Consider the following 72,089-nt stretch of genomic DNA (forward strand, 5'->3'; position numbering starts at 1 on the left):
GAATGTGGAGTAACACTCCCAATTGCTCTCTTCTCCCTTCTCCGAATCTGATAGAAGTCGAAGCCTTTCTAATAGATACCTTATTACCAGCTCCACCACTACAGAGCAAGGAAAATATAGATGATTCCCTCACTCTAGACTATATTAGGGAAGCCAAGACATTATAGGATCACTATCCCCTTCTGCTATTCCTTGCTTTGAATAAATAGTGTAGTTGAACACCGACATGGAAATAACAGCCTCAAGTTATCAAGTATAGAGCATTGTAAAGCATGATTTGGGATGTGATCACAATTTTATTGACAATAGCACTGGGCTGATGTGCAATGCAGGAATTTAGTGGGAGGAAGAGAGTGGCAGTCTCAAAGCTGATGATGGCAATCAATGAAGGAGTCTTAGGTGTGCTGATTTGGAATATTTCTATCTAACACCACATATCCAGTGGGTTAAACAATGGACAACTAGAAATATATCTGCTAAAACCCAAAGCATTGATCCTTTGGAAATGATTTCAGTGGTAATACCATGTTCACAAGAGGGACAATCCCTGGTCTATTTGGCATTTAAATTGTAATTAATTAATTAGCAATAATTAACAAATAATTAATTGTTTATAAAATAAATTACCTCCCACCCTATTCTCCTATAAACCCCACCACCCATTTCAGAAAACAAGGCACAATTAACATATTTAATTAACAAACTAGCAAATTTTAAATCATTATTAATACATTAATTCCCACAATGAACACTATAAACTAAAAGTAAATACATTTGTTATAAAATATAATAATAAATATATTAAAATTAAATTACTTCCCACCCTACTTCCCTGTCAACCCACAACCTGCTCCTAATAAAATGACACAATTAACATAATTAACAATTAATTAATAATATTCACAACAAATTAATACATACTTAATAATACATTCTTCCCCATAATTAACAGTATAAAATATGACATAAATAAATATTTATTAATAAAAAATAATAATTATGTAATTATACATAAATTACTTCCCATCCTATTCCCCTATAAACCCACAACCTGCGCCTAAAAAATGACACAATAAACATATTTACCAATTAATTAATTAATAAAAATGAGCAGCCAATTTTTAATTGATTAATAATAAATTAATTCCCACAATTAACACTATAAAATCTAAATTAAATAAATACTAATAAATATAAATTAATATTTAATTTATTTTAATTAAATTACTACCCACCCTATTCCCCTATAAACCCACAACCTGCAACGGAACTAAAACGCTAAATTAATTTAAAATAAAATTAATAACTACTAAAAAACAATGACATATATTAATAAACAAAAGCAATACTTAGACTAAAAAATAGAGCACATACATTAAAAATACATACTAAAATACATAAAACTCAATAAAAAAACGATATTTTTAAAAACTATATTTTTTCAAATGATATTAATGACTTCGACATTTTAAAAAACAATATTTCTTACCTTAAACTGGATATTCTTGACCACGATATTCTTGCTGTCGATATTTCTGTCTCAATATTTCAAAGTTGATATTAGTGCAAGTCGACATTTCCAACTCGATATTCTGACTCTATACCAGAGGTCTTCAAACTGTGGGGCCCGACCCCCAGGGGGCTCCTGGAGTCCTTGGAAGGGGGTCGCAGATTCCCCAGCTTCACTTGTCCCTGTAAAAAGACAACCGTCTGCCATCCCGCTAATTGAGATTCTTATCAGCTGTTTGCCTGAATGAAAGCCAAATGCACTTGTGATCTGCAAGTGTAAAGGATGCTTAGGAGCAGTTCTGGCTCTTTGTGAAGGCAAAGATGTGTGTTTTTTTTGTTGAAGTGCAAAGAGTTAACTACTGGGCTGGGAAGTTCTTTCTTTTAATTTTAACTGAATTTACACCGCCCTTTGTGCCACTAAAGAGGTGTTGAAGGGACAGTTATGTAAAAAAAAAAAAAAGAAAACTGCATTACATATGGTCTGGTATTATTAAAACCTACATTTTGAAAGCACCATTTTATTGTAAAACTATTCACACATTTTGCAGCATTGTATCTTACCCTGTGTGTAATGCAAGTATAAAAAATTGACTTGCATATTCACAGTGCTTTCTGTCACAGGCTGTGACTTTGTAGCACTAAAAATACACATCACTATTCTCCACTGCACCAATCAAGATTTAATTCTGTGGGTCTCTGGTTACACACAGACCTCTGCAGTGCATTAACTAATACATGTTTCATAATCTACTACAGTGCATTTCCCACTGAGCAATAACTTATTTTATTTATTTTTCATTTACACTGCCCATTATTTTATATGTAGATACCTAAAGGTGAAATACTTAAAAAACGTAAGAATATTTTAGACTTATTTATGAGAGGCTTGCATCGCCAGAGCATCACTTTTTTTGATGCTCTGGTGGCGCAACCATCTCAACCATACCTATGAGGCAGTGCAAAGTCACCCTGCATGGCTTTGCATTGCCTCATATGGAGTAATCATTAAGACGTAGCAGCACAAGTCACTGCGTTGCTTTACTCTGCGTCAAGGAGGTATTGCATGGGCTTTGCGTGGGTTTCCCACGCAAATCCCATGGATTTTGATGCTGGCCCATATTTACAAAATCATGCAAACCTGGGGCAGCTCCAAAAACTGACGCCTCTCCAGTGGAGGCGCAACGAGGAAAATTTTTCTCATTTCTCCTCGTTTTTACCTCTGTCCATGTGTGCTGCATTCCGCAGCTCTCATAGAAATAGGAAAACGCCCCTCAGGATTGTTTTGGTGAAGGAAGGTGCCTCTTCCCGTACAAAAACAATTCTGCCTACGTTAGTGCTAGGCAGCAATTTGTGAAGGGAAAAGAACTGGAATGCACCGTATTTCATAATTACAGTTTATTCCTGCCCTTTCACATTGGCATTGGGCAGCACCGCAAGAAGACTTGCAGTGTTGTCCTTCGCAAAATCCTCAAAAATAAGGCTTTTTGTTTTCAGCTACACCTTTAGCTACACCCCTATGCTCAATGACCTTTGGTTTGGATATGCTCATATAATGTTATAAGTAAACTCCCATTCTATCCTATGGGACAGATAGCCTTTCCATAGTGAAAAATGAAACACACTGTTATTCACTACCAGAACATGTCACACACAGCAGTACATGGCTTACCTATAACATACACAGCACCCTTCCCACAGGGGTACCTTGGGTCTACCTTAGGGGTGACTTCCATGTAAGAAAAGTAAATATTAGGGCTTGGCAAGTGGGTGCACTTGCCAGGTCGACATGGCAGTTACAAACTTCACGCAGACACTGCAGTGGCAGGTATGATAACCCTTTTAAGGGCTGCTTGGGTGAGTGGCACAATCAGTACTGCAGGACCACCAGCACCATTTGATTTACAGGTTCTGGTACCCTCAGTGCACTTTACTAGGGACTTATCAGTAAGTCAAACATGCCAATCATGGAAACACCAATCCATAATACAATTTATAATAGGAGCACTTGCGCTTTAATACTGAACAGCAATAAGGAAGTGCGCACAGACACTGAACCAGCAAAACTAGGTCAGAAAGGAAAAAAAACAGGAGAAACATGCCAAAAAGATGGCAGGTATAACAGGGGAATTTATAGTTATCGATATATGTTGATGACGAGAAGAATCAGTTTCTAGAACATTTTGTCAAAAGGGGGTCCTTACGCCTAAAAAGGTTTGACAAGGTGGTCTTGGCATCAAAAAGTTTGAAGACCACTGCTCTATACCTTTATATGTACATACCTGAAGATGAACGACCCAAAAAAGTTATAGAATGTTATGTTTTTTAGCCACCCCTTTAGACGCACCCCACCTTTGTACTCGTCCCGCCTCATTCTACACAGCATCACAGTTCCCTTACTTTTTAATGCACTTCAGCCATTGCCTAGGAAGCAGGTGCTGGAATGCAGCTGCTATCAGGGAACCGAAACCCAAGGAAACTCTCAAATAATCAGCAGACTAGAATTCCAAGAATACATATATGGCAAAGTAAGGAGGGCAACAGATGAAATATAAAAATGAGTTTATTTACATGTCAATAAAGATATAATGATAAATACCACAAGAACAAAACACAATCTTGTAATTTCACTTCCACACTACATTCGCAACTACAATCACACTAATCCCATCCAACCTCTAAAAGCAAAGTAGACAGAGGAACAATTATTTACAGAGTGCACCATAAGGTGGGGAGCTTCTGGGCACAGTATTGATTGAAGATAAACATTTGTTAAGCCACACATTATTTTCCTCAACGGAATATCATTGTATCAAAAGCCCAGAAGCTCCACACCTTATGGTACACACTGCCAAATAAATGTTTCTCTGTTTACCTTGCTTTTAGAGGTTGGATCTGAGTTTAATCCATTGTTTTTTTGCTCACTATGCCACCCCAGTTTGGACTTAGCTTCATGCAAATCAGTCTTGACCCTGCTCCTCATGGAAACAGTCCAGCCCGAACTGTCCACACTGTCACATTTGTAGGAGTGTGATGTTTAGTAGGGAGCTTTTATACTGGCTTGTGACAGTGATGTCAGTTCACACTTAAAAGATATTGGTCCATGTCCATCAATGAGATTGGTTGCAGCACAGTGCCGGCAGAGTGCGTACTGAGGTATTCAAGCACTCAATGCACATGGTTTGTTCCCGGAATGTGTACCCAACATGGTAGAGAATGGAAGAGAGAGGTGGAGACAAAGAGAGATTCTGTGCAGCGGTGGCCGGCACAGGTAAATGTGATGGGGTGGGGGCAGGGCGAGGTTTGAGGGGGGAAGTTGACAGACGACGGAATAGGTATATTTAAATAAATAAATAATGCCTATTCGTTCATCTGTCGAGTCTCCCCCGCAAAGCCCTGCCTCATCCACTGCACTTTCCTGTGCCAGCTGCCACTGTTTGTGTGGGTGTATTTAATTCCACTAGTACTGAGTGAGTACAAGAGACTGAGTACTCTCCACCATGCAGAAGAGATAGAGGTAGCAATGGGAAAATGTTCCAAACGTAACCAGCTGTGACCTTGCAATGCTATATGCCCATGGAGGTAGCAGCAACACATTCATGCATCTGCTTGTAAATCCCAAGGTAAGATCCACACATCTTTGTCCGGTGCAAAAGGTAGCCAGAAGGCTAGAGTCCGGAATTGCAAGAAGGGACTGTACACGAGTACTTTATAGTCACAGGAGCAGCTATAGGACTCTGACAACATAATTACCTGTCACAGCAGAAGAATATTGAAATACATTTTGTTTTGGTTTTATATGAAGAGTAATAAGCATTTTCAGGACATTAGAAATGTATGCCACTTTTCTTTACTAAAAAATAATGCACTCTCAATGTGAGAATACTCTAGCAAGCCTTCAAATGACATATTCTAAAAGTAAAATTGGTGGTTTCTCATGCAGAGTTTAATGGCTGAGTACAACAGCCCAATATAGTAATCTACATGGAAAACATTGCCATATGCCAATTCACTTTACTGGAAATACTTACGCGTTGAAGACATTTTTGTTCCTTCCTGAAAAAAGATATTTATTTTGTGAATTGAAAGTTTTTTAGTTCATTATATCCTAATTGAACGTCTCCAATGGATCGGTTTAAAATGTTCTAGGGTATTTTTCCAGTAATATTATGCCTCCTCCTTTCTCCGTTTACGGGATTCAGAACAGTATGTTATAGGATAATAAAGGAAATGAGGGTTGTTTACCCACTTTGACTTTGGGTTATTTAGGTATCATTGAAAACATGTGCCTATTAAGCACTTCACACCACTGAGATTTAGGGCCAAGCATAGTGGCATACTTATGAGATAATGGCTTAGCGCGGTGATGCAAGCCATCTTGCTGCGCCGACTCGCGTCATTAGGAAAGTCAGGGATGCATTGTATTTTAAACAATAGGACGCATCCCTGTATTTCCCCTTCACTGTTGCACAATAGACTGCCTAGCACCAATGTAGGCACTCTTGCAACATTGCAAACACAAGGAAATGATGGACGGAGCACTGAAACTTTTCAGACATTCACCCCAGACACAGATCTGAGTTAAATCCATCATCGTTCTTTAGCTCACTTCACCATCCTAGGTCAGACCCAGTCATATGCAAATCAGTCTTTTTTTTTTTGCCCTCATATCCACCATGGTATAAGAAAGCCATATAGAACAAACCATAAATCAGCTGCCTCAGTATTATAACTGGAAGGGATCAATCGTGATAGGGGGACCAAGCATCCCTCAGCTGTCTTTGGTTGGTCGCAATCTTGGCTACCATTGGGGGGGCCTATAGCGAGGCCAGGGCCGGGCTATGACCGGATATCTGCTGTGCACGTCAAAAAATAGGCACCATAGTAGTGTAATCATCGGACCCGGGGAAGAAAAAAACAAAAACAGATTTTTATTGTGCTCAAACAAGCATGTGCCAAAAAGCTCTTTTATTTGGATTCCCCGGCCTAGCAAGGTCAATTTGTTCCATCTGCAGACAAGAAGCCAGCCAGCCTCCATGGGAAGGGGGTAAGAAGGGGTCCTTCCACCTCCTGCATATCTCCCTCCTTGCCAAGAGGACCGTATAAAACACTAAGCTTCTAGCTGCATTCTGTGATCCTATTAGGATCCCAAAAATCACTAAAGATAAATCATTAGTGACAGGGTAGCCCAATGACACTCTAAGAGTATTACCAATAGCTTCCCAAAATGTAGCAACCCGAGGACATTCAAAAAACATATGAATGTCTGATGCTGCCTGCAGCCCACACCTTACACATGCCACTGAATTACCTATGACAAATTTAGATAGTCTCTGGGGAGAGTAATACGCCCTATGGAGGGTATAGAGGTGGTTCCTTCGAAGCCATGAAGGCTTTACTATACTTTTTACGAGCTCACATGAAATGGACCAAAGCTCTTGCACGTCCTGGTCAGTTATTAATGCACCCCACAACTGGGCAGGTAACTTGAACTCCCCATCCGATTCCTCAAGTAAAAGTTTATACCATTTTGAGATCTCGCTAAATTCGTAATTAATTGGCTATACCCTCCAAGGGGGAACCTGTTTCTTTTGGAAGGTGGAATTTTATAGGTCTGCGATCCAGCTACTCATTTGTAGGTATTTAAACTTCGAATTAGTTGGACCTATCCTATTCTGGAGGTGCTCCTAAGAAAGCAGGTCCCCTTCATAAAAGAGGTCTCCCCATACTTCAAGGCCCGCCTCTTTTAAAGGCATAGCTAGGATGTCTTCTAGCCAGGCTGGGCTTTCAGGTAACCCCCAAAGCGGTGTTTTATCGCAAAAGTACCCCTGCTTGATTGAGTTTGTTACCTCACACCACATTTTAGCCAGTCCATAAAGGACCTTCAGTTTGATTTTTTTTATTTCGGGTTGCCAAATTTAAATAGATAACCCGACTGACAGAGACCTTCCCCCTCCAACATGGCAGAAAACATTAAGCCTACCCCATAGTCCGTAGGCCTTTTTAATAGCATTCGAGTATGAGACAGCTGAAACGCCCAAGCATATAATTTCAAGTCTGGGGCAGCTAAGCCCCCCTTCTCCCATCGCCTCCTCAGCTTCTTCCAAGCTATTCTAGGTAATTGTTTGTTCCAAATAAAAGAAGTGATTTCTGACTGTAATTTAGATATATATGTCTGGTCAAAATAAAGGGGAATAGTGTTGAAAAGAAATGAAATTTTAGGCAAGATCAACATTTTAATCAAGTTTACTCTCCCAATCAAGGACAATTGAAGGTGAAACCATGACTGCATTAACCTCCTACATTATTTAGCAACTGCTGTAAAGTTTACTGTAGCAAGTTTATTAAGATCCTTTATTATGTTCAGGCCCAGATAGCGCATTGATTCACCCACCTGTACTTCCAATGCACTCACATCATCGTTCCAATCCAACATCTCTGTCTTTGATGTGTTAATCTGGTAGCCTGATATCCGGCCAACCCCCCGAGCCATTTCGAATATTACAGGGAGAGCGGTAGTTACGTCTGATGTGAGGATGAGCAGGTCATCGGCATAAAGGGCCACCTTCTGCTCCCACCTTCTGTGACAAAAAGGTCTGATGGCAATCTCCCTCCTCAGTTGTTGCGCGAGAGGTTCGATATAAAAGTCAAACAGTAGGGGGGAGAGCGGGCACCCCTGCCGTGTCCCTCTAGTTATTGAAAAGGGGTCTGATAGCTCCCCATTTATCAACAGGCTCGCCACTGGGCTACCATACAGCAGCCGAACTGCCCGGCAAAATCCCGCACCCACACCAAACTTGTCCAAGGCCCCCGACAGGTATACCCAATTGACACTGTTGAAGGCCTTAGTTGCGTCTAGCGTGAGAGCGGTCAAGGGCAAGTTTTGTGCCACTGCCACTGCTATATCAATTGCGCCTATTAAGTCATACGTCAATTCGTATATCTGTCGCCCCTTTACAAACCCTTTTTGATCTGCATGAAGGACCGATGGGGCTACCAGGGCCAACCTAGAGGCCAATACTGTGGTAAAGATCTTATAGTTCACATTTAGAATTGATATTGGCCTATAGGATTCACAAGCAACCTTAGGCTTCCCAGGTTTCAGAATGAGCGTTATTGATGCACTATCCCATGATGAAGGAGGGGTATAACCTTCCAGGAGAATCTGATTAAAAAGCTTGGTGAGAAAGGGGACTATCTCAGCCTCTAAGATTCTATAGATTTCTCCAGGTAGCCCATCGTGCCCTGCAGCCTTCCCCTTCTTGCATTTTTTTAGAGCGGCCCTAACCTCTTCTTCGGTGATGGTGCTATCCAAGAATTGGGACTGTTCATACGTAAGACAGGGTAAATCCACTTGCCTTAACCACTCCTCGACCTCCTCTGGCCGAGTACCAATGTCCTCCTTATAGATGGATTTAAAGAATTCCCTGAAGGCCTTCCTGATTTCAACATCTGATGAGAAGGAGTTATTAACCACGTTGATAAGGTCTATGTTGTTCCGGACCTGATCTACTTTGGTCTTCCAGGCAAGTAATTTGCCTGCACCCTCGCTATACTCAAAATGAGCCAATTTGCTTGCCTCCCATCTCTGCTGTAATCTGAGATTCAGTACTTAACCTAAACTGGCTTTCAGAGTCGCCATTTCCTTTCGTTGACTGTCTATGATGGACTCATCCGCCCAAGTACCAGTATCGATAAGACTTTGGAGATTGATTATCCTTTTTTCGATGGTAGAGATTTGCTCCTTATACTGCTTCCTTTTATAGGATACTTTCCCTGTTATAAGACCTCTCAGAAATGCTTTAAACGAATCCCAGATGATCCGCGTAGTTGCTGAATCGTTGTTAATCAAGAAAAAGTTATGTGTCTTTAAATTGAGGTAAGCCGTATCGTCTGGAGAAGACAGAAGTGATCGGTCAAAGGACCATCTAGCGAGCAATCTCTCCGTACCTTGAGCTAGTTCCATTACTACTGCCGAATGGTCAGAAAGATGTATTGGTAGATATTCAATGGATCTAACATGCTCAGCCAGCCTCAGACTAATTAAAATAAAATCAATCCTTGACTGGTGCTTATATTTGTAGTTCCGGAAAGACACCCCTTGCTGATGACCCGACCTTTCTCTCCATATGTCCAGGTAGCTGTATGTTTTCATTGCAGAATGTAGCACGGACCTAGATTTAGATGAAACTAAAGATCGACTATTAGGAGATTTGTCCAACACAGGGTCCAACACAATGTTAAAGTCGCCAGCGATGATGGTTGGCTCTGGAAAGGTTAGCAGATGAGAAAACATAGCCTCCAATGTAGCCGGATCATCCTGATTAGGGCCGTAATAACCCAAGACTGTAATTTGAGAACCTGCTATTACCACCGATGCGATGGCCCATCTGCCACCTGGGTCCACCACTTGAGATTTCAGCCTGGCTTTAGCCCCTTTTATGAAGATTATAGAGACACCTCTGGTGTTAGTGGTCTGGGTAGTTGAAACTGCGAAAACTATCCATCTATTTCTTTTAATCAAGTCAAGCATTTCTATTTGCGTTAAGTGAGTCTCCTGGAGTATAATGACCAGCGCCTCCATATCTCGCAAGTATTGCATAATTGTATTTACCCTTGGTTTTGTGCGCAGGCCATTAACATTCCAGGAGAAGTATTTTATATTACCCATCTTTGTCATTGAAAACCCACTGAGGAGAGGAACAAACAAATAAGGCAAATCCAACCCATTGTTCCCCAAATTTCTTTCCAAAAAACTGCAAATTCCCTTCCTTCCTAACATATCTTGGTTTACCGAGGACTTTTTTCCTTTTTTCCCACCCCCCACCACCTGTCCCACCTAAGTGACCCCCCAAACCCTCCACACAACCCCTGGAAAACCCTTGCGATATCTAACCGGAACGATGTCCAGTTGATAGCGCCCCTCCGCGAACTCCCGGAGAAATATGCCCACCATTAAACGTGAAAAAAGATTAATCAAATAGTAATATTGAATCATTATATTTCCCTTCCTAAAGGCTTTGCAATAACAGTACTCTAAATACACATATCACCAGGGATCACCAGGGAAAGGGAGAAGGCCGCGAAGCACTAGGGCATTATCACTAAACCTAAGTATTTGAAAGAGTTAAGCAACTCTCTAATCAGCTATCTAAGCTAGATTTCATACTTTATTTTTACTGCCCATCTGCAACAAAAGTTCATCTGCTGCCTGTACTGACCTGATGTTAGTCATCTTGTTGTTATACATAATTTTCATGGCAGCTGGGAACATTAGTTGGGCTGTGGCCCCCAACACCCTGAAGGCTTCCAGACGCCTCCCAAATTCCCATTGTTTCTCTAAAGTTATTCTGGAGAGGTCCGACCTTAAGAGAGCAAGAGCAAGAGATTTCTGCTTAAGCGCCAGATTGAGAATTTGCTCTTTCAAAACATATGTGTGAAAGTTAACTAGTATTTTGCGAGGCTTTGATCTCTGGGGGCTTCGTTTAAAGGGATCCCTATGTACTCTTTGGATATCCAATGCTAAATCTTCCAATGACTGCTCAAGCCTCAGGGACTCCTTCAACAAGACTGTTATAAATTGCTTTATGTCAGAACCCTCTGAACCTTCTGGTACATTCAAAATACAAAGATTCCCCCCACTTGCAGTGTTTTCTAATGTTTCCATTCTTTCACTCAATGCTTGCTCCTCTCTAGAGAGCTTCTGGATGTCAATTTTTGCCTGGTCCAAATAAGTTGATAGTGATGCTGTTGTCTCTTCAAGGACCCCAGTTCTAATGGAGAGCCCATCGATTTTATTATCAAGGGACGCACAATACGCTCTTATTTCGGCTTGATTCGCAGAAGACTCTGCAAAACCCCTTCTTATTTCCACCGTTAGAGCAGAAAACATGGCCACTGTAGAAGCCGGAGTTATGTCATCCTTAGCCTCGGATTCGGTCTGATCCGTGGAACGTTCAGTGGGGCACTCAGCCTGGCCCGCAAGGCCCCCCCAACAGTGCTTACTCCTCCTTTAGCACCACTAGCTGCGGTGACAGTAAGATCCATTACCACTAGATCTCCTGAAGGGGTGGCCGGTAACGTTCCCAGCTCTAACTCCACCTGAGCCCGAGAAGACAGTGATCCCAGACCCTTTTCCTTGCTCGGCTGACACTTTTGTGGAGGCTGGGCTTCCCCCCCACCTCCAAGAACCACCATACAGGCCTCATGCTCTATAACCTTTATTTCTGCTCCTTCTTGCTCAACAACACCATGCCCAGGTAGAGGAGAGACTATGTCCAATGCCGCTGTTGGGGGGGAGGCCTCCAACACAGAAGCCATAGCTTGATCCTCTGTGAGATGTAGTATCTGAGGAACAACTTTGAAATACAATCGTAAGGAGGGAGTAATTTTAGAACCTTTCGCTAGTGCAGTAATGGGTGTTTTTGATTTTGACTTAGTTTTCAAAGTGTGTTTAGTACCTCTGCATTTAACCTCTGTATTTAAATAGGAAGAGGATTATTTTGTATTTATCACCTCCGCGGTACGGTCAACCTCCCCACTAGATAGACCTGGTTCCCCTCCATTCCCCTCTAGCAAGACAGCTTTCTTCTTCCGTCCTCTCTTGCCGTGACCCTTACTCGGGGTGGGTGGCCCCTTTCCAGATATGTCAGGAGCAACTGCCGTCTCTGATGTCCCCTCTTGCCCTGACAGTATAACAAAGAGAGGGTCTAATGTATCCAGAACCGCCTTACCACTCTTTCCAGGTGATACTCCTTCCACTGTATCCGCCTCTGATATTAATAAATTGGAGTGATCTTGTCTTACCTGAGGGCTTGCATCCCCTGGGGTGCCGCGCAAGTTTATTTCAGAGGAACCAATGTGAAAAGGCTGCCCCAGGCTCCGCAATACCCTCCCTCTCCTCCGCTCCAGCGCGGCTAACCGGAAACATAGCTGCGGTGTTTCCCTCTTCTTCTCTGCTGGATCCTGTGAAGATCTCTGTAGGTTACGGTCAATGTGGTAATCGGGGATCCTCTGTGGGAAGCAATGCAAGCCTTCCTCTTCTTTAACCTTAATCCCGCCAGGGCTGACCAGACCGTACACGCCCTCCTCAGGGATTGCATCCGATAGTGCCTCCTCGCATAATGGTGCCCGCAGCAAGCGTGAGGGATGAAACAGAGACCCCTGCAAATCAGTCTTGATCTTGTTCCTCATGGGAACATTCCAGCCCAAACTGTCAAGCCAGATCTTCCCTGGACCAAAAACAAGCATCCTGGGACCAGTTTCAGGGTAACACCCCTCATCAGCCAGGCTAGCTTGAATCCAGTGGCAAAGTGAGCAAGGGGCCCACGTCTGGGCATACCCTGCCAACTTAGTCGAACAAAGCAAACACAAAATGATGGATAGAGTGCTGAAACTTTTCAGAGACACTCGCCTCCAGTCACAGACCTGGGTTAAATCCATCATCGTTATTTAGTTCACTTCGCCACCAGAGGTCAGACCAAGCCATATGCAAATCAGTCTTGACCTTGCTCCTCATGGGAACAGTCCAGCCCAAACTGCCAAGCCAGGTCTTCCCTGAACCGAAAATAAGCATCCTGGGACTGCTTTAAGGGTAACACCCTCATCAGCCAGGCTAGCTTGAATACAATGGCAGAATGCAGCACATAAAGAAGGAGGAAAAAAAAAACCTTCAATGATTGTGCTTTCTATATTTGCTGCACAACGCGGCACACAAGGAAAGAGGGAAAAATTATGAGAAATATAGGTATTTCTACTCGATGCGCCAATTTTATTCCTCCCATGAGGACGTTAGAATCTGACGCATTCCCACGTTTACTAAACCTTGTAAATTTGGGAGTGTGTCAGAATCCATGGTTGTTGCGTAGGAACACCCACAGCAGCACAAAGTTGAACACCCCTTTAATGCAGATTAAAAAGGGGGCCATACTTACAAGCCCATGAAAAGCCATGCAGGGTGGCTTTGCATGGCCATATAAATATGGGCCAGCACAATGCGCCACTAGAGCATCAAAAAAATGAAAACTCTGGTTGCACAAGGCACTTGTAAAAATGCCCCATAGATTCAATAACCCACATGGCAGTCTAACTTTGTTGTTTGAACAGGAAGAACAGCATATAAAAACGTAGCCCTCAGATGAGCTTCTAGCAGCAACATAGTAAAAACATCAGCCCTCGGCGGGATAAGCTCACATGGAGTTCATGAAAATGAGTATTGAAGTGAGCATCTCACCTTGATCAACCTTTCAAGGGTCATTGTGGCCGCCATGTTAAGAAGGTAATTGTCAAGTCAGAGGGCAGACTGATTGAAGCGTGCTTTGTCTGGTCCACCAGGAATAATTCTCTAACAATCTAGTCAAAAGTGGCGGCTGAACTCAATCAATTCTGCTGCATGCGACTGGTTGTACAAGGAATCAAAGGACACTGAAATTAAGCATTTCTCGACTATCTAAAGAACAGGGAACTCATTTTATTTTATTGATATCTTGCGAAAAAAGTGGTACTTCATTAAAGAAACTGTAATGATAACTCAAATAAATCACAGAGACAAACATTTTGAAATTGCTTCAGAAATCCTCCAAGAAATCATTCACGCACCTTATGGAATGGGATTCGACAACTATGGCATCTCTGACGAGCATTCAACGACCTCCTGGTACTCACGCCTGATCTCATTCATCAACTGCTGTTTTAAAAAGTTCCTTAAAATATTGTTTAGAGATTTGTATGTACACAGATGTTACTTGCTGCTGACTCTGCAGAGTGATACTGAGCTACGCCGTGACCTACTTCCGCCGGGCATTTCTGAGAAACTGCTATCTAGCAAACCAGAGTTATAAATACCGAATTATTGCATTACTCGTTACAGTTTGCAGAGATGTTCTGACTTGAGCTAGGTTCCGCAGCCCAGCTCGATGAACATACCCCAGTACAACTACCTTTAGCCTCTGAAAAAATGCGGATGCAGGCCATGCCCGAGGGAGAAACAGCCTGGTGCTGCTTTTCCTTTCTTCATACTGTCAGGGTTGACAGTGGCATATATTTAAGGATCACCTCAATTAATATTGGATGTCCTATGAGGAAATTCATTCATTAATAGATTGCAGAGATCATCAACTTCTGGTCTGGAATCAATTTAGTGCAGTTTGGGAGTGTGTCAGAATCCATGGTTGTTGCGTAGGAACACCCACAGCAGCACAAAGTTGAACACCCCTTTAATGCAGAGTATGAGAGGCCACCCCCGCGGCTAGGGGAGGGGGGCCTTTAGTGGGATTCCGTGCCTGGCAGGAGAGTTTCGATTCTCCAGGCTACTACGGAGAGTTTCGATTCTCCAGGCTACTGTCATGGGGAGGGTCTCACAGTAATGTGAGATGCCAGGTGGGCGTCTGGGAGCCCTCCCCTCCCCAAAGTATTAAATATGCAGTGCCCCAGGGAGTAGCCCTCTTTGTCTCTCGCCTTCAGCACAGGGAGGCTAGCCGGAGCAACAGTTGCTGTGCAGCGAAAGGACAGGCCCGGCGGCGCTGGTGCAATCCGAAGGTGAGAGGCCATAGCGTGGCAAACATAGCAGGGCAGCAACAGTGCGGACACGGGGGCGCAGCTCGTTGCTTAGATGTGGGGAGTGGTGTTTATATTTATTTATTTATTAATTTATGCATTTTTATATAGCGCGGACTTTAGAAGGTGTCAGAGCGCTTCACAAAGGAACAGAACTGATACATGAGAACATTAAAAGTGAGCAAAATACATGCTAGAATAGCAAAATAGATGCTGGTGGCCGTCTGGCATACAAAGAGAGTCTCCGGTCTTCGGGCAGAAAAGAGCAGGGTTCGAGGCCGGCCACTAATGTAATAAAAAAATGTGTGAATGGGTGAGGCGGGTTATTTGTTTAATTTATTACAGGGAAGCGCGGCCCGATTGCACACAGGTGGCGGTGTATCCGAGTTTGTAGCGCAGAGGTTACGGAGGTGTCAGAGCGCGAACCAAAGATGTTGGAGCGCGTGTGCCCGTCTCTGTGTATGTGGGGGGTGGTAGTTGTCTTCGATTCGGCCCGGTTGCACAGCGGTGGCGCTGTTTTATGGCCGTATAGCGGAATGGTGTCAGAGCGCTTTAACGATAGGCACAGCTGTGGGCCCGGACACTGAGGAGGCGCCGTCCTTTATGTTTTATAGCGCGGACGTTACTCAAAGGTGTCTGAGCGCGTTACAATAGGCACAGCTGTGGAGGCGGGGCCGGTCGTGCGAGGTGACTGCCGTCAATTTCAATTTGTCCAAATGTGTCAGAACGCCTCAGAATAGGCACAGCAAGAGAAGCGGGGCTCGGGCACAGCAGTGGCACTTAATTCTATTCTATAGAGTGCGGACTTTACCCACAGGTGTCAGAGTGTGTCACAATAGCCACAGCGTAGGAAGCGCGGTGGGTTGCACAAAGGTGGCGCTGCATGCGATTTATATAGCGCCGATTTTACCGGAAAGTGTCAGAGCGCTTCACATATGGCACAGTAATGATTAAAGAGGAATAAATAGGGTAAAAAGAAAACGTTAAGTTGCAAGATCCAAAAGTGACAATAGGTAGATTTACTGCATAATGCCGCTAGTGAGTCAACATGGAATTCAATTAACAAAAAGACGCTTTATGACAACGAATTATGTCAATAATAGTGGGGGCCTAATGTGGGCATAAATTAAGGAAGGAGCGCGACAATGGTGGATATGTGTTCATGTAGACAATCAAGCATGAAACCAAATTGGATCTGCTGGCATGCCAGAAGGGGATTGATAGGCATGGAAGGTTACGTCATGGTCTGGGGGTGGTGAGCGTGATACCCCTGGGGAACTTAACCAGTAGACGGGGGCACTAGGGCGGTAAGTATCTCTGGTGCACGGTTAAAAGGGGCATGGTCGGCATGGGAAAAAGAGGCGCGCCGGTGCGAGGCCTGTTGAAGGGGCATGGAAGTTTTGACCAGTGAATAATTGTGCTTTCTTTTTCTTAGTAGACGGGATGCCGCCCAAAAGGACACGGGGGGGCAAGGAGGCCCCAGCATCAACAGAGGAATTCCGCTCGTTGGCGGCATTGTGGGAGGTCGCAAAAAAAGGAGGTATCGATTGGGCCCTGAAGACTCTATCTCAGGATGCTGGAACAAGCGGGCAGCAGGAGCCTCCCCTGCCAAAACGCGTACGGCGGACGCCTATTCGCTTTAAAGACTCGCATCAGGAGAAGACCAAGCAGGTCTCGGAACCGCGAGCGACCCTTCCAGGCGAGGCGATGGCAGTGGGCCAGCCCCTGGTGGTCACGGACATTATGCGGGTGACTGATGTGGGCGCGCAAACAGGCTCAGAAGAAGGCGGGTTGTCCCTTATGGGGGGGCCTACAGAGAGTGCGGTAATGACAACAGGGTCAGCCGGGGGGGCTGGTAGCCAGGCAAATACGGGGGTGCAGGGGGAGGGGGGAGCCGCGTCTGATACGGCATCGCGGACTCCGGTGGAAACAATACAAGCCCATGTGGTGGCGACACAAGGTGGAGGGGTGGCTCAGGTGTGGGTCCAGTCGGGGGGAGTGTTGCAATCGCCAATGGTGGTGGCTACCACGGCTCAGGGCCCAGTGAGTAACGCAGGGGGTGTGGGGGCAGGGCTAGTTGCGGTGGCACCACCGCCCCCCCCCCCCCGGCGACGGTGGCATCGGGGCACACTCCTCTACTACATAGCCCGGTGTTATACGGTTCAGCTTCATTGGCAGTGTCACCGTCAGCAAGTATAACTTGGCATGTGCCTGCAGATACAAGGGAGAAGATCTTTAAAGGGGAATATGTGGATGTCTTCGATTTGATTAATGCGGGTGTGGTCCCGGGGAAGTCCAGGTCAGGTAAAGATGGGGAACTGAAACAAAAGAAGGTTTGGGTGGAATGGTCACTGAAGAACTGGGTGACTGGGTTTGCTATTTACGCAGCGATTATGGTCGAGCGGTTCCCTGCATTGGCAGCTCAATTGATAAGCTACATGTCATTGATTCATGGGGCAGCTTCAGAATTTCAGGGGACGGCCTGGTTGCAATATGATACAAAGTTCAGGCAGATGAAAGCAGTGAGGCCTGAAGTAGCATGGGACCAGCGGGAGATTAATATATGGCATGGGGAGTTTTATTCGACGGTGCCAGTTAGCAAACCAACACATCCCTTTCGGGGAGACAGGGGAGCCGGGGACAAGAAGCAAGCATGTTGGCAATTCAACAAGAATGAATGTAATAGAGGAACAGCATGTAAATTCAAGCACATTTGCTCCTTCTGTGGGATGTTCGGGCACCCAGAGATTAAGTGTTTCAAGAAAGGGGGAAAGCCCAAGGAACACCGCCCTCCCACAGCTACCGCTCAACCAAAACCTCGCCCTGCCCAATAAAGATCAGAACTTGCCTACTCCCATACACCTGCCAGTATTAGCACATCTGCTCGCCAGATATGAGAGGGTGGCAGAAGCACAATTTTTTTATGAAGGTTTTAAAACTGGTTTTCACATCCCGTCTGCCGCAGTGCCAAGTGCAGCTCCCCCTCGCAACCAATTGTCAATGATAAGGAACCCAGAAGCGACTTGGGAAAAAATTGAAAAGGAGATTGCGTTGGGGAGGGTGGCGGGTCCTTTCCAGACATTGCCAAGGCAGGACCTGGTCTGTTCACCATTGGGGCTGGTGCAAAAGAAGGAAGTGGGGAAATATCGTCTCATACACAACTTGTCGAGTCCATCGGGCAAGTCAGTCAATGAGGGGCTGGATCCAGATATGTGCACTGTTCGCTACACCACTTTTGACACTGCGATTAAGAAACTGCAGAGATTGGGAGGGGGGCACTGATGGCTAAAGCAGATATTGAGTCAGCCTTTCGCCTCCTGCCGGTGCATCCAGATGACACTAGATTGCTAGGCTTTACATTTGATGGTAATTTCTTTGTGGATTTATGTATGCCTATGGGTTGTTCCATTGCATGCGCAATATTTGAAAACGTTCAGTCGTTTTTTGGAATGGACAGTGAAGGAAGCGGTGGGCACGCAAGAGATCGTGCATTACTTGGATGATTTCCTTTTTATGGGGCGAGCAGGCTCGTCAGACTGTCAAGAGGCATTGGTGGGTTTTCAGCGGATGGCGGAGGCATTGGGGGTGCCGTTGGCGACAGGGAAGGCAGAGGGACCAGCAACACAATTGACTTTCTTGGGCATAGAGATAGACACAGTGGAAGGCGTGTGCAGATTACCGCAGGACAAAATTAAGGCTTTCCAAGGGTCTCTGGACCAATGCTTGAAGGCACGCAAGGTTACACTGCATCAATTGCAGGTGTTGGTGGGTCAACTTAATTTCGCACTGCGAGTTATACCGATGGGCAGGGTCTTTTCAAGGAATATAGCCAGGGCAATGTCAGGTTTGAGGGAAAAACACCACCACACTAGGCTGACAGCGGAAGTGAAGGAGGATTTGGTCACATGGAGGGATTTCTTGGAGCACTTCAATGGTTCAGTGATATGGCAACAACCGGCACAGGACAATAGAGAATTAGAGCTTTATACAGATGCAGCGGGCAGTGTCGGGTTTGGGGCAGTGCTAGGAACAAGGTGGTGTATGCAGCATTGGCAGGAGGATTGGTTCAGGAGAGGGTTGGTCCGCAATATTACATTCCTGGAGCTATTTCCCATTATTGTGGCGCTTCAGATATGGGGTATATTGCTGGCAAATAAACAAATTGTGTTTTGGTCAGACAGTATGTCAGTGGTCCTGGCGGTGAACAACCAAAGGGCAAAATGCCCGTGGGTACTCCGTTTGTTAAAAGTGTTGGTGCGGGGGTGCCTCAGGCGTAATGTGCATTTTACTGCCAAGCATGTGCCACTTGTGGTAAACACAGTGGCTGACTCGCTGTCTCGTTTTAAGTTGACAGAATTCAGAGCGCCACAAGCAGACGGTCAGATGACGGCATTCCCGGAAAGCCTGTGGAAGCTTGGTGCCCCATTGCTTCAGATCTCATAGCGGCATCGGTTGCGCCCAAGACTAAGAGTAGGTATGAAAGGGCTTGGCAGGTTTACATGGCAGTCTTACAGAGCCAAGGGGGCGCAGGGGAGTTTACACCGCTGGGGGTTCTCAGGTTCATAGTTAGCCAGAGAGAGGAGGGAAGGTCCTTGACTCTGGTGCGCAGACAATTGTCGGCAATTGCTTTCTTTGCGGGGATAAAAGGAGTAGCGGATCCCACTAAGGACCTTAGAGTTAGAAGGGCTATGAGAGGTTGGGAACGGCTGGCTCCAAGGGTGAAGGATACCAGGAGACCGATAGATTCCAAGAGGTTGGTGGATATTTTGGGGGTGTTACCACAGGTGTGTTGGTCGCATTATGAGATGCAATTGTTGCGACTAGCCTATTCTTTAGCATTCTTTGGGGCATTCCGGATATCAGAGCTAGTGCCAAGCTCCAAGATGGATAAACAAGGGGGGATGTCCGTGGAGGATGTGGTGGTGGCCGCGGAATTACTGCAGGTGAGAGTGCGGAGGTCAAAAACAGACCCGCTGGGGAAAGGTGTATGGGTGCAACTGAGAGCAGTTCAGGGGGCGGGTTACTGCCCGGTGATGTTGATGGGGAGGTTCCTGCAGATCAGGCCACGATGTGATGATGATAGACTGTTGGTGCACGCAGATGGTACACCTTTGACAAGATTCCAGTTCACACGAATATGTAAGCGGACTCTGGAATTGCTGGGTGAGGACGTAGCTCATTTCACATCACATTCGTTCCGTATTGGGGCGGCCACTACAGCAGCAGAATTGGGACTCTCCTCGAGCGCAATTAAAAAGATGGGCAGGTGGAGTTCATCGTGTTTTGAGCGCTATGTGCGACCACAGCTGGTGTAGGTAGTGTCGGTATTTGCAGCAGATTGGTATTTATGCACCTCTTTCTTTTCTATTCTTTTTTTGGGCCTCGCACGCAGTGGTGGCAAGTCAGAGGACGCAAGTATGCTGGTGTGGAGATTCGGTCATACTCGAAGCAGGGCAATGGTTCGGAGAGTCCGGGGTGGACAAGATGCAAAGGGCCTTGGGGATTGTCCATAATTGGTTAGGGATTGAGGGGCAGCGGGCCGAGGATGTTTCTGCGCATTTGCAGACTGCGCTCAACAAAGGTTTGCCCATTCCTGACGTGCTGGTTATTCACACTGGGGCGGAAAGCATGATCCCTGGGGGCAGGAGGGGAGCCAAGGAAGCCTTGTTCTCTCTACTTACATGGATCAGGAGGGTATTGCCGGGCACTATAATTATTTGGTCGGAGGTGCTCACTCGGAGAGTATGGGGGGGTGATGTTCCATCACCCGCAATGAACACTTCGGTGAAGAAAATGAATAGGGAAGTAGAAAAACTGTTGAGGGGGTCACGGATACATGTTGTCAGACATAGCCTGCTGCAGACATTGACCTCAGATAAGTACCGGACAGTGGGGACACGCCTGTCCAAGGCAGGGTTGGAAGTGTTTGTGCAAACTATTCTGGGGGCCATTGCCTTACACCTTGGAAGAGTAACAGAGCATTAGTGTGGGGGGAGGGCAAGAGCGCCAGAGGGGCTTCTTGCCCTGTGGCGGGGTCCCGGATAAGAGAAAAGGCCGGGGGACTCTTTTTGGCCGGAAAATGGATGCCCCTGAAGCAGGGGAGGCAGTAATGGCGGCTCTGGGCTGGCGGGAGAGGGGGCCGTCCTGCTGATGGTCCTGGATTCTCTGGCCCTACCCTAGTAGCTGGTGCTTGGAAAGGGGGTGGTGTTGTGTCCTGCTGGTACAACACGCCTCTAGAGATGCTGAATTGTAAATACATGTTTAACCTGTGGCGCATATGTATGGAGCACATCATTTATGTGTGAATTTAATAAAAGGTCAATTTAATAAAAGGTCAACGTGGGAGGTTTTACCCACAAGTGAAATGGTGTTTTGGAATAATAATAAAGCTACGCAGTGGACAACAGTCACTTTTAAGTGTTTTACTGGGGTCGGGTGAGCAAAGGGTGGTGAGCAAATGGCACGAGATATCCCCACTATGAGAGGCCACCCCCGCGGCTAGGGGAGGGGGGCCTTTAGTGGTATTCTGTGCCTGGCAGGAGAGTTTCGATTCTCCAGGCTACTACGGAGAGTTTCGATTCTCCAGGCTACTGTCATGGGGAGGGTCTCATAGTAATGTGAGATGCCAGGTGGGCGTCTGGGAGCCCTCCCCTCCCCAAGGTATTAAATATGCAGTGCCCCAGGGAGTAGCCCTCTTTGTCTCTCGCCTTCAGCACAGGGAGGCTAGCCAGAGCAACAGTTGCCCACACACCCATCCCTAAGTTCAATAGTGAGTGGCGGGGTCCCGGATAAGAGAAAAGGCCGGGGGACTCTTTTTGGCCGGAAAATGGATGCCCCTGAAGCAGGGGAGGCAGTTATGGCGGCTCTGGGCTGGCGGGAGAGGGGGCCGTCCTGCTGGTGGTCCTGGACTCTCTGGCCCTACCCTAGTAGCTGGTGCTTGGAAAGGGGGTGGTGTTGTGTCCTGCTGGTACAACACGCCTCTAGAGATGCTGAATTGTAAATACATGTTTAACCTGTGGCGCATATGTATGGAGCGCATCATTTATGTGTGAATTTAATAAAAGGTCAATTTAATAAAAGGTCAACGTGGGAGGTTTTACCCACAAGTGAAATGGTGTTTTGGAATAATAATAAAGCTACGCAGTGGACAACAGTCACTTGTAAGTGTTTTACTGGGGCAGGGTGAGCAAAGGGTGGTGAGCAAATGGCACGAGATATCCCCACTAAAAAGGGGGCCATACTTACAAGCCCATGAAAAGCCATGCAGGGTGGCTTTGCATGGCCATATAAATATGGGCCAGCACAATGCGCCACTAGAGCATCAAAAAAATGAAAACTCTGGTTGCACAAGGCACTTGTAAAAATGCCCCATAGATTCAATAACCCACATGGCAGTCTAACTTTGTTGTTTGAACAGGAAGAACAGCATATAAAAACGTAGCCCTCAGATGAGCTTCTAGCAGCAACATAGTAAAAACATCAGCCCTCGGCGGGATAAGCTCACATGGAGTTCATGAAAATGAGTATTGAAGTGAGCATCTCACCTTGATCAACCTTTCAAGGGTCATTGTGGCCGCCATGTTAAGAAGGTAATTGTCAAGTCAGAGGGCAGACTGATTGAAGCGTGCTCTGTCTGGTCCACCAGGAATAATTCTCTAACAATCTAGTCAAAAGTGGCGGCTGAACTCAATCAATTCTGCTGCATGCGACTGGTTGTACAAGGAATCAAAGGACACTGAAATTAAGCATTTCTCGACTATCTAAAGAACAGGGAACTCATTTTATTTTATTGATATCTTGCGAAAAAAGTGGTACTTCATTAAAGAAACTGTAATGATAACTTAAATAAATCACAGAGACAAACATTTTGAAATTGCTTCAGAAATCCTCCAAGAAATCATTCACGCACCTTATGGAATGGGATTCGACAACTATGGCGTCTCTGACGAGCATTCAACGACCTCCTGGTACTCACGCCTGATCTCATTCATCAACTGCTGTTTTAAAAAGTTCCTTAAAATATTGTTTAGAGATTTGTATGTACACAGATGTTACTTGCTGCTGACTCTGCAGAGTGATACTGAGCTACGCCGTGACCTACTTCCGCCGGGCATTTCTGAGAAACTGCTATCTAGCAAACCAGAGTTATAAATACCGAATTATTGCATTACTCGTTACAGTTTGCAGAGATGTTCTGACTTGAGCTAGGTTCCGCAGCCCAGCTCGATGAACATACCCCAGTACATCTACCTTTAGCCTCTGAAAAAATGCGGATGCAGGCCATGCCCGAGGGAGAAACAGCCTGGTGCTGCTTTTCCTTTCTTCATACTGTCAGGGTTGACAGTGGCATATATTTAAGGATCACCTCAATTAATATTGGATGTCCTATGAGGAAATTCATTCATTAATAGATTGCAGAGATCATCAACTTCTGGTCTGGAATCAATTTAGTGCAGTTTGGGAGTGTGTCAGAATCCATGGTTGTTGCGTAGGAACACCCACAGCAGCACAAAGTTGAACACCCCTTTAATGCAGAGTATGAGAGGCCACCCCCGCGGCTAGGGGAGGGGGGCCTTTAGTGGGATTCCGTGCCTGGCAGGAGAGTTTCGATTCTCCAGGCTACTACGGAGAGTTTCGATTCTCCAGGCTACTGTCATGGGGAGGGTCTCACAGTAATGTGAGATGCCAGGTGGGCGTCTGGGAGCCCTCCCCTCCCCAAAGTATTAAATATGCAGTGCCCCAGGGAGTAGCCCTCTTTGTCTCTCGCCTTCAGCACAGGGAGGCTAGCCGGAGCAACAGTTGCTGTGCAGCGAAAGGACAGGCCCGGCGGCGCTGGTGCAATCCGAAGGTGAGAGGCCATAGCGTGGCAAACATAGCAGGGCAGCAACAGTGCGGACATGGGGGCGCAGCTCGTTGCTTAGATGTGGGGAGTGGTGTTTATATTTATTTATTTATTAATTTATGCATTTTTATATAGCGCGGACTTTAGAAGGTGTCAGAGCGCTTCACAAAGGAACAGAACTGATACATGAGAACATTAAAAGTGAGCAAAATACATGCTAGAATAGCAAAATAGATGCTGGTGGCCGTCTGGCATACAAAGAGAGTCTCCGGTCTTCGGGCAGAAAAGAGCAGGGTTCGAGGCCGGCCACTAATGTAATAAAAAAATGTGTGAATGGGTGAGGCGGGTTATTTGTTTAATCTAATACAGGGAAGCGCGGCCCGATTGCACACAGGTGGCGGTGTATCCGAGTTTGTAGCGCAGAGGTTACGGAGGTGTCAGAGCGCGAACCAAAGATGTTGGAGCGCGTGTGCCCGTCTCTGTGTATGTGGGGGGTGGTAGTTGTCTTCGATTCGGCCCGGTTGCACAGCGGTGGCGCTGTTTTATGGCCGTATAGCGGAATGGTGTCAGAGCGCTTTAACGATAGGTACAGCTGTGGGCCCGGACACTGAGGAGGCGCCGTCCTTTATGTTTTATAGCGCGGACGTAACTCAAAGGTGTCTGAGCGCGTTACAATAGGCACAGCTGTGGAGGCGGGGCCGGTCGTGCGGAGTGACTGCCGTCAATTTCAATTTGTCCAAATGTGTCAGAACGCCTCAGAATAGGCACAGCAAGAGAAGCGGGGCTCGGGCACAGCAGTGGCACTTAATTCTATTCTATAGAGTGCGGACTTTACCCACAGGTGTCAGAGTGTGTCACAATAGCCACAGCGTAGGAAGCGCGGTGGGTTGCACAAAGGTGGCTCTGCATGCGATTTATATAGCGCCGATTTTACCGGAAAGTGTCAGAGCGCTTCACATATGGCACAGTAATGATTAAAGAGGAATAAATAGGGTAAAAAGAAAACGTTAAGTTGCATGAGCCAAAAGTGACAATAGGTAGATTTACTGCATAATGCCGCTAGTGAGTCAACATGGAATTCAATTAACAAAAAGACGCTTTATGACAACGAATTATGTTAATAATAGTGGGGGCATAATGTGGGCATAAATTAAGGAAGGAGCGCGACAATGGTGTCGTGTATTTCTATAGGTTCTGAATCAGTCCCCCTATTCCTGACCCTATTCTGGTTAAACTAACTATCAAGTTAACTAACAGTCAGCCCATGAGGCAAGAAAACCCCCATGATGCAGATACCGTTATCTGACGCAGTCACACTACGGCACAGGAACGTGTTATCTGATTAGGTCATAACGCTTTAGATCTAATTAGACAAGCGACATTCCTCCAGCCCCTGATAAGGCATACGACGTTCTCATAACAAATCAAACCTATGACAACCTGGATAATCCGTGCGGCCATTGTTTTGATTTCACAGAGAACTTTAGTAAAGAATGTGCTAACGAGCAAGTCGTATGACATCTTTATTGACGTATCTATGTCCATCCTTACGTCAATCTCGGCACCTTTAAGGTATAAATATTGCCGACCTTGCCCTATGCAAACACACGCGTGGTGAAAAGACGGAGCAGCCATACTTGCCGAAGCCGAGAGCAGAAGCAGACCCCGCTGGCAGCAGCCCCGCCTTCCTGACGCGCTGAGAGACGCGCTGCTATCTCAAGCCGAGAGACCCAGCACCGGCGTTTCTGGGCAGCCCTCGCAGGCAGCCTGGAATATCGAGAGCAGAGAAAGAGATACCATTCCTCATTCATCCTAAATTCCAGGTACAGAACTGAATAACCCCTCACAGAGAATTCTTTAGTTATTCACTTGGCAAAAACAAACTTAACTTAAACTGTAACTTTCTATTCCCGCCCACGCATTAGACTTAGGTCAGGTACACGGGGTAGGCGTATTTAGAAACACCAGTTGAGCACGTTTAGTCAAATGTATATGTGTATGTAAATATATTTTAATCATTTTAAACATCATATGGCTCAGAAACCATATCAATGTTTTTACAGTATTATTTTATACTATTGCTTTTAATGTATGCACTTTACTTAACTATAAGTATTGCAATAATATCGATCCATTTCTCATGTATGAGAAAAGAGACTGATCAATAAATAACACCTTTTTATTGAACACGCCCGTCTCTTCCTTTTCTCTACATTCTGATGAGACTAAGAATGCACGTACTGACTGAGTAAAATAATTGCCTTGTGCTCACACGACTCTCGAGATTGACTCTTGATTAGGGGAGAGCAAAGTTGTCATGTTCTATGGTTGTCAGAAACTAAATCCCTTCTTGTCTAATCAGGGGAGTTAATTCCTTCCTTGAACATTCGAGAAAGTTTCTAGCGAACTCTGAGCTTAGCTGGCAAACCCAAAAATTAAGTCTAGTATCGACAGTAGTAGACCTAGTTAACGTCTGGACTAGGCCTTTACTGCTGTAGGTACTATTCCAATGCGCAGAGCCTATTGGGAAAATAGGAGCTACACTACATGGCGCCCAACGCGTTTGGAAAGGGCGATAAAACTAACGTAAGACATTTAGAGTAACTCAGTCGTGCTTTCTCACTCAGACCCCTTTTCCCAAATACTCCAAAGACGTCTGGAGTGGGTGAAAGGTTATATCCTCCAAAACCTCGCAGGAGGGAACTCCTATGTATGGTTCTTGGTCAAGTCAACGTTGAAGGATAAACAGTTCCAAAATATTGTGCATCTAATCTTTGTTCCATAAAGAAACCTGATCTGCAAATAGACATAATACCATCCTGTCTGTAAAATGGGAGACAGTGATGAAGAAAGAGAGGCAGTTAGATTAGCTACTGAACTCGCAGATGCTGATGCTACCATGCAAGCAGCAGACCCGAATATAACACTCATTCCGGTCATTAAAAGGAGATCTATAACCTTAAAACTTATAGAAAATGGACTGACACCTAGAGGTGGCACAGTCATATTCGTAATTGAGGCACACGAATATCGGCAGACAGAGGTATACTATTCATGGATACATTTTCCAGCAGCTAATGCTGTAACAAAGTACTTCCACTATTACAAAGTAGAGGAACCTCCTGAAACATACGCTCATTTCGAGGAGATGGAAGTACCACTCAAATTCCAAGAGCATTTGCTCTTATTTGATGGCGCCCTAATACATAACAATCACATTACAAGGCTCGGTCCTTTAGGAAGACCAGGAGCAACGTGGCCGGTCTTAGCCGGATACACACCACATCCAGACATCGATAGAATGCCTGCAGCAGAGCTGTTAATACAGCTAAAACAACTACTAAAAATTCATAGACAATTAGTTCAGTATGTAATGCGGACTTCAACAATTCAGCCAGCGATTAAACTTCCACAGCTGACCCCTCACCAGGGGAACACAAATAAAATCACACCACAGAGCATCCAATCCTGCCTAGGTAAAGTTCCAGCTAAACGGGAACAAATACCATTCTGGTTGGCACAGAAAATAACCCATATAGAGGCGGTGTTTCCTGACACCACCCCGCTGGAAAAACACAGGATTCTGACTATATGTCTCCCAATGGGAATCGCACCACACATTGAGGACTGTGACACTTGGGGTACAGTCTTTGCTTCCATCTATACAAAAACGCACGGTGTTCCATCCATTTCGGTAATACCAGATGTGCTAAAACAAATTCAAGATGAATACGGTCCGGAACCTGCTTTAACTCTTGGTATGAAGTTACTGAAAGACTTCAAGCAGGTCTCGGCTATATTACTAGCCAACATAAAAGGTGAAGCAGCAAACGTGGCGATCCGCCAGAGGTTAAAAGAGACAGATATAGCAGACCAAGCAGCTGAAATTGCCAGAATCATAGAAAAATCCTATGAAGAACTAGGCAGAGATAGTCTAGGTGGAATACCAGTAAAACCGCAACTGACTACAAGTCCAGAAAAAATATTTTTTAATAATAATAATTCACCAAAAAAGAACTGGGATGGAAACAAACAATCCAATCCTAAAGAAAAGAAATTCCAGTCCCGAGGAAGGTCTCCTAGGCGAAGAGAGAAATCTCCAAACCAAAGACAGAGGTCACCGCAGAGTGACCCCTCGGGGAATAGATATAACCTTAGAAATAGGGATAATATTAAAAAACCTGATAGATATCAAGACATTGATACACGTCCCTCTCAATCTTTTCAGAATTCCTCGCAGAAATCAGAAAGAAGAGGACGATCAGAACAAAGAGAAGAGCACGCCAAGTCCAAAGACAAGGAACCTGCTCAACTAAAAAAGAAATTACAATTTCCAAAAAAGAAGGTAGCCAGTATCAAGGTAGTTAACAATGCCGAGAATACTGAGGACACAACTGAAAAACGGAGAGTGGGCTCAGACAATGCTAGACAGCGCAGCAGAGGTGAGCATAGCTCGCAAAGTCCTTATGAATCATCTGGAGACAGTGGACACGAATGAATACCTTCAAGTGGAAACTGCAGACACCAGAGTTAGCAAGCCCCACAAGATATACGAGATAACATTACGCATAGAGGGAGATAAGACTAGGAAAATAAGGGGACTATTTTGGGATAACCTCTCCAAAGGCTATGACATCCTTCTAGCTGAAAAAGACTGGCCACCAGAGTTTGTCAGGGAGTGCCCTCATGGCGAAGAAGTAATTATGCCTGCCTTCTCGAATCAGATCCCGATTCATAAAAAATATACACTTGCTAGAAAGTGGGCAGTGGCCTTAGCACCTGCTTTATATAAAAATCATGTAGGATGGGATGAGGATTCTCCTCCTCACAAAATCCAGTTAAAATCACAACCTACTGCACAAAGGCAGTACCCAATTAAGCAAGAAGCTAAAAAACAGGTAAATGAAATACTAGATCAGCTAGAATACCAGGGGGTGATTGAAACTTGCACCTCACAAATGAACAATCCTTTGTTTCCGGTCTCCAAACCAGACAATTCATATTGTCTAGTTTTGGATTACCGACACCTTAACACATGTTGCAAAACCTTTGCAGTGCAAAACTCACACAGTGCTGCACTAATGAATAACATAGTGCGCAAAAAATACAAAACAACCCTGGACATCTCCAATGGATTCTTTTGTCAAAACATAGCACCGGAGAGCAGATATTTAACTGCATTCTCAGTAAATGGCACTCAAAAACAATTCTGTCGGTTAGCCCAGGGGTACAAGAACAGCCCGGGGGTATTCTCAGCGAGTGTAACAGAATTACTACAACTATATGATGATGAAGCATTATCTTATGTCGATGACATTTACTTAACAGATGATGACTTGGAGACTCACTTGAAAAGAGTGAACACCATAATTCTTGGGTTCGCTGCAGAGGGTTACAAATTCAACTTTAAAAAATCCAGAATTGCCCATCTGACAGTCGTGTACGTAGGATATGAATTATCAAGCATAGCATGGTTGACAATTTAAAAAAAAAAAAAATCTATCTAACATATGAAAAGACGCATCCTCTGCCAATCGACATTCTGCCTCTACGACATTACGCCTGTGTAATCTATACAGACGGACATGCTCAACCCTCCGTTTGGGGAGAACAAGCATACAACCCCACATGTGAGATTACAAAAGAAGTGTGGCGCGGAGGTATATTAAAACCTCTATTAACAAAATCACACTCAGTAGAAACTAATTCAGAACAACAAACTGAAATAATCGCATTGAAAATGGCGCTAGATAATGCGGATCGCGAATTCCCGACACTTATAGTGTCAGATTCATATTACTGCGTCAAATCATATAACAGCGATTTGCAGACATGGATTCAGAACGGTTACAAAGATGACACAGATGCACCAATAAAGCAGAGACTGCTCTGGGAACAAATAGCTCTTTTACAAAAAGAACTACCAAAGACTCACGTGACTCACTCACTGAGTCATCAACGTGATGGCGTTCACGTTGTAGGGAATTCATTGGCTGAAACAGCCGCAGCGGCAGCCACTAAATCGGCTCCCGTAGTTCGAAAAAAGCGTACATTAAAATACATTGACGGTGAAACATTGCTGGCGGTGAAAACGTCATCAAAAGGCGACTGCTCAGCGTTACCGATCAACTATCCACTCAATTATACATACATAATCGATGCAAACTCCGTCCCTTTTGCTCGAATCCCTGGAGTGGGGGATAGAGTGATTCCAAACATGGACAGGAGAAGCTTGTTAATCGCAGACGCACATATGGGTGAGGGTCTTGGACACCTCAAACTAAAAGATTCTCTGGAAGATTTACAATCACGGTACTGGTGGCCAGGCATGAGCCTACATCATACCATGTTTGTAAAAAACTGCCCAAACTGCAACAGAAATCGCAGTGGGGAGAGAAAAAATAAAATACGGTGGAATCTGACTGCAGATAACATCACCAGTAAAAAGAATGGCTTGCGATTAACATATACAGGCTAGTTTCCACTTATAATGTAGATCCTCAGCACTCGGCTGACGTCCGGACTGTTATACAAAGATTTGCGAGTCTAAATGGCATATACGCTAAGAGCATGCTACGTTCGACCATTGTTTTCACTCAGGCAATCCAGCCTGGGGGGAAACATGGCCAAATGAGCACAGCCCAGCGGGAATCTTCTCACTTCCTTCCTGAGGGTACGGGATGGTGTAAAGAAAAAACCAAGGCAGAAAGCAATCTATAATAGAAAGGATATTAAGTTTGGGAGCTGGGTGGGTCAAACATCTAATAAGTGTCCAACGTAGTCTAAATAACTTGCCAAGAAATTCTCTGAAGGGATTCAGTCCGTACGAATTATTATTCGGAACTAGGATGTTGATCTCTGACCTTGATAGTCAGACTTCAGTGGTAATAGAAAAAACCTTTGATGTCAAAGACCGTTTGGCTATTTTGCAGGACTTAAACAAAACAAGAAAAGACCTGAGCAACATACAGTTGAAACAACAGCCAACTACCACTGAAGAATCACCACCTGTCCCAGCAAGACCTGTCTGGATTCCAAAAGTCGGGGATCTAGTCAGGGAGAAGATCGCGGTAAAGAAGGAATTTGGGCCTTCTTACAGAAAAGCAGTTCCTGTCTTGTCTGTCAACGGGACAAGATCAGTTGTACTACCGCCACTTGCTGGAAAAAAGGAGAACCGAGTTGTATCCATCGACCTGGTAAAACCACAACATGTGGCCGATAACAAACGGTAGGCCAAGTGGACTCCCAATAAGTAGCAGAACACCAAGGTTTGCTACCAGTACAGAGGTCCTAACAAAGAGGCTCATCACTTTCGAATCGCCTACAGAAGAACAACAAGGACTATGCAACAGTGCAATAGAACTAAGACCTCTGAAAACCCAAATAAAAACATTTAGCAGAGACACACCAATCTACAATGAAGTGCCGAGTGACAATGCAAGAAACAAAAATCCTGAAGCAATTGGAACAATTGACAGAACTGCATCCGGGTACTTCATCAACTTCGATGATTCCTCTGAAAGCCTCAGTGAATCAAAGACACAGCCATCATCAAAATCCTTTAAAGACAAAGCTAAGGAACTTTTGAAACAACTGAAAGAAACATATCTGGTTTCTCCATGGATTGAATTTTGGGTGGGTTTTGGTGCATTTATCCTCATACTTTGGCTCATCATGGTATTTACTTTGGGACGCTTCATTGAGGGAAAATATGCTAAAATGGACACAGCAAGTCAGAACATCAACTTGATCCTCGAACCACACACATCTTCACACGTCGAGAAAAGAGAACTTTCTTCAGAACTTTCTTCAGCCAACTTCACAGCCAATCCAATACCTGGTGGGGTAGCCTGGGACAACACTGACTATGAAATTTATGGTCCGGTCGAGATCCTGAAATATCCACACCAAATCAAGATCTCCTTGAGTGATTTTGCAAAACCAAACTCTTTTGCTGATGATTGGGACTTCGAAAGCATTAACAACATGATGTCTGACTTAGTAATGTCTGCTAAATTTACAAAACATGATTATTTGCAAGGTTCTACAAATTATGATAGTATGTATTGCTATAACCATTATGGTAACCAATTTTTGCATAAATCTGCACAACCTAGAAATGTTTTAAATTATAATCAATGGGAACATTGTGCTACACCTCCAAAAGGGAGCTCTAGAACCGTTTATGACAAATATTCATATTTTTCAGGTTTTAACATAAGTAATGCTGAAACATTTTATTTTAAATTGTCAAACAAGACAGGAATGAAAACCATGATAACCAACACAAAATTGATATATTCAGATTCATTCTTTGAAAAAATGAATACTTTTGGATTTGATTATTGGGACAATAATGTTGATTTGAAAAGTGTTTGGGGTACAAAAGAATGGCAAGTACAGGGTTTAGAAGCTTTGTTTAGAGCCTGCATGATCCCAGAACAAATGATATTTTTAAATGACACTGTTCAACAAACCACCTGTCTTGGCTTAGCCAAAATCAAAGATTTAAATAATCCGTCTATTCCAAAGCCAACAATGTTTAGCAATCGCTCTGATACAGATGAAGAGATAGACGTAAACCATATATTAAACCAAAACAGAACACATCCTGATTGGAAACAATGGTTGATCTGGCCCACAGATACAAATAACTGTCAAGATAGATTCCTGAATAAAACACAGGGTTTCAAAATGACCAGGCCAGATCCTAGATATCCCCAAAGACATCACCCAGGGATAATAACAACCTACAGTGTGGGCAAATTATGCCTTCAATGGCTACAAACTTCCACACTGCCTGAAATTAAGCAACACCTAACTTTACTTACTGATGGTGCTGACTTGCGTGATTTCATAATGGGACCACGCCAACAGCGTCAAAAGCGTTTCATAGCAGCCTCTGTATATGCAGCATACAATGAGGCCTGGAAGGTAACTCAAATTGAAACAGCAGAAAGAATACGGGAAATTGACCGTATCAATTTGGAAAAATCACTTTCTATAGTGGACAATGGGTTAATGACTCTGTCCTCCAGAATTTTTTCATTGGACAGCATTGTGTCTTCAGCAATCGATATATTATCGCAAGACTTACTGTTATTACAACATGGTCAGTCACAATTGCGTTCCATTGTACAGCTTGGCTTGACGTTACAAAATCTGCGTTCAGGCTATGTGCCTTGGCGTTTAATCAACACAACGTCACTATTCCAAATCTTTAACCTTACTGATAGACAAATCGGTATGGCGCAAAAGGGTGCTGATTATACAATCTTGAGCATTGAAAAACTAGAAAGACTACCATTGACAATGTCAGAACGACCTGTCAGTGAATGGATAATCCATGGAATAATAAATATTCCAATCTCAACCTTCAGGTTTCAATACTGCCAAAAATATATACAGGCTGGCATGTACGAGAAATTGGGAAAGGGGTACCTTAAAACAACTTGGAACCTGCCCTATTCACATGCATGTGTCAGTAATAAAGGACAGAAAGTGTTTCTTAGTGGCAACGATTGTGCTATGTCACTAAGCGGCACGCTTCTGTGTAACGGGATTAGTTTGCATGGTGCCTGTGAAGGGAATTCATACAACCTTTCATGTCACCAGCAAGGCGCACCTGCAACTGAAATAGAACCATTCTTTCAAAGACTCTATAATGGGAGTTACATTCTTATTGTAGACCGCAGATGTTGCAGTCTTATGCCCGGGACTCCTTATCTAGTAACTACAACGGCGAAGGTCAAGTGCTGTGGACGTTCTTTGTTCCCCAGCTCCTTTCCAGACAGGGAGGCAAGGGCATGGCCCAGTTTGAAAATTACTTCTATTCGAATAGATACTTTAAGCAGAATGAAAACAGTGCTTCTTCAGACGCCTACAAGGCTCACGTCATCAAAAGAAACGTATGATCTACAAGTCGCAAGGACGACTGCAGAGATACATACATTATTATCAACAAATTCCCCCGTACATTTCGCGGAAATCCTAAGCGAAATCTTAAATATTTCTGATACCACTGGGGTCTCAAAGGTATTTAAGACAGTATTTTCGATGGCATTAACACCATTCAAAGCCATACTGGGTATTTTTCCAGATTTCGTCCATTCAATTTTTGGCGGACTTCCCCTGATCCTGGGACTAATTGCAGGAATCCTATTCTTAGTCCTTATTTTTCGTTATGGCAACCCATGTCACAGATCAAACTCTCGCGACAATGGAAGATACGATCCTAGCCATTGGATACCGGGACCGGATATCAAAAATCCTGGGACTCTCCCGGCTTAGAGACCTGAACATGACTTGGTTTCTATCATTTCGACCAATGTGGCAAAGGTGTGTTTTACCTGTACTAAGGTGTCTGCTATGCGGAGAAGAATGCGTGTTAGACACCTGTCTGACGCTACAATCGGATGCGCCAGTGGATGCAGATACACTGTTGGTTCCTACCAAGGTTCACGCTTTGTGCTGCCCTCAAAGGCTGCCTATCCTGATGACGGCATCCCTGGAATCTTCACCACTACGATTGAAGAGTAGTGAAGTTCAAGATGAAAGCAGCATCGAACAGGTACGACCTTCTGTCAGCAATGCGAATCAGAATGTCAATGCAGACAATCATGCGCACGAATGCATGGTTACCCCTATTTCCGACTTAGTGGAACTTTCCCATGAAGCTGTTGACAGTTTTTTCGAAAGCCTGAATGATATGATGTTCTCTCCAGAACAGAAATAGAGACTTTTGAGTAAACTCGCACACGGCGTTCCCTGAATTCGGCCTTCAACTTTAAAAATAAAGTCACATGAACAATTTCACTCCAGCTCACGGACAGCAATATTTTTCAGCAAGCCCCTTAAAATATTTTTCTACATATTTTTTCGCGGGACACTGATCTTCTGCTTAAAGTAAGAAACTATTCCTAGAGAACTAAAATTTCTATTTTTAGATACTTTATAGACTTTAGCTGCTCGCTGGTATGTTCACGGATATTTTATTATGTGATGAAATGGTCTCGAACTTCCTTTCTGTATAGCCATATTAAGAGCCATTTCATGTGTATTTCTCATATACCAATAAGCAATAATGCATAAAAATGCGTGTTTACTTTTGCATTTAATTCATAGCTTAAGTGCATACAATATATATGACTGCAATTTTTCTGTATATTTGAAAATTTCGAAATGCATTTATGTATTTTGGGGTGGTAAGGTATACACTATACTCTATAGTATGTTGTACTATGTTATACTATGCATAGATTAGTAGATATGACCATAGTTAGCGTGGAGTGGGTGTCGTGTATTTCTATAGGTTCTGAATCAGTCCCCCTATTCCTGACCCTATTCTGGTTAAACTAACTATCAAGTTAACTAACAGTCAGCCCATGAGGCAAGAAAACCCCCATGATGCAGATACCGTTATCTGACGCAGTCACACTACGGCACAGGAACGTGTTATCTGATTAGGTCATAACGCTTTAGATCTAATTAGACAAGCGACATTCCTCCAGCCCCTGATAAGGCATACGACGTTCTAATAACAAATCAAACCTATGACAACCTGGATAATCCGTGCGGCCATTGTTTTGATTTCACAGAGAACTTTAGTAAAGAATGTGCTAACGAGCAAGTCGTATGACATCTTTATTGACGTATCTATGTCCATCCTTACGTCAATCTCGGCACCTTTAAGGTATAAATATTGCCGACCTTGCCCTATGCAAACACACGCGTGGTGACAAGACGGAGCAGCCATACTTGCCGAAGCCGAGAGCAGAAGCAGACCCCGCTGGCAGCAGCCCCGCCTTCCTGACGCGCTGAGAGACGCGCTGCTATCTCAAGCCGAGAGACCCAGCACCGGCGTTTCTGGGCAGCCCTCGCAGGCAGCCTGGAATATCGAGAGCAGAGAAAGAGATACCATTCCTCATTCATCCTAAATTCCAGGTACAGAACTGAATAACCCCTCACAGAGAATTCTTTAGTTATTCACTTAGCAAAAACAAACTTAACTTAAACTGTAACTTTCTATTCCCGCCCACGCATTAGACTTAGGTCAGGTACACGGGGTAGGCGTATTTAGAAACACCAGTTGAGCACGTTTAGTCAAATGTATATGTGTATGTAAATATATTTTAATCATTTTAAACATCATATGGCTCAGAAACCATATCAATGTTTTTACAGTATTATTTTATACTATTGCTTTTAATGTATGCACTTTACTTAACTATAAGTATTGCAATAATATCGATCCATTTCTCATGTATGAGAAAAGAGACTGATCAATAAATAACACCTTTTTATTGAACACGCCCGTCTCTTCCTTTTCTCTACATTCTGATGAGACTAAGAATGCACGTACTGACTGAGTAAAATAATTGCCTTGTGCTCACACGACTCTCGAGATTGACTCTTGATTAGGGGAAAGCAAAGTTGTCATGTTCTATGGTTGTCAGAAACTAAATCCCTTCTTGTCTAATCAGGGGAGTTAATTCCTTCCTTGAACATTCGAGAAAGTTTCTAGCGAACTCTGAGCTTAGCTGGCAAACCCAAAAATTAAGTCTAGTATCGACAGTAGTAGACCTAGTTAACGTCTGGCCTAGGCCTTTACTGCTGTAGGTACTATTCCAATGCGCAGAGCCTATTGGGAAAATAGGAGCTACACTACAATGGTGGATATGTGTTCATGTAGACAATCAAGCATGAAACCAAATTGGATCTGCTGGCATGCCAGAAGGGGATTGATAGGCATGGAAGGTTACGTCATGGTCTGGGGGGGGTGAGCGTGATACCCCTGGGGAACTTAACCAGTAGACGGGGGCACTAGGGCGGTAAGTATCTCTGGTGCACGGTTAAAAGGGGCATGGGTCGGCATGGGAAAAAGAGGCGCGCCGGTGCGAGGCCTGTTGAAGGGGCATGGAAGTTTTGACCAGTGAATAATTGTGCTTTCTTTTTCTTAGTAGACGGGATGCCGCCCAAAAGGACACGGGGGGGCAAGGAGGCCCCAGCATCAACAGAGGAATTCCGCTCGTTGGCGGCATTGTGGGAGGTCGCAAAAAAAGGAGGTATCGATTGGGCCCTGAAGACTCTATCTCAGGATGCAGGAACAAGCGGGCAGCAGGAGCCTCCCCTGCCAAAACGCGTACGGCGGACGCCTATTCGCTTTAAAGACTCGCATCAGGAGAAGACCAAGCGGGTCTCGGAACCGCGAGCGACCCTTCCAGGCGAGGCGATGGCAGTGGGCCAGCCCCTGGTGGTCACGGACATTATGCGGGTGACTGATGTGGGCGCGCAAACAGGCTCAGAAGAAGGCGGGTTGTCCCTTATGGGGGGGCCTACAGAGAGTGCGGTAATGACGACAGGGTCAGCCGGGGGGGCTGGTAGCCAGGCAAATACGGGGGTGCAGGGGGAGGGGGGAGCCGCGTCTGATACGGCATCGCGGACTCCGGTGGAAACAATACAGGCCCATGTGGTGGCGACACAAGGTGGAGGGGTGGCTCAGGTGTGGGTCCAGTCGGGGGGAGTGTTGCAATCGCCAATGGTGGTGGCTACCACAGCTCAGGGCCCAGTGAGTAACGCAGGGGCTGTGGGGGCAGGGCTAGTTGCGGTGGCACCACCGCCCCCCCGGTGGGGGTGGCATCGGGGCACACTCCTCTACTACATAGCCCGGTGTTATACGGTTCAGCTTCATTGGCAGTGTCACCGTCAGCAAGTATAACTTGGCATGTGCCTGCAGATACAAGGGAGAAGATCTTTAAAGGGGAATATGTGGATGTCTTCGATTTGATTAATGCGGGTGTGGTCCCGGGGAAGTCCAGGTCAGGTAAAGATGGGGAACTGAAACAAAAGAAGGTTTGGGTGGAATGGTCACTGAAGAACTGGGTGACTGGGTTTGCTATTTACGCAGCGATTATGGTCGAGCGGTTCCCTGCATTGGCAGCTCAATTGATAAGCTACATGTCATTGATTCATGGGGCAGCTTCAGAATTTCAGGGGACGGCCTGGTTGCAATATGATACAAAGTTCAGGCAGATGAAAGCAGTGAGGCCTGAAGTAGCATGGGACCAGCGGGAGATTAATATATGGCATGGGGAGTTTTATTCGGCGGTGCCAGTTAGCAAACCAACACATCCCTTTCGGGGAGACAGGGGAGCCGGGGACAAGAAGCAAGCATGTTGGCAATTCAACAAGAATGAATGTAATAGAGGAACAGCATGTAAGTTCAAGCACATTTGCTCCTTCTGTGGGATGTTCGGGCACCCAGAGATTAAGTGTTTCAAGAAAGGGGGAAAGCCCAAGGAACACCGCCCTCCCACAGCTACCGCTCAACCAAAACCTCGCCCTGCCCAATAAAGATCAGAACTTGCCTACTCCCATACACCTGCCAGTATTAGCACATCTGCTCGCCAGATATGAGAGGGTGGCAGAAGAACAATTTTTGTATGAAGGTTTTAAAACTGGTTTTCACATCCCGTCTGCCGCAGTGCCAAGTGCAGCTCCCCCTCGCAACCAATTGTCAATGAAAAGGAACCCAGAAGCAACTTGGGAAAAAATTGAAAAGGAGATTGCGTTGGGGAGGGTGGCGGGTCCTTTCCAGACATTGCCAAGGCAGGACCTGGTCTGTTCACCATTGGGGCTGGTGCAAAAGAAGGAAGTGGGGAAATATCGTCTCATACACAACTTGTCGAGTCCATCGGGCAAGTCAGTCAATGAGGGGCTGGATCCAGATTTGTGCACTGTTCGCTACACCACTTTTGACACTGCGATTAAGAAACTGCAGAGATTGGGAGGGGGGGCACTGATGGCTAAAGCAGATATTGAGTCAGCCTTTCGCCTCCTGCCGGTGCAACCAGATGACACTAGATTGCTAGGCTTTACATTTGATGGTAATTTCTTTGTGGATTTATGTATGCCTATGGGTTGTTCCATTGCATGCGCAATATTTGAAACGTTCAGTCGTTTTTTGGAATGGACAGTGAAGGAAGCGGTGGGCACGCAAGAGATCGTGCATTACTTGGATGGTTTCCTTTTTATGGGGCGAGCAGGCTCGTCAGACTGTCAAGAGGCATTGGTTGGTTTTCAGCGGATGGTGGAGGCATTGGGGGTGCCGTTGGCGGCAGGGAAGGCAGAGGGACCAGCAACACAATTGACTTTCTTGGGCATAGAGATAGACACAGTGGAAGGCGTGTGCAGATTACCGCAGGACAAAATTAAGGCTTTCCAAGGGTCTCTGGACCAATGCTTGAGGGCACGCAAGGTTACACTGCATCAATTGCAGGTGTTGGTGGGTCAACTTAATTTCGCACTGCGAGTTATACCGATGGGCAGGGTCTTTTCAAGGAATATAGCCAGGGCAATGTCAGGTTTGAGGGAAAAACACCACCACACTAGGCTGACAGCGGAAGTGAAGGAGGATTTGGTCACATGGAGGGATTTCTTGGAGCACTTCAATGGTTCAGTGATATGGCAACAACCGGCACAGGACAATAGAGAATTAGAGCTTTATACAGATGCAGCGGGCAGTGTCGGGTTTGGGGCAGTGCTAGGAACAAGGTGGTGTATGCAGCATTGGCCGGAGGATTGGTTCAGGAGAGGGTTGGTCCGCAATATTACATTCCTGGAGCTATTTCCCATTATTGTGGCGCTTCAGATATGGGGTACATTGCTGGCAAATAAACGAATTGTGTTTTGGTCAGACAGTATGTCAGTGGTCCTGGCAGTGAACAACCAAAGTGCAAAATGCCCGTGGGTACTCCGTTTGTTAAAAGTGTTGGTGAGGGGGTGCCTCAGGCGTAATGTGCATTTTACTGCCAAGCATGTGCCACTTGTGGTAAACACAGTGGCTGACTCGCTGTCTCGTTTTAAGTTGACAGAATTCAGAGCGCGATGGCCACAAGCAGACGGTCAGATGACGGCATTCCCGGAAAGCCTGTGGAAGCTTGGTGCCCCATTGCTTCAGATCTCATAGCGGCATCTGTTGCGCCCAAGACTAAGAGTAGGTATGAAAGGGCTTGGCAGGTTTACATGGCAGTCTTACAGAGCCAAGGGGGCGCAGGGGAGTTTACACCGCTGGGGGTTCTCAGGTTCAAAGTTAGCCAGAGAGAGGAGGGAAGGTCCTTGACTCTGGTGCGCAGACAATTGTCGGCAATTGCTTTCTTTGCGGGGATAAAAGGAGTAGCGGATCCCACTAAGGACCTTAGAGTTAGAAGGGCTATGAGAGGTTGGGAACGGCTGGCTCCAAGGGTGAAGGATACCAGGAGACCGATAGATTCCAAGAGGTTGGTGGATATTTTGGGGGTGTTACCACAGGTGTGTTGGTCGCATTATGAGATGCAATTGTTGCGACTAGCCTATTCTTTAGCATTCTTTGGGGCATTCCGGATATCAGAGCTAGTGCCAAGCACCAAGATGGATAAACAAGGGGGGATGTCCGTGGAGGATGTGGTGGTGGCCGCGGAATTACTGCAGGTGAGAGTGCGGAGGTCAAAAACAGACCCGCTGGGGAAAGGTGTATGGGTGCAACTGAGAGCAGTTCAGGGGGCGGGTTACTGCCCGGTGATGTTGATGGGGAGGTTCCTGCAGATCAGGCCACGATGTGATGATGATAGACTGTTGGTGCACGCAGATGGTACACCTTTGACAAGATTCCAGTTCACACGAATATGTAAGCGGGCTCTGGAATTGCTGGGTGAGGACGTAGCTCATTTCACATCACATTCGTTCCGTATTGGGGCGGCCACTACAGCAGCAGAATTGGGACTCTCCTCGAGCGCAATTAAAAAGATGGGCAGGTGGAGTTCATCGTGTTTTGAGCGCTATGTGCGACCACAGCTGGTGTAGGTAGTGTCGGTATTTGCAGCAGATTGGTATTTATGCACCTCTTTCTTTTCTATTCTTTTTTTGGGCCTCGCACGCAGTGGTGGCAAGTCAGAGGACGCAAGTATGCTGGTGTGGAGATTCGGTCATACTCGAAGCAGGGCAATGGTTCGGAGAGTCCGGGGTGGACAAGATGCAAAGGGCCTTGGGGATTGTCCATAATTGGTTAGGGATTGAGGGGCAGCGGGCCGAGGATGTTTCTGCGCATTTGCAGACTGCGCTCAACAAAGGTTTGCCCATTCCTGACGTGCTGGTTATTCACACTGGGGCGGAAAGCATGATCCCTGGGGGCAGGAGGGGAGCCAAGGAAGCCTTGTTCTCTCTACTTACATGGATCAGGAGGGTATTGCCGGGCACTATAATTATTTGGTCGGAGGTGCTCACTCGGAGAGTATGGGGGGGTGATGTTCCATCACCCGCAATGAACACTTCGGTGAAGAAAATGAATAGGGAAGTAGAAAAACTGTTGAGGGGGTCACGGATACATGTTGTCAGACATAGCCTGCTGCAGACATTGACCTCAGATAAGTACCGGACAGTGGGGACACGCCTGTCCAAGGCAGGGTTGGAAGTGTTTGTGCAAACTATTCTGGGGGCCATTGCCTTACACCTTGGAAGAGTAACAGAGCATTAGTGTGGGGGGAGGGCAAGAGCGCCAGAGGGGCTTCTTGCCCTGTGGCGGGGTCCCGGATAAGAGAAAAGGCCGGGGGACTCTTTTTGGCCGGAAAATGGATGCCCCTGAAGCAGGGGAGGCAGTTATGGCGGCTCTGGGCTGGCGGGAGAGGGGGCCGTCCTGCTGATGGTCCTGGATTCTCTGGCCCTACCCTAGTAGCTGGTGCTTGGAAAGGGGGTGGTGTTGTGTCCTGCTGGTACAACACGCCTCTAGAGATGCTGAATTGTAAATACATGTTTAACCTGTGGCGCATATGTATGGAGCACATCATTTATGTGTGAATTTAATAAAAGGTCAATTTAATAAAAGGTCAACGTGGGAGGTTTTACCCACAAGTGAAATGGTATTTTGGAATAATAATAAAGCTACGCAGTGGACAACAGTCACTTTTAAGTGTTTTACTGGGGTCGGGTGAGCAAAGGGTGGTGAGCAAATGGCACGAGATATCCCCACTATGAGAGGCCACCCCCGCGGCTAGGGGAGGGGGGCCTTTAGTGGTATTCTGTGCCTGGCAGGAGAGTTTCGATTCTCCAGGCTACTACGGAGAGTTTTGATTCTCCAGGCTACTGTCATGGGGAGGGTCTCACAGTAATGTGAGATGCCAGGTGGGCGTCTGGGAGCCCTCCCTTCCCCAAGGTATTAAATATGCAGTGCCCCAGGGAGTAGCCCTCTTTGTCTCTCGCCTTCAGCACAGGGAGGCTAGCCGGAGCAACAGTTGCCCACCCACCCATCCCTAAGTTCAATAGTGAGTGGCGGGGTCCCGGATAAGAGAAAAGGCCGGGGGACTCTTTTTGGCCGGAAAATGGATGCCCCTGAAGCAGAGGAGGCAGTTATGGCGGCTCTGGGCTGACGGGAGAGGGGGCCGTCCTGCTGGTGGTCCTGGACTCTCTGGCCCTACCCTAGTAGCTGGTGCTTGGAAAGGGGGTGGTGTTGTGTCCTGCTGGTACAACACGCCTCTAGAGATGCTGAATTGTAAATACATGTTTAACCTGTGGCGCATATGTATGGAGCGCATCATTTATGTGTGAATTTAATAAAAGGTCAATTTAATAAAAGGTCAACGTGGGAGGTTTTACCCACAAGTGAAATGGTGTTTTGGAATAATAATAAAGCTACGCAGTGGACAACAGTCACTTGTAAGTGTTTTACTGGGGTCGGGTGAGCAAAGGGTGGTGAGCAAATGGCACGAGATATCCCCACTAAAAAGGGGGCCATACTTACAAGCCCATGAAAAGCCATGCAGGGTGGCTTTGCATGGCCATATAAATATGGGCCAGCACAATGCGCCACTAGAGCATCAAAAAAATGAAAACTCTGGTTGCACAAGGCACTTGTAAAAATGCCCCATAGATTCAATAACCCACATGGCTGTCTAACTTTGTTGTTTGAACAGGAAGAACAGCATATAAAAACGTAACCCTCAGATGAGCTTCTAGCAGCAACATAGTAAAAACATCAGCCCTCGGCGGGATAAGCTCACATGGAGTTCATGAAAATGAGTATTGAAGTGAGCATCTCACCTTGATCCACCTTTCAAGGGTCATTGTGGCCGCCATGTTAAGAAGGTAATTGTCAAGTCAGAGGGCAGACTGATTGAAGCGTGCTTTGTCTGGTCCACCAGGAATAATTCTCTAACAATCTAGTAAAAAGTGGCGGCTGAACTCAATCAATTCTGCTGCATGCGACTGGTTGTACAAGGAATCAAAGGACACTGAAATTAAGCATTTCTCGACTATCTAAAGAACAGGGAACTCATTTTATTTTATTGATATCTTGCGAAAAAAGTGGTACTTCATTAAAGAAACTGTAATGATAACTCAAATAAATCACAGAGACAAACATTTTGAAATTGCTTCAGAAATCCTCCAAGAAATCATTCACGCACCTTATGGAATGGGATTCGACAACTATGGCGTGTCTGACGAGCATTCAACGACCTCCTGGTACTCACGCCTGATCTCATTCATCAACTGCTGTTTTAAAAAGTTCCTTAAAATATTGTTTAGAGATTTGTATGTACACAGATGTTACTTGCTGCTGACTCTGCAGAGTGATACTGAGCTACGCCGTGACCCACTTCCGCCGGGCATTTCTGAGAAACTGCTATCTAGCAAACCAGAGTTATAAATACCGAATTATTGCATTACTCGTTACAGTTTGCAGAGATGTTCTGACTTGAGCTAGGTTCCGCAGCCCAGCTCGATGAACATACCCCAGTACATCTACCTTCAGCCTCTGAAAAAATGCGGATGCAGGCCATGCCCGAGGGAGAAACAGCCTGGTGCTGCTTTTCCTTTCTTCATACTGTCAGGGTTGACAGTGGCATATATTTAAGGATCACCTCAATTAATATTGGATGTCCTATGAGGAAATTCATTCATTAATAGATTGCAGAGATCATCAACTTCTGGTCTGGAATCAATTTAGTGCAGTGTGTGACTCCAGAACTAAATGTAAATGCTGTGAAATGTCTTTATGGCTATGTGGGAATTGTAAAAAAAAAAAAAAAAATAGCCATGACATGTATGCTAAGTTACACTTTGGATGCCAGGCTTGTCACATTTCCTGGAACGCGTTCACTGAGATGAAACCTGTGTCCAGTGACAGACAAGCCGCTCACGCGCCTTCCAGTCAATCATTTTCACGTGGCCACTGTTTAATATGAGACTTTTCAACTCATGACTCAGACTACTCCAGAAGTGCCTCTCAGAGGTACATGACTAACATGTCCACCACTCAAATTACTTTCATATTTCTCTATACTAATTCACCACTAATTCATTATGGGTTCCGGAGTAGCGTGCTACTCTCTGAAAAAAACACTCAACACCCCATCAGGGGTAGCAAACGCTATATAAATGCAAACCTTTCCCCCTCTTCTATCCCTCCGCTATTATTCTCAATCCAAATAACTGACTAACATATCCACCACTCAAATTACTTTCATATTTCACTATACCAATTCACCACTAATCCTTTATGGGTTCGGGAGCAGCGTGCTACTCGGCGAAAAAGCGCTTCAACGCCTCTTCAGGGGTAGTAAGAACTATATAAATGCAATTACAATACAATACATGCTAATTACAATCAAGGACTAATTTTTCAGCGCTCTGTCACTACCACATCCTTGTTGCGTAAAAATGTGGCACTGTAACAATGTTTATTTCATGAGTGTTTAACTGGTGGTACTTTGTTGTGTCCACATCGATTATAACAATATCAGTCAATAAACAAACGCCTTAAATCACTAAAGGAATCTAATTAGATCCCTCAGCAAACTAGTATGGGCTTATTATTGATCAATTAAATTTTATTTAGGGTTTTAATGTAGCGCTGATTCTTTTTGGCTTCTCTTTCAAAGTGCTATAAGGAAAGGAGCGAGATCACAGTCGGACTGGCATGGATGGACATCAGGTCAGGTTGTGGACGTGTTTTATGGTCTGCTTGGCTGTTTCTTTTTACTGTTGATTTCCCTGATATTCAAACAAACATTGATTGCCTGCAGCCAAGCTCAGATCCATGCAGTCTTCCAAATCTGCAAAACATTCATCCAGCGTGTCCTTGCAAGTCGAAAACTGTCCTAATTTGCAAACACGGCCACCTTTTAAACTTTCTAATTCACTAATGAGGGCCACTTTTATTTTGGTGGCTGAGGCTATTATGTGACCGAGTGAGACCGTGAGTGGGACATGAGGCAAGTACATGTTTGGGATGCCTATGCTCATGGGATGGTCAGGGGTTAGACAAGTGTGTTTATGGTGTAGTCAGAAGGAACTGAAGATTTTTCAGAAGGTATTTTATCAAGAACAAAGGTCCTGAGCTTAACAAATACTTAGGAAAAATGGCAAACATAGACTTAAATAAGAACTATGGCTAAGTTTCCAATGTCCAGCCGGACAAGGATTTATTTTAAGGATTTTTAGAAAATAGACGAATATGTGAGACACAACATGAATCAACAAAACTGGGCACAAGCCTGTACCAAGTCAGGGAAAGAATAGAAAGAATAAGGGAAATTTTAAACAGACAAAAGGGTTGGAGCAAATGGCGGCTTACAATACAATGCAGTCTTGTGTAAGCATGCACAAACAGTTACTGCACTTAATATATACGTTAGAGACATGCAGTTCTGTTACAACAGTCGATCCCTAGCTCCAATTATTAACAGGGATCATCTTCAGGACTAGTATTTTTGCTATTGCCTGAACTGTTCGAAGCCAGGCCCGGTGGGCGGATGAGCTTCGGGGCGTCTGGATTGGAAGCAGTTGACTGGGGAGTCAAACACCTTGATGTGTCTTCTGCGGCTTGTGGGGTGGGAAGACATCGGCGACTGAGGGCACTGCCAGCCCGCCAGGCCTAGATGAAAAGGCCTGGCGAGGTGATTGCCATCGTCAAACGATGGTAAGCATAGAACCCAGGGACCAAACAGGTGAGTCGCACTCTCACTAGGCCGGCACTCCATGGACCAACGGGTGGATGCAATAGATGGCGGGTAAAGGAGTCCCAGAATGTGGGACATCATTGGTTACAAAGGTTTGAAGCAGCCTATTGTATTTTGTACTGTTTATCAAGCACTGTGATATACTCATCACCACACATGAATATAACATTAATACCTAGATACACGTATGGTTAGGACAGGGGTACATAGGGCTCAAGCTGGGCTGTAGGGGAAGGTGGTGTGTAGAGGGACAGGTTCATTGAGATGATATGGTGGAAAGGAAGTGATGAACGTAAAAAAAAATGAAATTACGACAGGTAATGGAAAAACGGCCTTTAAGAAAAGAAATAAGTTGGAGAAGATGGCTGGAATATGGTTGTTGTAGGGCTTTGAAAATGTGGTGCCAGAGTAGAACAAAGTTCATAGTCTTGCAATTAAAATTTGGTAAAAATGGGAATCATAAGAGAGTGGCGTAGTTGATGAGTCAAGTTTAGAAGACAGAAGAAAACCGGGAAACTAGCAAGGAAGATCCACAAGTATCTGGGATTTAGTAAATCAAAAACTGCTTGTGTATCAGAGCTCTTGCTTTGACAACAGTGGGACGCCTACCGCCATTTCAGATAAAGGATAAGAACAGTTGGAACTCCATTCTGAGTAAAGGGATGAAATAGGGGTTTTGATCTCTGATCAAAGGGGCATTAGGGGCGTTGTTCACCAGTTTTAGTCTAGCCTATACATAGATGACTTTAGAGATACATACGAGCAGATCGAGGACTACCTTTCAATTGTCCAAATTAAAGAATTATCTGCCCCACAAAGGGAGGTCTTGGAATGATCCATCACTAGGGCCGAGATAGTAAATGCAATCTCTCAGATGGCAACTGGGAAAGCCTTGGGCCTTAATACCATTCCAGTGGAACTTTATAAGCTTTTTATTTGCTATATGATCTCTTCAGTGCAGTAACATTCAGGGACTTCTATCATGGAGGGAAACACATATATTAATATTCTTAAGTGGGGTGCCGCTCGAAGCTGCGGACTTTCGCTGGGGTTTCTGCCTGCTGGTGGGGAAAGGACTACAACACCTAGGAGCATTGGAACTACCCTCACCTGTGCTTGTGGTGCTCCGCCTACCCGGGCTACTTAGTGGCTCGTGGCCCCCGCTTCGCGGGACGCGCGCGGGCGTGCACCGGGCAAAGCCCAGGCCAAGGGCGGGCCCGTTTGAGCCCGTTCGAGCACGGATGACGACGGGACGGGACCCCTCTTACTTCTGCTATCAAATTAGCATATAAAGGTTAGTACCTGTACATTAGTTGGCCCTTGTTGATTTGACTCTTTTCACAAAATATATTGCAACTGAACAGAGGAGTAATTGTTTCCCAATCCCCTTCTGCAATGACTACCTCCAAGGTGGGGAAGGGCAGGAAGTCCATTCCTGGCGGGTCGATTGTGGGTACTCTGGACCAATTTCTTACTTGGGCCTCGTCCATGCTGGCACATGAAATAGAAATGACTAAAAGAGGTTATCCCTCGATCTCGCCTTTGACAAACAGTCTTCTATGGGCAGGCTGGCCTAGGCGCCGTCGCCAAACCAACAACAAATTATAGTGACTGCCTTTCCAGGCGACACTGGCGAGGGCAGCCAGCTACCACAAGTTGAAGGAGGCCCGCCTATTTCCTCAGTTAGTACGGATGTTGCACCAGTTGTTCAATGTGTTTCTGTCCAAATTCAAGAGCCCCCGGTCCATCAATTTCGAGACTGCAAACTCAATCTGCTTGCAGTTTTAAAGTGGGGGCAAAACATCCTGCACCAGATCCAATCCCTAAAAGGAAGCGCGGAGGAGCCCCTCTAAAAAACAGGAAAGCGAAAATCCAGAAATGTAGTAATGTGGGGGAAAGCCAATTGATAAGAACTCCTAACAGCCCTGTTTCATGTCAGCCTACTGTACAAGTGACTACGCCTTTATTAAGCTCTGGTGATGCGTGCCCCACTGAGTTTGGAGAAGATATTTTGGTCCAAAATGGAAATTATTTTTACCAAGACATGTCTTCCTCTTTATGACAGACTCAATATTATAGAAAGTAGACCTTTGCGTTTGTAACTATTGTTTGCTCCTGCCCAGGTAGAGGAGAAGGGAACACGGGTCAATGGTGATAACGGTAATTTAGAGAGGCTGCCGTCTGATGTGAACAACGTAGCTGATTTATCCCCCCCAACTGCACCGTCCAATGACCACATATTCCAATATAGAGACAGTGTTGTAAATAAAAACCCAGTAATGAGTAGAAGTAAGGAGAATGGGGGGGGCAGAGGGACTCAGAACCAACATCCTCCACCAAATAGCACTATGACCTGTGATGTTTCAAAAAAAGTACTACCATGTATAGATCTCCCTCCTGAGTCCATACCGTATGTGGTAGTGCTTGTAGGGGTCCCAGTTCTGAACCATGGAAAAAGGGAGGACTACAGTGAGCTTAAAAACAAATGTATCCACTGGTTGAAATATAATAGGACACTTCCGATACATGTATCTAGTGAAATTCTTTTTGCTCGGGAGTGGATTGGGTGGGGCCAAGGAAAAAAAACATCTTGGGGGGACTGTGTTGTAATTAATTTTAGGAATAGATGGGTGGTTAAACATATTTTCAACTGGGTCCCGGTACATACAGTAACGCAACTTTAATCGCTTTCCCTAACTTACTTCTACCCTGCTACCCCCACTGATTTTAGTTCCATTAGAGGAGGTCAGTTTTGGGAGGACCGGGATACTCTGGACCCCAGTGTTCAGGCTGGGCACGTTAATTGGAAGGGAGCAAATATCCACACCCCTAGACTGGCTATGTTTCCCCAGAGCAATAGATTCAGTGTCTTGGACCAAATAGATTGACGACAGAAGAGCTGCCTGTCCCTATTTCCATGCACTGATGATCAGGGTCCATCAGTAGCTAGGGAAGGCTCTGAGGTAAATGTATGTTCTACTATTTTACCTAGTTCCCAGGGGGGTGAGTCAGCCTGGGAGGCTATTGGGGGTATCGATAGGGGGGTAAGTGGGAGTAAGTCGGCTGGTGTACTGCTTGGAGCCTCGCCTTCAGTAATTCAGGAAGGTGTAAGTTGTGTTGTATCCCCGATGGCAGCAGGAAGGAACCACAAGATTGTCATAGGGGAGAAGGGGCCAAACCCTAGCAGGGGGGAAGTTTATTGATAGCCCACTCGCTGGGGACGATAGTTGCACTATGGTACTATGGAAATCCTGGTGGGGGAGACTAATGAAAATATTAAAGTTCTCTCCTGGAATTTGGCCGGGATTAAAAATAAACTACTATGCCCAGATTGGGGATCATTTGTAGACAAGTGTGATGTTTGCCTAATGCAGGAGACGTTGCCCCTGGAAGACAACCAGAGGAGAGATTTTGCCACTTTTAGTATATTGGCTACAACGAAGGGTAGGGGGAGACCATCGGGGGGATTAGGCATCTGGGTGGGCACCCACCTGTGTGCTAATGCAGTGCAGATACCAACTAATTCTCTCGATGTTCAATGTGTCCTTTTAACGCTCCCAGATAACACACAAATTGCCCTACTTAACATCTATTCAAGGCCCATCCAGAGTGGGCAAGAGTCTGGAGTAATTGATCAACTGAGGCAGTTCATTTCAACTCTTGACCCAGCAGTTATTCTAATTGTAGGGGGCGATTTTAACTGCTAGTTTGAGCCCCTCACTGACGTAAGCTTAGATGGCCTAGATGACGAGGACCAGTACTGGCATATCCTGGGACCTCAGATTCCATTAGTTAGAGCATGGACGCCGCTGGTCCTCCAAATAAATTTGTTTACTTTTTCGTCTTCTCTGAGGGCATGTAATGGGAGGACAAAATCGGACAGACCTGGCCTACCGACCTTCAATAGAGAAGGGCAAAATTCTATTATAGACTATATTTTGGTTGAATCCATTACATGGGATAGGGTTCTGGATTTCCAGATCCATCCAAGGAAAGATAGTGACCACAATCCCCTTGTTATGACACTTAAACCAGGGAGTTGGGGCCTGTCTAATCCTGCACCAGAGCCCAACTCATTAGAACATCCTCTCTCGCTAACTAACAACAAGCGGAGAGTTAAATGGCCACACATACAAGGTTCCCCAAACAAACTCGCAAATATTTACCAACAGGCCGTGCCACACCTAAGAGAAATGGGAGAGGTTGGGGTAATGGTTATGCATTCAGGATTAGAGGATAAGCCTCTGAAAATACACAAACAGTTGACTTCCATACTGTTTGATGTGTTCTACCCGGAAGGAAGAAAAAAGGTAAAACCTGTCTCAGCCCATCGCTGGTACAATGTTAACTGCCGAAAAGCTAAAAAAGATTTGCTAACTGCTGTAAAAGCTAAGGACAAGATAAGGACTAGCAATGTCGGCTTAAGCATAATCGGGTCATCCAAAGGGAGAAGAGAGAGTGGGAAGCCGATAAATGGGATGATCTTAGAATTGCACTTAAGTGCAAAGACCAGAAATCTTTTTAGGCAATTGTTAGTTCTGGGGGTAGGGTGGGCAGTTTGGCAACTGAACCGAATATAGCTGCAGCAGCTTGGGAAGCTCACTTTGGAGCCCTGTATGCTTACTCGGGCAATGACGGTTCTTCAACCCCATTCTCAGGCCTCCTCCATGAGCATCGATTGGAGGGAGTCTGGGAGATTACCTCCTGCGAGGTTGAAGCCGCCATCGTCAAATTACTGCCCAATAAGGCGCCCGGCTTAGATAAGCTCCCAGGTGACTTATTTCGGTCTGAACCGAAAATATGGGCTCCATATCTATGCGTTCTCTTTAATGCCATACTAAAGGGCATGGACCCGCCAGATACCTGGCGTGGTGCAGAGATAGTCCCCATCTACAAAAAAGGCTGTCCTCTTAAACCATCCAATTACAGGCCTATCAGCCTGATAGATGTCACCCAAAAACTGATGGGACGGATTATTTTAGACAGAGTCCAGGGCTGGATCGAGGAAAACGAGATCTTGAGCCCTTTTCAGGGTGGCTTCAGGATGAGCACATCGACTGTGGATCAGATTTTCAGACTTCAGGTCTTGTATTGGAAAACGGTGAGTGTGGAGGGTGGCAGCCTCTACCTCATCTTTGTTGACCTGAGATCTGCATTTGATCTGGTCCCTAGGGATAAATTGTGGAGTGTACTGCTCAATCTTGACTTACCACCTTACCTCCTGGACGTGCTAATGAGGCTCCATACTGATACTTATGCACAAGTTAGGTGCGGGAAGCACGAAGAACTGTCAGCCCGCTTCCTGGTGAATCAGGGGGTGCGCCAGGGGTGCGTCCTGGCCCCTACCTTATTCTGTCTATATATTAATGGGCTTATAGACCACCTACTTGGAGTAAAGGACACAGATGCCCCGAGGTTAGTCTTAGGTCGGGTGCCCACATTGATGTTCATGGACGACACTTTGTTGTGGTCCAAGACATCAACGGGCATCCAACGAACCCTGGACGGTTTTGCTGGTTTGTGTGCATTAAGGGGCCTGGAGATAAATTTAGATAAAACTAAATTTATGAATTTCAATCCTCCAAGGCAGACACGCCCAAATCCACTTCTGGGTGGAACTCCACTGGAGCGAGTAAAGACCTTTGAGTACCTGGGCATTACTCTTGCAGAACATCTGGAATGGGATACCCAGTTAGCAAAGGCTGCTCTTAAGTTAACCAAAGTGGTGGGGGGGGATCCAGAAAATGCACAGAGTCTCTGAGATCAAGCCTGCTGCCCCTGGCATTGAAATTTACAAACTACAGGCTAGAGCTGCTTCTTTGTACGGGGCAGAACTCTGGGGACACCAAAGGCCTATTAACCTCATGAAGGTAGAACACACATTCATGAGGAATTTATTGGGTCTTCCAGTGAGTACTCCGTTAGTACCTCTCCGGATGGACCTAGGGCTACTCCCTATCGAGGAAGAAGTGGCACTACGGCCACTAACTTACTGGAGAAGATTGAGGTCAGTGCCTGAACTTGTTTGCTATAAAAACGAATTTTGGGAGATCTGGGCTGCATTGAGAACAAAGAAAACCCTGTGGCTAACACTCATTAGGGCAACTAGCATTAGGATTGGCCTACCTGAGCTCTGGGAAACACCTGATGTAGCTCGCGCAGCGCTAACCAGGGCTGACTTGGTTCGCCATTTAGGCACCACAACTTATCGTCTCTCCATGTGAGTTCCACAGTGGGAAGATTGACTATTGAGTTTCTTCAAGTAAAAGAAGATTAAAAAAAGGAAGAATTTCAAAATTTGATTTATCCATCACTGGCAAGGAAACTTTACATGCAATTCAGGATGGGTAGTCTTCCTCTCAAGGCATTTTCCAGCAAATGGGACAGTAATAAGAACACTGAGTGTCCAGCCTGTAAACACAATCTTGAAAATGAAATTAATGTCCTTTTTTTCTGCCCAGCTTATCAGGCTGCTCGGAAACATTGGGTGATACCAATTTGTAGAAACTTAGGCTTTAGTCAGTGTGTTCAAGCTTTTAGAGTCTTAAAGTATGACACGCGGGAAACATCCTTTACAACAAAACTTTTACAACGCAGTGCTTTTGCAACGCAGGTTTTACAACGAAAACCATTACAACGCATTGCACTGGGGGGTGCTCTAGGATAGGGAATAGTTTTAATTTACTATCCAACACCTTCCCTACTATCCACGGGGACTGGAGTTGGAATAGTAAATTAAAGTATTCACTATCCAGCACCCCAAAGCGCTATGCGCTGTAACAGCATGCGTTGTAAAAACTGCGTTGTAACAGCATGCGTGGTAAAAGCATGCATTGTAATGTCACACATCCATGACACGCACCCCCCCCACCATATTTTCGCTGTCTCGTGTTTTCTAAACGGTATGTGGCACAGAGGCAGAACATTTCTTAATGATTCAACTGGATAGTAGGAATTATTTGTATATAATGTAATAAACTCTTTCGATAACTAATTCATTGTTTAATTTGTTTTTATGACTAATGGATTAAGCCATAGTTTTCAAACTTGTAAATAATGTGTATATATATGATTGAGCTTGACCGTGTATTGTTCTACGCTATTTTATCGTTTTATCCTGTGTCATGTATGTATTTTATTATGTACTTTTATGGTCCGTTGTGACTGAAATAAAGTTATCGAATGACTATTCTTAAGGAAGAATAAAAATTATGCCTCATATTGGCCAATCTCTCTGATAAATGCAGGATACTACATTTATATTAGAAGTGTGTCCACTTGGTTGGGCACTTTCATTCCTAGTCTTGTGGACCAGATGTGGCATAGATATGTCCCTTCTAGAGACAAAATGTCTCACATTGACATCGCAATAACAGCACTTGAGTTCAACAGCATGATGACTATGTTTGCCTGGATGATCCTGATGGATGCGGAAAAGGCATTAGACAGGATCCTCTGGCAGCTTTTATGGTCCACCATGTCTTGGATGTGGTTGGGCCTGACTTTTTAAATCGGGTAATGGTATTATATGCATCCCTTGCTGCCCGTATTGTTGGTACAGGAGGGTTACCAGATAGAATTGAGATTAAGCAAGGAACACGGCAAAGCTGCCCTCTTTCTCCACAATTTTTTTCTCTATAATTAGACCCTTCCATTCATACATTACCTAGCTTCCCAATATTTTAGCTTCATAACTTGGAAGTTCGAGTGCTTACTTATGCTGATGATATCGCCTTTCTGTCTTTGGCACTCTCTAGGTCTATAGCAGCAATAGCGATTGCTGCAGGGCAGTTTTGGGCTGCATCCAGCTATAAATGTAATAATGGGACCACCCATGTTGTGACAAATGTCCCCTCCAAATCATTGGGTTCTCCTTTTGTGAACTCCGAAAGATATCTTGGAGTTCATGTTTATATGAATATGGAGGAGTTATTTGCCTCAACTATAATGCTCTATACGAGGAGTCAATAGTAATTTTCAGAAAATTGAATGGGCCTAATTGGTTGCTGTAATGTTATACAAATGATGATTTTGCCACACTATCTTTACCTATCAGGTCTTAACTTCTTAATTGTCTGAAAAAATTTACTTTTAAAAAATGGAATCAAACTGGAAGAAATGAATTGGCAGTATATAAAACCACGCTGCACAATACATTATCTTCAAAGACCTCGTAATTATGGTGGTATGTCACTTTCATATCTCTGACTTTATTTTATCACTGCTTTCCTTTTTACGACTGACAGCTAATATGTGAAGGAAGAAATAGCCATTAGGACACTTCTGTCCAGGCTTCTAAGGCCGGGGACAGGTTCTAATAATCCCTAAAGGGCTTATTGATACGGCATACTTTAACCATACTAGGTTTAAAACTCACCTTATTTCATAATATATGGCAGAGTATAAGGAGCCCGTATAATAGCTCTTGTTTTAATTAGCTCACATAATTAAGCTATAACTCTAATAGGCCATTGTTAGAAATTGGTGTGTAGTTGGCAGAAGTAGTACAAAAAGGGGTGGTGATGGACGGAGCATCTGAACCAATCAAACACTCACACCCAGTCAAAAGATCTGGGTTTAATCCATCCCAGTTCTTTAGCCCACTCTGCCACCCCAGTTCAGACATGGCCATATGCAAATAAGTCTGACCCTGTGCCTCATGGGAACAGTCCAGCCCGAACTGCCAAGCCATGCCTTCCCTGGATCGGAAACAAGCTTCCTAGGACTGGTTTCTGGCAGAAGTAAGCACCCTGTCCAAGAAGGGACCACAATCCTAGTCAGGGTAAGCTAGCTACACAGTAAATGATAACTTCTGCTCACTCTCTGGCAGCTTGGCACAGAACAGTCAGGCTTATCTAAAGAGGCCGTGTTTAAAGTATTTGTGCAACACACACACTCACACATTTTTATGAGACAACCAAGACCAAACTGACAAAAACCAATAAGTAAAACCGAAGTTATGAATTTTAAAGAATAAACCAAAAATAGAGCTTATAAGTCAATAGCGCCTAAAGGTTGCTTGATGTTGCACTAGACTGGGGCAAATCCAAAGTTCAGGCCAACCACCATGGAGGGCAGGCTGGTTACAGGACTCATACAAGACCCGCTGACAAAGTACCTTGGATGGAGCAAGCATCGGTGTCGAAGACTCGATTTGAGGAGTCGAGGAGGCACTGTGTCGTCGTTGATCCTGTGGAAACAGGCAAAGCAGCTGCGCCGATCTGCGCAGTCAAAGAGAGCTTCAACTTTGCACCCCTTTACAATGCAGACAGTGCGGCAATGTTAAGCCACATTGTCAGTCGGCGTCGAGCCAAGCAGTCGATCGGCTCCTGCATTGGCTCCAAAGGGCAATGTGTTGGTTCCCATGGGGATAAAGTTGTCACTGCCTCAATGATGCAGAAACAGCATCAGGACCCACAACTGAGGCCCAGGACTGGAGGAGGCACCTCAGGCAAGGGAAGGATTCACAGATGGCAGAGCCCAGCAGCGCCAGCAGACTTGCAAGAAGTCTTTTATGACCCTGAGACTTCAGAAAATAGAAGGAAAGCTAACAAGCCCTTGTAGTCACTCTTGGTTCAAGTAAGTAGGGTCCACTCCTTGTCCTCGGCAGGGCAAATATCAGCAGGCATTAGGGCAGCTCAGCACAGCAGTGAAGCGGTTTCTTAGAACAGTCGGTGAAGCAGAGTGGCAACCCTTGTAACACAGCAGTCCTTACTCCTAGCAGAGTTCTTAACAGGTCCAGTACTAAACTGTCTAGGTAGAGTCAGAGTCCAAGTACTTATACCCAAATTTGCCTTTGAAGTGGGGGTGACTTCAAAGCAGCTCTATAAAGTGCACTGGTCCCCTCCCTTCTCATCCCTGTCCACCAGGCTGTCTGTGGGGGGGTAATAAGACTTTTGCGTGGGACACAGGACACAGGCTATTAAGATGTAAATATCAGTTCCAACTCCCCTACCTGCCCAGGAAGACTACCAGAATGCAAATGAATGCAGATAGGTTCTCTTTCACACCCTCCCTTCCAGTGTTTATGGATGTCTAGATGGAATGCACAAAGTGTAGCTGTCACCTAGCCCAGATGTGCATTTGAGACAGGCTTCAGGCCTACAGAGCAAAGTTAAGAGCAGAGAAATGTCCACTTTCTGAAAGTGGCATTTCTAAAATAGTAATGTTAAATCCAACTTTACTATTAAAGAGGATTTATCATTACCATTCCAAAGATATGAAACATGATGCAGCTACTCCTTTCTAATCAGGAACTACAGCTTACAAGTAGTTTAAGGAATTCCTAATGTTAGCCGATGAGTGGAGTAGACCTCACAGTAGTGAAAATCTAATTTAGGTGATTGTCACTACCAGGACATGTAAAACCTAAAAGTACATGTTCTACCTTTTAGTTATATAGAACCCTGCCCACAGGGTTACCTAGGGCCTACCTTTGGGGTGACATATGTGTAATAAAAGGGGAGTTTAAAGCTTGGCACATGGTTTTAAATACCAAGTCAAAGTGGCAGTAAACTACATACACAAGCCATGCAATGGCATGCCTGAGACAGGTTTGAAAGGCTACTTGTGTGGGTGGAACAGCCAGAGCATCAGGACCATTAGTACCATTTATTTACAGGCCCTTAGGTGTATGGTATACTACTTTAAAAGAGACTTACTGGTAAACTAAATATGCCAATCAGTTATACACCAATGTAACCATGTTTAGGGGAGAAGCACATGCACTTCAGCACTGGTTAGCAGTGGTAAAAGTGCTCAGGGTCATAAGCTCAACAAAAAGTGGAGGTAAGCAGGCAAAAAGCTGGGGTAGACCACCCTAAGGATGACAAGTCTAGGGTCGTGACCAAGGTTGCGTCGAGAGCGGTCGCACTGCACTGAGCTCCGCTCCGGTCTACCGGAAAAATCCTATCATCATCTTGCTCAGGCTAAGTGTGGCCAGCAAAATTGGCAGCAGAAGTCTACCCGCACTAATTCTTGTGCCTGCCGGTGCTGACAAACGACCTGCGAAGCTGTGTGGGCTCCAACCCTGAGATGTGGGGTGCGGAGCCTGTGGGGCCTGAGATCTAGACCGGAGATGCATCGGCTCGGCGGAGGCTGATGATCGCTCGGCCCACCCATGCACCCAGGCCATTGTTGATACCCAAGGAACTGTGAAGGCCCCCGCCCCTACTCAGGATCTACTGTAAGCCCAGGCTGAACCGCCCATGATCCTGCTGCTGCTGACAAAATGTCCTGAGGCGGGTGAGCCCCCAGAGTGCTGCGGGACTGGAGAAGCCTTGAGATCCCCGTCGAGACAGCGGGGGCAAAGAAAAGAGGCCAGCCCTGATCCCTGGGCCCTCCCCTCCCTCTGTACTGCGCAAAGCTGCCTGCGAATAGACATCCAGCAACCAGCAGTAAAGTGTCTGCATTTTTCTAGCTCACCACGCTGGTTGGTAATGGTCCACTTGCACACATTTCTTTGGGGGCAATAGCAGTGTTGACGCAGCATAAGACTGGACGCATCTGGGGCTACCTGTGGTGAGGACAAGGGGCCTGGGGAAACTCGGGCCCCCCCATCAGCTGACCTTTGGGACCTCGTGGCTCGGAGCCGATTGAGGGAGTGGCCCCTTTGTGATCCTCTAATGCTGTGGACACTGGGACTACTCGAAGCACAGGGCATCCACTGAGAAACTCATTAGGCAGCTCAAGAGCACATTTATAATCCTGCTCATTGTGGCGCCTTGATTTTGTACTTCTATATCCTCGCACAAATAGGCGGAGGAGAGGTACTTTCACACGGGTTTGCGCAACGACCCGGAGGCTAACGCTGCAACAATAAGAATCCACAAATCTGCCAAATTCACACTTGCCTCGAAATCCACCACCACTGTCGGACTCCTACACCTAGTCCCCTGTCCCCTGCCAGCACCAAGATCAGTAAGACCAGAGTGGATAAGCCCCAGGGGCAAACACCGGAGGTAGATCTGATACCTCAGAATGCAAAGAGTGCGGAACGCCTGGAGCCCTCCGCCCTAGGGAACAGCAACGACCACTCGCACAGATTTGACGAGCTGATGACGCCGATACTCAATATCAAAACCACGCTAGGCACAAAGATTGACTCACTGGATTTAGATATGAGACACCTCCAGGAGGACCACAAGAAATTGAAAGGCAGGGTGGAGGAGTCTAAATCAACATTGGCATCTCTACGTCCACGGTGACTGCGACGGCCACCCAGCTAGAGTCTCTCCAGCAAGAGGTAGATTACCTGAGAGCATGTGTGGAGAGCCAAGAAGGGCGCTCACTCCGGAAAAATGTTCACATTGTGGGCCTCCCCGAAAGTGCGGAGGGCCCCAACATGGAAGTTTACTTAGAGGAATGGTTCCTTAAAGATATTTTACAAGGCAAGGCCTCAAAGTTCTTCTCGATAGAACATGCTCACAGGGTGCCGGGAGGCTCCCCATGCCCGGGAGCTTTTCCCAGGACGGTATTGGTGAGACTGTTTAACTATCAAGATAGGGACCACATATTGTAAGTTACTCGTGCCCAGGGCCCCTGCCAAGTTTATAATTCTATGGTCCACATATATACGGATTACACTTTAACAGTACAATGCCATAGTTCCTCTTACCTGGAGGTTAAGAAATGCCTGAGGGACCCTGACATCCAGTACTAACTACAATAGCCGGCACGTCTCCGCATTCGCAACAAGGAAGGCACAGTATTCGGTAATACACCTGAAGGGGCATGGGCTCGGAGAGATCACCAGGGCCTAGCACACACGACACCCACATCACCGACACACTCACACTGGGCCTGGAATTTGGTGGAACCCTGCAGGGGCCGCTGCAGGAGAAGAAGATATCGACCAACGAAAGCCTAGCTGGCTCAAGAGTGCGCACAGGCTATAAAGACAGCAGGGCATATAGGTAGCCCCACATCCTCCCAAAGACTGCACTTGGACTCGGATACAGCAATAGATCAAACATTGCCTCTCTCGGCCTCACAGCTTAAGGTATTGTGGGGGCGGACTAGCCCTTCCCCTGCAAACCGCCGACAAGCTGGGCTGAACACTCCAGAGACCTACCAGCGCTTCCATTGTAAGGATTGTATGCTACAAACAAACTAGCGTGCCACCAGGCTGAACCATGAGAGGTGGCACAACGGAAAACACACTTCGCCCTGCTGCACCCCATTCAGCTAGTGATAACTAGTTGTTAAAGCACCAATTTTGTTTATATTTGTTTTGTGTTATTTTTCTAGACGTTTGAATAGCATTTCAGTGCGAATGGAGAATTGCCCATTGGCAAGCTGACCTGGGGTAGGATGTTGGGGAATCCTTTTCTTCCTTTTTAATATGTCGATCTCTCCAATTGTCTATGCAATGCAATGCAGGGAGTGTTGGCTGCTAATGCACTTTTGGTATTGTGTGTGGGGGTGGTAGGGGCTGGGTGATGGGGGCCTGCTCTGTGTCGGGCATTCTCCTCACCACCAGATAAATGATAACAGAACTTTATACATTGTTGACTTGGATCGTGAGGGGTTTGGCGGGATGTGCCAAGCAACACAAAGTGTATCAATATCTATGAAGCCACAGGATCACGTTCGCACTGCTGCAGGAAACACATCTCACAACACAAACACTCACATCACTCCTTAAGTGTTGGAGGGGTACGAACCTGGGCACAACGTACTCTGGGTATTCCAGGGGCACGCTTATATTGGTGGCACCAGGGAACCCACTGCAGATCACACACTCCCGAGTGGATACACAAGGCCACTTTGTTATCATGGAGGGCAAACTGAACGGATCTCCACTGGCGCTGGTATCCCTATACGCCCCAAATTTAGGTCGATCCTCATTCCTGCAATCCCTCATGCCATCCCTGCTCGCGGATTCTACGGTCCCAGTGTACTGGGGTGGAGACTTAAATGGGGTGCAAGACTTTGACTTAGACAGTTCCCGCCCCCCTCCCAGGGGCGCAGTCTTTCAACACATGAAAGAGTGGGTTTCCAACATGCATGTCCAGGATGCATGGTGCAGCAAGCATCCTCTGACATGCACATACACGCACTACTTGGTGCTACATGAGCTATACACTCGGATAGACATTATATATTGTTCGGATAATGCACTACACAACATATTGAAGGCGGACTACTTGGCACGAGCCCTTTGTGACCATAACCTGTTCAAATTAAGCCTATCCTAGGGTGTGAGTAGACCTGAAATATCGACCTTGCGTCTGCCATTTGCCGCACTTGCTGACTCATCATACCATTCTACCCTTTCGAGCTCCATCGATTCGTACTTCTCGACGAATGCTGGTACTGCTTCGTCTATGGGAATAGAATGGGACGCCTTTAAGGCGCTCCTTCGCAGGCATGCAATTAAAACCATGTATGGTGCCCGTAAATTGTTGATGCACGCACTCCATACTCATGAATCAGAAATACGGAGATGTGAGCAACTCATCCACAACGGCCCCCAGATTGGTCCCTCTCTGGCCCAAGTCTGCCTGGCGTACAAGGGTGCAATGGATGACCTTTGCACACTGGACGACAAAACATACTTGGCCCGCAGACACAGGGAGGGAGATAAAGAGGGTAAGCGGCTAACTTGGCTACTGACATCTGACACTTCTTAACCCCCCATTACTGCTATTTACACACCTGCCGGGACCCTTGTGAATACACAAAAGGCTATCAATCAGTCCTTTTATGAATACTACACAACGCTGTATGTGACCCCTGTCCCCCAAGACCCTGCCTCCACACAGGGCTTCCTTGCCGGGATCCCACAAATTATACTAGCGCATTACGATTCTCTAGAAGACCCCATGACGGTAGATGAGAAATAGGAGTCAATAGGGCAATTAGCAACCAGCAAGACGCTGGGAACAGATGGTTGGCCGTCGGAATTTTATTCTGCTTATTCCAAACAACTAACGCCACAGTTGGCCAGCATGTTTGCAAAAGCCTTTGAGAAGGGTGAACTCCCGCTCACTCTGAGAGAGGTGACGCAAGTGGTCCTACCAAAACCAGGCAGAGGCCCTCTTCTAATGGCCTCATATCACCCTTTATCAATGTTGAACATTGATTACAAAATCCTTGGGAGTTACTAGAGTTTATGTTAGTTGCAGCTGTTCCTTTACTGGTCCATAAACACCAGAATGGTTTAATACCTGGGAGAAACACTGGTTTGAACTTGCGTCGATTATTTGCAATGCTGGAGTGGGCGTGAGGAGAGGTGGAACTGTCCTGGATAGCATCCTTAGACATTGCAGAGATGTTCGATACATTGAGCTGGGACTATCTGTTGGCTGTACTGTCCGGGTTTGGCATTGGCCCCAACTTCTTACGGTGGGTACGGTTGTTGTACTACAGACCACAGGCCAGGGTGAAGACAGGTCGTATTTTTTCCTTACTTTTTACGAGAGCGCGAGGCACGGTCCAAGGTTGACCTATGTTGCCGATACTTTTTGCTCTGGCCATGGAGCCTTTTGGGGTGTAGATTACGACAACGGGTAATGGAGTGGGGCTTATACACAGATCGTCGATGGCACATTCTGTCGCTATATGCAGGCGACACACTAATTTACCTACACTGCCGAACCGAGGTACTCCAACAGATAATGGACATCTTAAAAATTGATGGTGTTCCCGATGACACCTATGTCATTAACCCAGAGGCAGGCTGCACCAAATACGCCACTGGAATGGGTGTTTGATACTTTTAAATACTTGGGGGTCCAGGTCTACCATTTGGGGTGGACATTATAGATGGTAACCTGGGGTATGCCATTATCAAAGCTAGATCCACTCTCCTGTTCTGGTTAAGCCTTCCCTTATCCCCCATGGGACGGATGGCAATCTCCATGATGCTGGTCCTTCCGCGTCTCCTGTACTTTTTTCACACACTTTCCTATCGCTTGCCATGGAAACCCTTTAAAGAAATGGAATCCCTTTTTGTTCTTCCCCATATGGGGACATTCTAGAGCCAGGGTGGCTCTACATAAATTATATTTGCCATTATTGGAGGGTGGACTAGGTGCTCCAAATTATGAGCGCTACTACGCTGCAGCACAATTGCAATGGCCAATGAGATAGCTGGGGAGAAGTAACCTAACTGAATTGGTAACAGAGGCCATGTCCTGGGATCATCAGATATTACTGGAGTGGTTGTCTGGCACTGTCACTCTGATCCAGAAACAACGTGGAAACATTCTAATGACGGCAGCCAGACGTAGTTGGTCCAGATATGTGCTACCCAAATGCCGGACTGCTCCGTCTGCCTCTCGCCTGCCACTGGAGGTGCTCGCTGGCACATTTACCTGTCATAGACGCTTGGAGCTCGGACCCTGGGGGGGAGAGGGCATTGGAAACATGGGGTGACATGTATGCAGACTGTGGAACCAGAGAGATGGAAGCTGTTCCTCTAGGTTTGGGTTCCCGCCACCAGAAAATTGGTGGTGGTGGACTGGGGGTGGGGGGAGGAAGAGGGGATGTTAAGAAGAAGGAGGAAGTGGTCTGGGGGGATCCCGCTTTGGCGGAACTAGGGTCCTCACACACCCAGCAAGCTAGGGGTCATGCTTCATCATTTGGACCTGCTCCTCGTTGGGCCGGTGCTGCAGTGCCCAACAGGCACCCGTGAAGGGGCTCTTTGTCGGAGATCTTTTGTTCCTTTTGCCGTATGATGCCCTACGCTGCAATAAAACGCCGACACGAGCTGGGGTCTTACACGTCTTTTTATTTTCCTCCTCTTATCTCCGACTCCGACTGGTGCCCCCAGTGCCTCGCCCCCTCCCTTCCGCTTCCTGCCATGCCTGACTCAGAAGTTGCAGACAGAGTCAGGCATGGCGACAAGACATCTCCCCCTTTTTTTGTCAACTGCCAACTTCTTAGAGTTCCTCAATGAGTCGAACTGGTCTCCAGAGGACTCTCTGTGGTCAGCGAGAGAGACACCTCTCTCTCACTTCTTTCGTATCAGTCACACAAGAATGTTCTTCTTGATTGTCTGTTTCTGTGCTCGATATGTCCGTGTCCCAGTCAATTTCGTCTTTTCAAGCGTAGGCCGCTGGATTACATTTCTTGAAGTGTGACACATTTCTCGTGGTCCTCTTGGGTCCAGAGGCAGCTGTGATCTTACCCCTTTTTTTCTTCATTAGTCGGAGCGGGTGGGCATAATAGCGACTGTCAGCTTTGGTTTTCTGCTTTGTCTCATCAGTACCCAGTCTCCTTCTCAGATGTCGGACACTTTGGCATGTCGACGGTTATCAGCATGTTCCTTCATTTTTGCTTTTTTGGGCTTGTTGAGATTCACCAGTGTCTCGTGGTCCGAGGTCGGGAGTTTGGACGGTGTAACTGCGTCCGAGGTTGTTATCTTGGTGCGTGTGGTTCTTCCGAACATTAGGGTGGCAGGACATCTGTTGGATGTGCTGTGTGGTGTGGTCCTATAGGCTCGCAATACTTTGTTCAGTGCTGGTTGGCTGTCACATTGAGTCTGTTCAGCTTGTTGTATCATTTTCTTTAGGGTGGCAATGAAACGCACAACCATCCCATTGGCTTGGGGCCACAAGGGAGGGATTTTCCGGTGTTTGAATTTCTAGGGGCTGGCAAATTCTGTGAACTCATAACCGTTGAAGGGTGGCCTGTTGTCTGTCTTCACCACCTTGGGGATTCCCCATGTGGCGAATGCTTCATCGATGACAGGTATGACAGCAGATGCTTTTGTGGATGAAATCTGGATGCAATAGGAAATCGGGAATATTCATCCATGATGACGATGACATATTTTCCAGATTTCAGCGTGCCAAAGAAGTCGACGGCCACTTGCTGCCATACACTGTCTGGAAGATCACTGTTGGCTGACGTCATGGGGTTGTGGAGTGTCAGCCAAGGCTGAGGTTTTTTCAGGATCGGGCCTTTAACCGTCTTCAGAGAAAATATGACCATAGAACTTGAGAGTTGACTTATGGAATTCACATTTGTCTCGGTTGAGTGTGAGGTTGGCATTGAGAAAAGCATGGCACACGCGATCCAGGGCTTTCTCATGATCCTCGCGTGTTGCGCCAAATACAAGGATGTCGTAGCTGTAGTTGAATGACTTTGGGATGTGATGGATTACTCACCAGACTGCCTCTTGAAAGATCCCCGTCCCTGAAGAAATACCAAAATTGAGGCGCTTGTACCTGAAGAGACCTTGGAGTCTGGTAAACGTGGTGATGTATCTGGATTTCTCATGGAGTTTGAGCTGGTGATATGCTTTATTGAGATCCAATTTCGAGAAAACTGTTGCTCCATTCAAACAAGTGATCGTGTCACTGATGTGAGGTCCTGGATGTCTCTCTCGTTCGATGGCGGTGTTTGGCGCTCGAATGTCCATACACAAACGTACTTTGTTCTCTTGTCCTCGTTTGGGTACAACTACTACTGGAGAGACCCATGGAGTAGGTCCTGTTTACCTTTTCATGATGTCCGCTCTCAGCAAGTCTTGGAGTTCGTCATCAACTGCTTGTTGGAGATGAAAAGGTACTTTCCTGTGATGCTGAGCCACAGGCGTGACTTGTTTGTTGATGTGTAGTTTGACTTTGACATGGGCTAGTTTTCCTAGGCCCGAGAATAGTTTCAGGAACTTGTTTATTATTTTGGTTGAGTCATAAACTTTGAATAGAATCTCTACAAGCTTCAGATGTTCCGCTGTAAGTAAGCTGAGAAGGCAGTCAGCAGCTACAGGGCCTTCTATCACGAATTTTAAGCCTGAATTGTTCTTTCTTTGTAGGTTAATGATGTGGGGAAACGTCCTAAGCATGGCAGTAGTTTCTTGGACATCCATGTGTAGACACGCACTGCGGCTGGTTCTAGCTTCGGCTTCGGACACATCCCATCGTATTCAGTTGTGCAGACGTAGTTGAGCAACGCTCCTGTGTCTAGAACAAATTTGACGTAATTATTATTTTCCATTTGAATGTTGTTAGATTTGGGGGTCTCTGGTTGGCAGAGGTAGGTATCTTTGACCATATAGGGGCCCTTATTTCTAGTCAGGGTAAGGGGGTACACTCCTAAAATAACCCCGGCTCACCCCCTTGATAGCTTGACACACGCAGGCAGGCTTATCTCAGAGGCAGTGTGTAAAGCATTTGTGAACTCATACAGTAACCCAGTGACAACACTACAGATGGACATCACACAAGTTGTAGTATAAAAATAAGTACTTTTATATAGACTTAACACAAGACCACAAACAACAAAAATCATTTTTAAAATGCTACACTTTGAGTTCAATGTACCTTTGGATGTGTAATGCTATACAACGAAAGTGTTGCAGGGAAGGTGATGCGTTGGTTCCTTACATGCAAGAATGGTGATGCGCTGGGTCCCTACTACTGCTGCGTAGGGGATGCGTCAGTTCTTCTCCACGTGGGGAGGTAATGCGTCGGGTTTCTTACTGCACTTCCATGGCGATGCGACCAGCAGCGCCGTGATGCGATGAAGTTCCGGTGCAATGAAACAAAATGGCGTCACCTTCTAGATGCAACAACAATGGGTGCACATCCGAAGGCTGTGCAGCGACTCAACAATTCTTCTGAGCTGTGACAGGCCCTGCGACACATTTCTCCAGTGATGCGACGGCATCTGCTGTGACGGCGATACTCTTCTCCGGTGATGCAGGCGCTTCCGGTGATGTGAGGGCGACAGAGGCAGCATGCTTCTCTGGTGTTGCGACGGCATCTGATGCGACGGCGACACTCTTCTCTGGTGATGCGATGACAATGGCTGCGGCGGCGACATGTTTCTTTGTCTTGAGTCGCGCTTCCAGCTCCCAGCTAAACGCAGTCTCTCAGAAGGCCCAGCTCAACAGCAGGCACTTCAATTCCCAGCAAGGGAAGGCAGGGTAGCTGGTTGGTGAAGTCTGTTGTCCCTGAGACTTCAGCAGGACGCAAGCTCTATCTCAAGCCATTGGAGATCCTTTACAAGTTGATTTGAAAGTAGCACAAAGTCCTTTCTCCTTTCTTTGGCAGTCAGGCAACCACTGCAGGCCAATCCCTCAAACAGCACTCAGCTTAGGGATAGTCTCCTCCTCAGTTTCTCTGGTTCCTCTCCTCACAAAGGTTCTTTTTGTTTCCCAAAAGTGATCTAAAGTTCTTGGGTCTGGGTCCCGATATTTATACTAGCAAATCCTTTGCCCTCTGAAGGCATAGGGTCCAGTACCCAGTCCAAACCCGTTTGGTGCAATCCTGGAGCACTTTGTTGACAAGACTCATTCTTTCCTTTGATAGCGTGGGCCAGGGACATCAGAAGCACCACAGGAGGGGGAGTCTGCATTGTGGAAGGCAGGCACAGCCCTATTCATGTCCCAGGTGCAACTCCTCCCACCCATCTACATGCAGGTAGCTCTATTCAGCCCTGTGCTGACTCACCCTGTCTCCTGGAATCCCCCAGCCCCTGTCACTCAAACTCCAGACAAGGAATACACAACCTAGCAGAGGCAGGCTTGAGCAGTTAGGCAAGAAAATACCTACTTTGTAAAAGTGGTATTTTTAAACACAGAATGTTAAAACCACCTTCACTAAAAGATGTATTTTATCATTTTGAGTTCAGGCATACTAAACTCATATTTCTACCTGGTTCCCTGAGTCAGTTAGGATTATACAATGTAATAATCAAACTGCCCATTCTGGCCTATGGAGAACAAGTAGCCTTGCAATATTGAAAAACAAAAAATGGCTGTCATTCACTATTGGGACATGCCACACACAGCAGGGCATGCCCTGCCTTTTACCTACAATGCACAGTGCAATTGAGCCTATCACAGGGGTGACTAATATGCAGAAAAGGGAAGGTTTAGGGACTGGTAAGTGGGTACACTTGCCCAGTCAACATGGCAGTACCAGACTGCACTCAGGCTCTGCAATTGCAGACCTGAGACACACTTGCACAGGCTGCTTCTGTGGGTGGCACAACCAGTGCTGCAAGCCCACCAGCAGCATTTGGTTTACATGCACTGGGCACACTCAGTGCACTGTACTAGGGTCTGACAAGTAAACCAAACCAGCCAATCATGGATTCACTAATCCATACATCAATTTACAATAGGGACAGCATATGCACTATAGCACTGATCAGCAGTGGTAAAGTGCCAGAGTCATAAAACAGCCAACAACAGGTCAGAGAAAATACAGGAGGAAGGCAAAATGTTCAGGGAGGACCTTGCAAAAAGGGCCAAGTCCAACAAATGTGTAACCGGGGGAATTTCTTTAGCCTGTCGGGTCTGCCACCATGCACACATATTCGTCACTGTCTTGTGATATGGGAGTGAGTGCGGACGCTTCTCTTGACGTTGATCGTTAGGATCGAGATGAAGTTTGTGACTGGGTGCTGGATCTAGACGAGCTCGTTGAGCGGTCCGTTCTTCCTTGCATTGCCCTCACATGGTGACGTTGTCCAGTACTTCGCTTGGTCGATCCTGCTTCTTTACGGTGAGTTTGGCACATTGCTTCAAAGTGATTTTCCCTTACGCATCAGTGACATTGTTGTCCCATGGCCGGGCAGGAGCCTGTGTGAGGGTAGTGTAAACCACAGCGATAACATTGCAGTGGCTGTTTCTGGGTGTTGCTACTTCTAGTCCTACCACGGGACGAACTTGTGGATTTTTCATTCAGAAGGTTTGTTCTCGTTTCTCTGTCTTGCTGGCTTCCATCTTTTTTGCATACTCCTCGGCTTGATCGTTTATCCGTGTGAGGTCCTCGATGTCGTTGAGTGAGTAATGTTTCTTTAATAGCCGATGTCGTAGTGACTCCAATTGGCATCCTTCGATGATTCGTAGATGAAGTGCATCTTCGGTGTTGAAATTATCAAATTTGCAATATCGTGCTAGACGGTTTAGTCGAGAAATAAAGCCTCTCATGGACTCGTCTCATTCTTGGGATGCGAGGTTGAATGTGTAGCGTTTGTAATCCAGATTGCGCTTGTGAAGGAATTTCCTGTTTAAGGCTTCTCTCACGTCTGTGTACAATGCAGCATTTGCTGGAGGCAGTTCTTTGATAATTTGTCCAATGTCTTTGCCCACCAGGTTCCGTAGCGCTATTAGTTGATGTTCAGGGTCACTGACTTGTGAACTCTTCATGAAGTCTTCAAAATCTTCTAACCAGCTCTTCCATTTAGGACCCATGCTGTTCCCAGATGTAAGCATCAGAGGCTCGGGGGGATGCAAAAATGATACCCCCCATTAGTATAGGTTCACGTAGCTTGGCTTGAGCTGGACCTGGCAGAGCGTCTCATGAGGAATCAGGCTGGGTGGTCATGATGAAGTCCTGTTGGCTTCACTGCACTTCGAAATCTATTTTTTTGAAGGCCCACGGGTGCTTTTTGTTCTTTGCCTGACCTCAAAATGACCGCCAGGCTTGTGGCAGTGCTTTCCCTTTGAGATATGCTTGACCTCAAAATGGCCACCGAATGCGACCTCTCTGCATGCCGATTTTTGTAGGGAATCAGTATTCTTACCCCAATTTATGTACTGTTCATGCAGTTGGGGCTCCGAAGGTTTGTTTCACAGGGTGCTCTCAGCATGGGCCGGAATGTGAGTGGATCATTGTGCATGCTTACTCTGACTTGGTGCTTCTATTTTTGTGGCTGCAACACCCGCAGGCAACGTTTCTTTTCTTCCTTGTGTTGGAGGTGTTTTCTTATCCCACCCTCGTCGCCAAGTTTCATGTCCCGCACTGCAATGAAACGCAGACACGAGCTGGGGTCTTACACGTCTTTTTAGTATACTCTTCTTACCTCCGAATAGTGCCCCCGGCACCTCGCCTCCTCCCTTCCGCTTCCTGCCATGCCTGACTCGGAAGTTGCAGACGGAGCCAGGCATGGTGACACGACAGCGAGTAGTAACAACCCTTTTACACATTTCCTCCAAATGGAAACATAATATGTTTAAACTCATCAGCAATGTAAAGCACCACTGGTGGCGGCTGCCATTTTATATGCGAGGAAAGTACAGCTTGGGTACAGCCTGAGTGGTTTTCGGCACTCAAGAGCTCCGCAGGCACATGCCTCCATATATACAGATGAACAAATCATAATTGAGTCACCTGTGCACCATGGCTGCCACACACAGAGAGTTACAGGCCCAGCAAATGTGAAGTTTAGGTGAGGAAGCTGCTAGGGCACAGGGGTAATACAGGATGCAGAACCTGCAAAGTCATGTTTCCTCAATTATTCCATAGGCGCAGTGGCAGCTGCTCCACTCAGGCAAAGGAGTGTCACCTCACTGTCTTGAAGCAGTAAAATAAAATAAAAAATACAATGATAATAATATAATGTTATTATCAGTTTATTTTGTCCTCCTGCTGTGGCAGCTTTGTGTGACTGGGTGGGCTGCAGAGCAGGGGAGGTGTGGTAGCACCCTCCTAAGTGAGTAGTGACTGTTTTTCCAGGCCTCTCGGGTCGGCAAAACAGGCATGCCCACTTTCCCTGTTCCCAATGCAGGGTGGTGCAGCAATGGCAGAATTGTTCAGGTTTGAATGGCTATCTTCTCTGGTTCTCCCCCTCATTGCATTTTGGTTCAAGTTTCCTAGCTTAGCTTGGCTCCTTTCGGTTGAAGGGGCATATTCACCATCCAGGAGCAATCATGACATGGATTGAGTGGAAAAAATGTTACTGCACATCACAGAAGCATATAAATATGCATCAGAGTTTCATATCAGGAAGCAAGTCCCTACTGACTTCACTGTGCTAAATTTTTTGATTACAGTTAGGGTTTTTTAAGTGCTCCAATCCACTTGAATTAGTATGTTTAACCCCAGTGTTATAGGCTTCCTAATAGTTCCACTAGCGAATAAATGCAGATGTATTTATACGTTTTTATATAGAGCGAACTTTACCCGAAGGTGCCAGAGCCCTTTACAATAGAACCAGTTACATTACAGAAAGACTTCAGAGTACATGAGTTTCATATATGATACAAACAGATAAACTCTAAATTTACATAAGAATGGTAGTAAGTGCATTAGGCTACTACAGATACTAGAGCTTACAGTTACATATATACAAGTTGCAAATCACTCAAGGTTACATATTAAGAAAAGTTGCAGCCATTAGGGTTGGACAAATATATATTACATATTTACATAGCATGATCTTCGCACCATTGCTGGGGTTCTTGCTTTCAGCCTGGACTTCAGGGTCTTGTTGCACTCACTGTGGTGATCTTGGGCCTGGAGGGATCCCTGAGCTAGTGATGGCCAGATGTCCTTCACTCATACATAGAGGGGAGGAAGCTAGGCTGTGGTTAACATGCTCAAGGCAGGACCATGTTGCACCAGGCAGATGACAAAGACTTTGATATAATGTAGTCCGTAGCCCAGTTGAGAGGGACAAACTGTCTTTGTGCCTCTGTTGCTCCTATCTCCTCTTTATAAGTGTTCTGACAAGGATGATTTGAAGGTATCGGACTTGGTGGCAGGGGGAAAATGTCCACAAGCAAAAGCACTCCATCCAGTCCAGCAGTGTACTTACACTGAACCTGTGAAAGCAACAAAAACAAATTCAAAGATGTAACCAGACACTCTGAATTACTGAGTAATGTGACAGACGGTATTTAAGAGTCGGTAAATAGGAAGGAGGCATATGTAGGTAAATCTCATTTCTAATTTACCGATTCTGTAACAGTCGGTATTTACCGATTCTGTAAATACCGAATCTGTATTTCCTATTGATTCCTATGGGCCTTGAAGCCCATAGGAATCAATGGGAAATACAGATTCGGTATTTACAGAATCGGTAAATAGCGAATCCTGCCAGGGTGCAGGGGGTGTCACTTTGACACCCTCTAGCACACCAAGTACAGGCTTGTGTGACATGTGGCACACATACATGCCCTAACGGCATGTCTGTGTGTCACATTGCACAGGTGTGCATGCACAGATGTGCATGCACACCTGAATTCGGTATTTTACCACCCAATAGGATTGGGTGGTAAAATACCGACTCTTAAGGGCCTGTGGCACTCTTAGGAGTGTCAGCTACATATGGATTTACAGAATCGGTATGTTTACCGATTGGGTAAAATACCGAAGTGGTAAATTTACCGATTCGGTAAATATACCGATTCTGTAAATAATGACCCACCTACATCTCAAAAGCCAAATACCGGTCGGTAACGGCCGAAATCGGCCGTTACCGACCGGTATTTGGCTACCTACATCTGGCCCTCAGTTTGGATTAATGAGTGATGGTGCAAATTAGTGCAAGCATAATGGTCGCAGTTCATGGTACAATGGTGCCCACTTCTGTGTAATAACTGCCGTTAGATCAGCCGTCCTTGCCTTGGTTTCCACTGTCCTTTGGTCTCTACCTCCTGTATTTTGATGTGATGCTGGACTTCGTTTTTGCTGGTTAATGTACTCTGGGCACTTTACCACTGGTGATCAGTGCCGAAGTTCAAGTGCATCGTGAGAAAATCGTTGTTCCATGATTGGCATATTTGATCTTCTGATAAGTCCTTAGTACAGTGCATAGTATGCCCAGGGCATGTACATCAAATGCTACTAGTGGGCATGCAGCACTGGTTGTGCCACCCACATAAGTAGCCCTGTAAAGGTAACTAAGATCAGAACCACCAGTGCAGAGTCTGTGCGCAGTTTGTAACTGCTATGTCGACCTGGCAAGTGCACCCACTTGCCAGGCCCCAATCTTCCCTTTTCTTACATATACGTCACCTCTAAGGTAGGACCAAGGTACCCCTGTGGGCAGGGTGCTGTGTATGTTAAAGGTTTACATGTACTGATGTGTGTGGCATGTCCTGGTAGTAAATTACAGTCTAATTTGTTTTTCACTATGGAAAGACTATCTGTCCCATAGGGTAGAATGGGAGTTTTGCTTATACCATCTAAAAAGCATAAATTCTCATTGGGGCAAGATAGGGAAATAGAGTTTAGTATGCCTGGCCTGGATGTAATAATGCATCCTTAAGTAAAGATGATTTTCATGTTCTGTGTTTGAAAATACCACTTTTAGAAAGTGTGTATTTTCTTGCTTAGCCATCAGGTGTGTCTCTGCTGGTTTGTGGATTGACTGTCTGGCTTCTGAATGACAGGGGCTGGGGATGTGCATTCTCTCAGACGGCCATCGGGGGAGGGGGTGGTTTAGCGTCCGTTTTCAGGAGAAAACCGGCAATAATTTTATCGCAATAACATCAAGGACACACTAGCGCG

The 72,089-nt window shown here is 45.7% G+C and overlaps 1 protein-coding gene across 1 annotated transcript; it reads left to right on the forward strand.

Moving 5' to 3' along the window:
* The first annotated feature begins 39,787 nt into the window (after window positions 1-39,787).
* LOC144828089 (integrase/recombinase xerD homolog) lies at window positions 39,788-40,741 on the forward strand. The gene has a single exon (XM_078686217.1). It carries the CDS (start codon window positions 39,788-39,790, stop codon window positions 40,739-40,741), a length of 954 nt encoding a protein of 317 aa, XP_078542343.1.
* Window positions 40,742-72,089: the final 31,348 nt, after the last annotated feature.

This window comes from Lissotriton helveticus, chromosome 4_1 (assembly GCF_964261635.1).
Source record: "Lissotriton helveticus chromosome 4_1, aLisHel1.1, whole genome shotgun sequence".
Lineage (NCBI taxonomy): Eukaryota > Metazoa > Chordata > Amphibia > Caudata > Salamandridae > Lissotriton > Lissotriton helveticus.

What these genes read in the sequence shown, in the direction of transcription:
- LOC144828089 (XM_078686217.1), top strand. Translation starts at nt 39,788, where the DNA reads ATGGCCACAAGCAGACGGTCAGATGACGGCATTCCCGGAAAGCCTGTG.